The following is a 72,089-nucleotide window of genomic DNA, read 5'->3' as shown; positions in this document are numbered from 1 at the left end:
AAAAGCAGACATTGATTGTAAACCAATGATCGAATCGAGAAGGCAAACTTCGTGTTAACGTGCAGTTTACCCAGAGGAAGTGGGATGGGTTATGTCATGCAGTGCCATGCATTGATGCTCGAATGACAACAGAATATGACCCATCTCACCTTCGACCCACAGACATAGTCCTTCCTGACATTAATTTTGCCATAATAGAGGTATATGGGAATGGTCTGGAGACTTCTCCATTGATCTAGCCATTCGAAGTTTCAGAACTTACACGACCTAGACTGTGTACTACTAGTTGCATTAGACAGAATGAGTGGGTGGTTACTGTATGTTAAACCTGCATTCAGTGATGCTGTGCATTGACTACACGAGAACAGTTTACATGTGAGTGATTTAGAGCACTGTATAAGATTTTGCAACTGTGCTGTACCGGAATCTGCCCTGTCGCAACCATAAGTATTAAGAACATTCATGTTGAACATATGGATTGAATACCAAAGATTTTTGTTGCGCCTATACATATGCATGGCATACAGACTAAGTTTACAGCGTATAAGAAACAATTATTTGTAAAATATTGTATTAGTGAAAGATGTCGTGCTCTACTCAATGTATGTTGTATATTAAAATAATATTACACCACAAAATTGCTTTTATTTCAAATATGAGTTTTAAATTTGGCTTTCATTTTCTTGATATTTGTGGGTATTTTGTTAGAGATTTTGGCCCAGTTAAGGAGCACTTTGACAGAATGTTTCTTGCTGTAACTTGTATGTAGTCTCCAGTGATCAATTTCCTTCTTCATCTGAAATATTTATCAGTCCGATAACAAAAGGATTTGAAATGCAAACTAAACAGCAATGTGTGTGAGACTACTTGCAGACAGACAGCAAAACGGCGTAACAGCGTCAGTAGACCTACCTTATCAGCACCTAAAAACTGATAGCGTGGTAAGAAGAACTAGCTGTTATTAATGTTTCCAAATAAATGGCTTGATAGACGTTTATACTGATGCTTTGGCTCATTGGCGTATATGTTCCTCTTTTTTGTTTTGCTTCTCAACTCCATTAAACACAGTAGTCATATGAACTTTCCCGAAGTTAACTTGAGTGAACTTAATAAAATGTGTGCCAATTGTAAAGTCTCTCTTTCTACATTACAGATAGCTGAATTTCAAGAAGTTTGATAAGGAATATGCGTCACATAGCAGAAGAGTTCTACACTTGTTCAAGTCAGACGGTAGAGGGGTGGTGGAACACAACTACACAAGTCAACTGTAAGACTATGACAGAGAAATGCTAGATTTTTATATAAAAAATTACACTGAACTGTAGCTAGTTCAATACCAGACATCTGCAATAAACATTACAGCATCCATAGACCGTGATACAGTTTTAGACATGTGTTCTATAGTCTTTGGGAATGGCAGTGACCGTGCACTACCTGTTCCTAGAAACCAACACATGGAAACTGGCATGCAAAATCTCATCTGATCTTAACATCACAGCTTCCAACAGCTGCAGTCCAAACATGTCAGAAACTGTCAGATCTAGTACAGAGTTGACAGAAGGCCAAAGAATTTCACCGATTGGTCCATCCATGTCGCGACCACTCAACACAGGTGTTCCTCCTTTCACCCAGTTTGTCAATACACCCCACTCTCATACTGATCAAACCGTATGAGTAGCGTAGGCCTTAACATTAGTACTCGGCAGGGGACAAAAATTATGTTTTTAACCCTATAGCCAAAGGAAGACTGCATATGTTGACAGAATGGTGGTACTGTGTGTGAATTCTGTGTATTGACAGTAAAGAGAATCACATTTCTTTTACATAGGCCACGAGTTGCTAATATCACACTGTAATCATAGCAGTCATATTAAGAGAGGACCTAAATATGACTGATGTAGGAAAAAATAAAGAAGAATACATTTAACAAAATTGCTTTGTTGTCCACAATGCGTAAAAGAATGTATAAAATCAGTTTTCGTCAAAAATGTTCTCACTGTAGCCGAAACAGGTCTCTGACACACCGCACATGAGAAAAGAGGAGGTCCACATTTAATGCAAGCAGCAGTACGTATGCATGGAAGGAATAGTATCATCCCTCATCCCCTCCCGCTATTTCTTGGAAGCAGATTTTACTCAAGCGAGCATTGGCAGAAGTTCTCAGGTCACACGGTGTTCTGATGCTGCTTTCAGAAGATTTGATGGAGGTTTAATATTAGCTGCATCCTTTGTAAAATGGTTCAAATGGCTCTGAGCACTATGCGACTTAACTGCTGAGGTCATCAGTCGCCTAGAACTTAGAACTAATTAAACCTAACTAACCTAAGGACATCACACACATCCATGCCCGAGGCAGGATTCGAACCTGCGACCGTAGCGGTCGCTCGGCTCCAGACTGTAGCGCCTAGAACCGCACGGCCACTCCAGCCGGCTGCATCCTTTGTAGTAGTTACTGCATCTCTGTTATGACAAGCATTATTCACAAAGTTCTTAGCCTCTGAAAGAAGCACAAACATCGTTGAATACAACTGTAACATTTAGCTGCCACGTACTCAGTCTGTCCAATACAGCTGACAACGTTTTCCTTGGTCACGTAAGTTCGGAACATTTGAATGGCGTAGATAAATTTCTACCCCAGGGCCTATCTTGGGTGTTGCATTCCCATATATCTCTATGGCGACGATCTTAATGCCAAGTAGGAATATGTCTGGGGGTAGAGGATGAGATGGGTCATATTCTGTTGTCATTCAAGCATCGACGTATAGCATTGCACGACTTACTCATCAGACGGTCTAACACCACGTTCAACATTGTCGATTCAATTATTGGTTTACATTCACAGTCTGCTTTTATGCATACATTCACACATTTCAATCCATGGTAGTCAAATTATATATTGTGACAAATAGTAGTAAACCACCTAACTGTGTGAGACCTTATTTCCCCTGGTGTATACAATGTTCAAATAACTTACGGGAATGCAGCCCGGTGACGTCGACAAAATGCCAATATTTCGACAGGAGAACACCCAATTTCAGCAATATCAAGGCAAATCATCAGCAAGTAAGCCCCATATAAGTGAATTCAGTACCTCGGTTTTCACATAAACTCGCTAAAGATAACACACACACACACACACACACACACACACACACACACACAGACGCGCGCGCGCGCACACACACACGTACTCAAACACACGCTGTTAACGCTACCACCATCACAAACCAAAGGTGACCGAAGTAAGAAGTTATCGATAGTGAAATCAATAATCGACTGGTAAGGGTAGCATAAACTCCGTCCCTCTGTTGTTTGACAAATGAGAGAGCAGGATTCCATACACAATTTAAACAAAAACCACCATCTGTATTTATAAGGTTCCTTCCTAATTTAATTTCCACAGCTTCCTTAATGACACTGTCCTAGCAGCTGGAAGTGCACGCCATAACCTCCATGTCGTTGAATTCCATAGGATGGCCAGTGCCAAGACAACGTTCTGCAGTGCTGGATTTGCTCAGCTGTTGTAAACGCATGTGCCGCTTTTGTTCAGTACGCCGGTCCTCCGTAGTCTGACCAATACATGACATGCCACTACTACAAGGAATATGGTAGACACCCGCCTTACGCAAACCAAAACCATCCTTTACTGAACCTGAAAGGACCCTGTCTTAGATGGTGGTCGAAAAACACACTACACATCATATTTCCAAAAAATACGAACAATACTGTTCGAAATGCCCCTTGTGTAAGGCAAAAAGGCTATAGAGTCTGGTGCCACTTCAGTATTATCGTCACTGATACTGTGCACAGTTGGTCGACAGTGCAATGCACGTCTAATCTATCATCCACTATAAGCGTCCTGGCGAAAGGTGGCTTTGAGATGGACTAACTCATCTGACAAACTCTCAGCGTCCAAGGTGACTTGGGCTCTAAAACCAATGTACGAACACCCCTTCACGTTGAGCTGGATGGTGACGGCCTGCAGATACAAGTGAGTATGAGTAGGCTTCCTATGAACAATATGTCCCAACGTACCAATCACCTTCCTCCTGACCAACACATCAAGGAAGGGAAGGTAGCCATCCTTTTCCACCGCCATCATGAAACGAATATTTCGGTGGACTGAATTCAGGTCTTCTAAAACGTCGTTCAGATTCTCACTGCCATGAGACCAATCATCAAAAGTATCATTTTCATATCTGAAGAAAACGCACATGTTTCGAAGCCGCCGATTCCAAGCACGTTCCTCGAAATCTATCACAAACAAATTGGCAATAATATGTGACAACGTGGGTCCCATCGCAACTCCATCTGTTATGCTCGTAGTACTGTTCACTAACCTGGCAGCCTCTATGTGCACTGCTGTGGCTCGATAATTGTTGGTGGATATATAGCCAATAGAACACCTAATTGTGACTCCGGCGCTGGTTGTCCTGGCCATGTGTGTCTGGTAACTGACCTGTGCCCTGCTGTGTGTCTACAAATGACAGTGCATGCGATGGAAGCCGGATCCGTTAGACGTCCCCCCCTATATTTCAATGAGGTGCTGCTCTGTTGAAAAGAAAGAGAAAAGATCGTAAGTGTTTGAGACAACTCTCATAGAATATGATAGAGCGAATGTAAAGACGTATGAATTTATGATATTAACAACTATAAACTTGTTTGGGTTAACTTACCAACAATTTTTTTTCTTCGTATTCTGTCTGCGGGTATTACACTCCACAAACTCTAAGCCAGTCCATCTGTGCAGTGCTGTAGCTGCACAAGTAACTGTTTGGCCAATAGGTGCTGGAACAGATGTGCTCCAACATGGTAGCTAGTGCCACATGAGAAAGCCACTGACGCTGAGCTGTAAGTACTTGTACACATATAATTAACACTGTGCAAAATTCTGTACATTGCTCTTGTATGTTTAAATTCCTTACATGCCTTTCCAAGATAGCAGTTCGAACGTATCAGATCAGTTCTCGATGAACACGTGAGCAGTAGTTGAGCTAAGACACTTCTCCAGTTCCAACAGGATAACCCACGACATTTTTGTCATAAAAGTCAGTCATAATGTCAGTGTCGTAATTGTGATCGTATTGTGTCCATAATTCCCAATATCTGAGCTAAGATGCTTCCAGCAGGTTGAGGTACAATTTTTGATTCCTAACTGCACAACTGTCTCAATATTTTTCTAATGTTATCTTGCGACGTCATAGCCGGCCACTATCTTTCTGCCGTCGCCATTTTTTCCGCAACTATCTTGTGTGACGTCATAATCCACCACCATTCAAACATGTAGTCGAGTTTACATCCAGAGAATGAAATATGAAGGTGATGATTTGGACAGCCGTATTTTAACATTCCATAAACTCTATGGTTACTGTGCAAAGTCACATTACTGCCAAGGATAGGTTTGGTTGATCAATTCCATCTCATGGTACAACGTTTGTTCCCCAATGGTGATTCTGTGCTGTAAGACGACAGAATCACTGTTCACACAGTTCACATCATCCAGGACTCGTTTTGTAAGCCTGGGAATGAACTCTCACATGTCCCTTGGTCGTCACAATATTATTGGATCTTTGCAGTGTATGGAAATTCGTGAACTTGAATGCCAGTGTGTTGTTCCACGCATACTAACTGTTCAAATGTTCAAATTGGTTCAAATGGCTCTGAGCACTATGGGACTTAACATCTATGGTCATCAGTCCCCTAGAACTTAGAACTACTTAAACCTAACTAACCTAAGGACATCACACTACACCCAATCATCACGAGGCAGGAAAAATCCCTGACCCCGCCGGGAATCAAACCCGGGAACCCGGGTGCGGGAAGCGAGAACGCTACCGCACGACCACGAGCTGCGGACACTGTTCAAATGTGACTTAGAGAATTTTATACCATGCAGATTTCTGATGAAGAAGTTCATCAGTGATAGGTAATTTAGGAGTACTGCAATCGTATGTATAGTACATACACAAACTGAAAAAAGACACACCACGAAGGTATTATCCGAATGAGACGGAAATCGGTTGGGTTGGTATTTCACCACTATCTGGGCGGTCTCCATACACGTCTTCGGCCTCGAATCTCATTGATAGAAGAATTGTCTTCAGTGACGAATCCCACTTTGAATTAAGCTCCAATGACCTGTGAAAGATGTGTCTGGAGACACCCCAGACAGTGATGGGATAACAACCTGATTTTTGTCTGTCATACAGTCCGACAATCAGAAGTGATGGTTTGAGATGGCATTTTTTTTTTCATAGCAGGATCCCTTTGTTTGTCATCTGTGGCACCCTTACAGCACACCGGCATCTCGACAATATTCTACGGACTGTTTTGTTGCCGTTCATGGCAAGTCATCCTGGGCTTACATTTCAACAAGATAATGCCTACCCGTACACATTGAGAGTTTCCACTGCTTTTTGTCATGATTGACAAATCCTACCTTGACCAGGAAGACCGCCGAATCTCTCCCCTACAGAGAACATTTGGAGCATTAAAGTCAGGGAGCCTCAAATCAGCTCGGGAGTTTGACGATCTAACGTGACAATTGGACAGAATTTGGCACAGTATACCTAAGGAGGATATACAGCAACCTTTTCAATCAAAGCCAAGCCGAATAATTGCTTACACAATGGCCAGAGGTAGACCAACACATTATTACTTTGCTTGATTTCTGAAGCACTTTCTGTTGAATAAATCATCCAGTTCTTCTAATGCTAAGCCGAATAACTGCTTACTTAAGAACCAGAGGTGGGCCAGTGCATTATTGACTTGTTCAATCTGTGATACTGGTTACCTTGAATAAATCAACTAATTTTCCTGAAACTGTAATCGTATGACTGTCTGTATATGCACATCACATCTACAGATTTCCTTTCCATTCAGATTTTGTTTTGGAGCAGTCGTAGCCAACCTATTTCACTTACTGCCCACTTTTGTATTTCTATAATTGTAAGTAGTAAAAACTTCCCCAAAGTTCCGCGGTAATGGTGATTAATAAAGAAGAGAAGTAACTTTACTTTTTAAATTTGTAAAACATAGTTGAAACAAGTTAATACCTACAATAATAAAAATGTGCCAAACACTTTATGTCAAAATTTTATGAAAACCTACTGATGTATCTTTAACCCCGAATCGCCTACCACCCACCATTAAAGCTAGAATGCACTCTAGTGGGCGTTAGGGACCAGGTTAATTACCACTGTCTTAGACATTATTATGTGAACTTGTGAAAGTTAAATGTATATGTCACATATAAACTGTAGTATTATTATTACTTGTGTTCGTTACATGTATGTTGCATGTAGTGGTCTTTTTACCTAGTGAGGTGCCACAGTTGTTAACACACAGGAGTAGGGCGATGGTTCAAATCTATTTCAGACCTTCGCAGCTTAGGTTTTCAGTAGTTTCTGTAAATTTCTCCAGCAAATGACGGTGTGTGTCCTTTGAAAAAGCACTGCTGATTTCCTTTCTTATCTTTGAAGCATTCCAAGCTAGTATTCAGTTTCTAATGACGTCTGTGTGTTCGGACATTTAACCCTAATATACCTGCCTTTCTTCCTTAGAATAAATTCTTTGTAATTAGTCTTGCTGTGTGACCGCTGAAGCACGGTATAACACGACATTACGTCTCACAGGACGATACCAAGTGAAGTGTGTGATTTTCCGAGTGATTATGGAATATGTCCCGTAATTAGACATTTCATGTGATCCATAAAGCGAGGTATAATTTCACACTTTTCCTCAGTGTGAAACTTTGCAGAATACGGTAGGCAATATCTTTCCCCATTATATTGTTGCATTGTGTTCCCGAAATAAATCAGAGTTGCTCACACACTTCTGATATGCAGCCAAACTGTTAGTCGAGCAAGAGTCTCGTTCCATGCAATATTGTTATGTCTCTGAGTTCTGCCCATTGAGTTGTAGGTCCGTGTTGGTATGGCATGGTGTGGGCGATCAGAATAGACTTCTCTGAAAATTCGTTAAAGTAGAGAATTAGACACTGGGGGTGGTAAAAAATGGTGATGGTCATATATAACATGAGAACTTGAGAGAGGACAAGTTACTCTCTCACCTACTTTCTGCATATGGAAAATTATTAAAGATTTCATTACAACCTGATGCACCTTGAGCGAGATACTAGAAAGTTAACGGCCTGAGCAGACGTTGATGGAGCCTGGTAGGGCGCTAAAAGCATGAGGTATTTTTATAGTTCTTAGCTCATAGAAACGGCATGTTGGAAGTTGGAAGCAACTGGCGGCGAGCCCATCCGTCAGTAAATCTTGCTGCACAGGCCCACCACCGTACAGGGCAGACAGGGCAGCCCACGTCGAGACAGATGTCCGGGAGAACAGTGCTGAGCTACCTGCTGCGGCGCCACCAATAGCCTGGGCTGGGGGCCACAGTCTGAAGGAATGTGTCTACACAGAGGAGCCGTAAACTGGACATTGTGTGCAGATCCATGTGTAATAAAAATTCACCTATTTTTGTGTTTGCCAAAGGTTCAAATAGGCCAATGAACCACTTCGCTGGCTACCTCGATTGTATGACTGAAATCCGGCGTCTGAGAAACGTTTAGAGATAGAATCTTTATTACACTTCATTACACTAACAAGCTCCAAGGCACAGGCGATTTAGATAAAAATCTTCAAGATTGTATCTGTTCTCTTTTTGCTGTGGGAAGTGACAAGACTTCAGAGAAAATCATCTTCCCCTTTGCAAAAACTTTAAAAAGCCAGCAACTGGCGGTTTCCTTTTTTTCGAGAGACGCAGGTATCATAACTGTTGCTCTGGTTCGACATTAGTTCGTGCTGTCGTGTGTGCGGGGAGATTTGGCGCCTCTAGACCTCTGTGATTGGCTCAAGATGGCGTGAAGGCAGTGTCGTTCTTGCACTTTGAGGGAAAACGGAATTTTTTTCTGAAGATGTGCGAAGCACTCTGGTGCTGGACTTTCCTCTGGTAAGGGCACTTCTGATCGAAGCTCTGGCATGTGCGGTTGGTACTTGACAGAGACTGACTTCACTTGTGAGTAGTTTAGACTGGGGAGCCTGTGGTGAAGTTCTTACTGTACCGACAGTGTGACTTCAAACGTCTCAGACTACTCGTTTGCCAAGGGCACACTTACTCGTTTTTGGTTTATTGGTCTTGACGTTTGGTATCCTTGTGCGCTCTGTCGCATAAGTGAGCCAAATTGATCCTTAGTATGATCAGCGAATCTTCCGTGATTTCAGGGCTCTGGTAGAGAGTAACTTGCGATTGGTCTGCCTGATCGCTAGACCGTAACATTTGTGCATTTTTTTAGTGGCCGCGATGGATTCGCAGGTGCCACCTCACGTCTCATCTCCGTCGCACCCATCTCGCCAGCTGCAAGTTACATCGCCGCACGAAGCAAGCAGGGTAACGTACTGCCACTCCGGCATTGCCAGGACGTACAGATCTCAATCGCCACTTGCTCTAAGCTGCGCCTATGTAGTGAAACTATAGTAGATTTTTTTCAATTAAAGTGTCCTCAGCGTCATATCAATTCAGATTGCGTTATTCACATTTTTAGGCCAGAGTACTTGACTCTACTTCTGCCACCCAGTATCCTTGTCCATTGTACTCTTAAAACACCTGGTAGTTGTTCACGGTATTCAATCGATAACTTGTTTGGCATAATTTACGTTTAGTTTATTAAAATAAGTTTTGATAGTAAATTTTACTTCATTCTCAATGATTTATATAGTCTCCACAGGGTTACCTTTCAAACTCTACATAGTCATATTGTGGTGATGAGCGACGGTGACAGTATTATATTTCTGCGTTACATATGTCATGGCATTCTAACAGTGGGTTGGCAGCTTCTGCAGAAAACCTTAGCGTAGAAATCACAGCCGCTGTTATGGATGCTGGAGACTGTGTGCAATTGTGGAGGAGTGGGTAGCGGATCGGTATCCTTGCAGTCCGAAGAACCTGCGCGGCCATGCCGCATTCGGCGTCTCACAGCAGAGACACGTGCAGCGCGCTCCAGATGCTCACAAACGGTCTCTGTCCCCACAGGCCAGCATTAGTTGCAAACATCAGTTGCTGTATTTAATTTTGTTAAAAGCATCATCAATGATTTTATCCTTCCTTCCTTCATTTGACATCTGACAATGCAGAGCGACTTGATGAACGACACCAGTAACATGTAACCAGTGGCTATTAGCAATGTGTCATTTTGTGCTCTGCTGTTTGTGTGTTCCTTGGCGAGAATATGTCTTGTACTGTATAACTCTAATTGGGATCCGTTGTTGGCTTTCACAGTTGAGTGACGTCTGATTCCTCCTGTCTGATATATATGGTAACAGAGTCTTTAATTGGAGGTGAGCGATCTGGATGAGACATACTTACGCGGGGGGTGGCAGACGAGCCCACACTTACCGAATGGGCCAGTGTGAGGAGTGCTGCCTGTGGCAGGCTGATCGGCTATCAGCAGAAGGATAACTGATATGGGGCAGTGGTGAGGTGGGGTGGCATGCTCTGGGCCGTAGCAGTGCAGCAGGTGTTTGTCGGTATATTGCCTACGACCATTGGATGGTGTCCAGTGACAACAGTGGCTTCGTGACAAAGTAATGCAGACACTTACAGATCTGTGGGAGAAAACGTTACAGAAAAGAAGTGGAGATTTTGAATTTGGTGGCGTTAAATTATGTTGAAGATCATATGTACGTTGAGAACTCCGTATTGCCATAATTGGGTGCTTTTTGTGCTGTCAGTATTGCATTCCTACGACAGATATTTTACGTGACATCTTAGGGTTGTTTTTTTTTTTATCACATGGAGACTATGGTGGAGCTACATCTGTCAGGTCTTTGCACGAGAATCAGAGTGCGGGAGGGTGGGGCCCAGAGGTTCGTTGTGGGGGCACTGTGCATTCACAGCTGACGGAAATACTGCATTTGGCTTCTCGCTGCAGACGTGTGTATGCGGACCCTCGCAGCAACCGCTGGGATACTTCTGTCATGATTCCAGGCATGTGATGCGCTACCAGCCTGTGGCAGTCACACTTCTTATGTATGCACATTGAAGCATTTGCTACAATTTCTAGTAGTATAGCAATGTTCCATTTTGGGATCTGTGTTCTGTGGCAGGCATTTCTTTTCAGTTAATTGTGTAAATCCGTGGTTTTTTTTATGTGTCATATTTCGTAATTATTGAACATGGATATCATTTATAGTTATTAGCCATGGTGATTAGGTGATAATAACGCCTTATTATTCTGTTTGTACCTCCCCACTATGCCTATCTTCCATTTTTGGACTGTGATATACCAGTTGACCTAGTTTAACTGCGTCAGTAATAACGTCTCATCTCATCTTTTTCTTATTGTTCTCCTGGATAGCTTGTTTGATCATAGGGAATAACTATTCTGAACTTGTGGCAGTGTTTTTAATGTAATACATGCTTGCTGGCTATGTAATATATCATCTCATGTGAGGTCAAAAGTCATGTGTCGAGGCCAGCTTTACCGCCATTAATCATAGAATCAGTATAATTTTAGTTCAATTTTTGTAGGCATTTGCAGTTCGTACTCTCACAACGACGTACAGAACATGAGTGAGGCTCAGTGTGCTCGACCAGTGTGCAGAGTGTAATTCCTTTACCTGACCAATTGTTGGTCTAGAGCAAGTGGTGGTGTTGATCCGACAATCAACAAGGCAACACCCACTAGTTTTAAGCCACAGTTTTGGTCAACACGAGTGGGAGCTTGGGGTGGAGATGGGGTAAACTTGGGTCAGAACGGGAGGTGATGATTGGGGCGAGATTTGAGAATGTGGAATGGGTGGGGGTTGACCTTCACTTTGACCTTGGAGGCGTTAATGAGGTAGGAGGCACCCGTCAATCAAAGTGGCCCAATAAGAACTTAGTTACTGTGCTTACTTACCCATAGTCTCAGCGTCGTCCCTATGAAGTTTGATACCAATATGGTGAATAGTTTATCGTCTACAATGATTCAGGCAACGAATGTTTAATTATAACCCCTTGTATAAACAGCAAAGAGTTCCAAGTCGTCTTGGTCAAGGAACAGCTTCATCAAATGGACAGTACCGCTTGGAAGCCGACCTGAGGCCCACCGCGCATCTTTATAATTGGACTCTCTGCAAAATTTTAACTTGCACACCACAGAGGAAATCATACAAGTGAAGGAGTTACACTGAGGCGAAAAATGTCATAGAATACCATCTAATATTGTGTTGGACCTCATTTTGCCCGACGTTGTGCAGCAACTCGGATACGGAAGGTAAAGTAAGTAAATGACAATGATGATTTTATCACTTCCTGATCTCTCAACGATCATAAAAATCGAAAAATCTGGCGAGACGCTCCAATATGCTTGAGCAAGTGTTAATGTTGCATAGTTGGAGTGACGTCATTAATGTCGCGTGAGCACTCAACCACCTCAAGGGCAAAATTTATAAATTCAGCATTACAGCAGTGGGCCATGAATTCGCAAAATACAGTACAGCTAAAAACATGGAAAAAATCCTATATCAAACGGAGATGAAAAAGATCCACTGGTCCGTTTGTGTCACAAGGCTAAGCATTGTTAAAAATTATTGTGTAAGGGAACAAATAGGATTAACTGTGAATATGAATAAACTGAGAGAACACGCATTGGTGATTAGTAATTAGATTGTATGGGCGCATTGTCAGATACGACGATATGAAAAAAAATTTCCTTTCCTTACCATCTAGGAGGAAGAGAAAGAAAACGGCCATGCACCAGAGCAGCACCCATAATAACATGTAAGTATCTCGAGAGGTGTAAGGAGGGTAGGGGAAACTACCGGATCCCCGAAATATTAGATCACTATCTGAAATTTCCTAGAATCACCTAACGAATCCCGTTCTGCCATTCCTGATATCGGATTTCAGACAGTTCTCGGTATTAGCGGAGGACGGACGTGGAAGAGCTAATTAACTGGTGACCAATTAGAGAACACCTTTGCTACGTGTAGGCGGCGAACAAAAGGACACCTACATGCTGCAGGTCTGCGGATGTAACTGCCGACCTAGAAGCCTGCGCGCGTGATAGCGCGCTCGTTAGCCGCCTAGATATTAATTAGACGGCTCGTCTAACGAAGCTAGGGGACGTCCGGTAGGAGACTCGTGTCGCCGCTACAAATTAGGTCGTTATCTTCTCACAGACCTTCGCCTTACGCAATCAACTGATAAAATGTCCAGTGTTCAAGTGAATCTATAGAATGTTCTTGTAAGTACGCTGTTCCACATAACCAACAACAAACAATGTAAACATAAAAACATCATTAAATGCGCCTCGTTTCCTCAACAGGAACCGAATTGTCGAAACAGTGGTAAAAAGAGCGTGGAAAGACTTAGTCATCCAGGATGGTTTCCATCAGATATCAAGAACTACAGCATGTATGTATACAAAAAATCATACACCACGAAGGAATTATCCAAATGGGCCCGAAATCGATAGATGTAATGTACATGTAGAAGCAAACAAATTATTACATTTTCGGAAATATTGGTTGATTTATTCAAGAGAAAGAGCTTCCCAATTTGAGCAAGTGGTCCACCTCGGGTCCATATGTGGGCAGTTGTTCGGCTTCTCAAGGGTTGACAGAGTTGTAGGGTGTCCTCCTGAGGGCTGTCGTGCCAAATTCTGTCTTACAAATGCGATGCGTCGTCAGAATCCTGAGCTGGTTAAAGAGCCCTGCACATAATGCTGCAAACATTTCTCAATCGGCGCCTTGCTGGGTAAGGCAGGCTTTGGCGAGCACGAAGACGAAATGGGGCTCCGATTATCTTCGGTTTACCTCTGTGCTGTAGGGGTGCCACGGATGACAACCAAAGGCATCCTACTATGAAAAGAAATTTCACCCACAGACCATGACTTCTGGTTGTCACGTCATATTTCTATGACGTCTCCAGACCCATATTCGCTGGACATCGGGCTCAAATCGAAGCGGGACTCACCACTGAAAACAACTATACTCCATTCAATGTGATTCCAGAGCGAAGACATGTCTGGAGACGCCCCAGACAGCGGCGGTAAAGCAACCTGAATGTCACCCGCCATATGGCCTGACAACCAGGAGCGATGGTTTGGGATGCCATTTGTTTTGATTGAAGGAACCCTCTGGTTGTCATCCGCGGCACCTTTACAACACTACGGGAGGTCGACGATGTTCTACGTTCCGTTTTGTTTCCCATGGCAAGCCATCCTGGGCGTACGTTTCAGCAAGACAATGACCGCCCGCAGACGGTGACGGTTTCTACTGCTTGTCTTCGTGCTTGTCAAACCCTACAATGGCCAGCAGGGTCGCCATATCAGACTGTTTGGATCATTGTGGGCAGGGCTCTCCAACGAGCTCGGGATTTTGGCGATATGATGCGCTAGTTGGACACAATCTGGCACGCTATCTCTCAAGAGGACATCCAACAAGTCCATCAACCAACTCCAAGTCGAATAACTGCTTGCATAAAGGGCATAGGTAGATCAACACGTTATTGACTTGCTCAATTTGTGAAGCTCTTTCACTTCTTAAACCATTCTGTTTTTCTGCAATTGTATTCATTTCTTTGTCTGTACCGGGTTCAAAAAGTCAGTATAAATTTGAAAACTGAATAAATCACAGAATAATGTAGATAGAGAGATACAAATTGACACACATGCTTGGAATGACATGGGGTTTTATTAGAACCAAAAAACTACAAAAGTTCAAAAAACGTCCGACAGATGGGGCTTCATCTGATCACAATAGCAATAATTAGCATAACAAAGTAAGACAAAGCAAAGATGACGTTCTTTACAGGAAACGCTCAATATGTCCACCATCATTCCTCGACAATAGCTGTAGACGAGGAATAATGTTGTGAACAGCACTGTAAAGCATGTCCGGAGTTATGGTGAGGCATTGGCGTCGGATATTGTCTTTCAGCATCCTTAGGGATGTCGGTCGATCACGATACACTTGCGACTTCAGGTAACCCCAAAGCTAATAATCGCACGGACTGAGGTCTGGGGACCTGGGAGGCCAAGCATGACGAAAGTGGCGGCTGAGCACACGATCATCACTAAACGACGCGCGCAAGAGATCTTTCACGCGTCTAGCAATATGGGGTGGAGCGCCATCCTGCATAAACATCGTACGTTCCAGCAGGTGTTTATCAGCCAGGCTGGGGATGATGCGATTCTGTAACATATCGGCGTACCTCTCATCCATCACAGTAGCAGTGACAAAACCAAAATCACGCATTGCCTCAAAGAGAAAATGCCCGATAACGGTAGATGTGGTAAATCCAGCCCATACCGTGACTTTCTCGTCGTGCAATGGAGTTTCCACGACAGTTCTAGGATTTTCGGTAGCACAAATTCTGCAGCTGTGGGCGTTGACAGACCCTCGGAGCGTGAAATGAGCTTCGTCGGTCCACAACACGTTACTCAACCTATCATCATCTTCCGCCATCTTTTGAAACGCACACACCGCAAATGCCCTCCGCTTCACTAAATCGCCAGGTAACGGTTCATGATGCCGATGGATTTTGTACGGATAGCATCGGAGGTTACGCCTAAGTGTCAACCAAACAGTAGTGTATGGAATGCCGGTGCGACGTGCGACTGCACGAGCACTGACTTCCCCGTGCATAGACGAACCCGCTATAGTCTCCACTTCTTCCTGAACTGTCTCAGCAGCATTACGCCTTGTGCTCGGTCGGCCACTATGGGGTCTATCGTCTAAACAATCCGTGGCTTCGAACTTCTAAATCATTCTCGCCAAAGCTGGATTTGTCAACGGACCTTTACCCGTTCGAATCCCCTTCCTATGGTGATAGGATCGTAACGCTGAACTAGCACATTTCCCATTCTGATAATAAAGCTTCACTAAAAGCGCCTTTTCAGGTAACGTCAACATGGTGCAACTACTGGCACATCTGATTCTCTCCCTCATTACAGCTCCTTTTATACACGATTGTCATGCGCAGTCAGTGACGTTTTGCTGTCCAGCGCCATCTGTCGGACAATTTATGAAATTTTTTTTTCTAATAAAATCCCATGTTATTCCAAGCATGTGTGTCAATTTTTACGTCTCTGTCTACATTATTACGTTGTTTATTAAGTTTTCAAATTTATACTGACTTTTTGATCACCCGGTACATATCCATCACATCTACCGATGTCCACTCCATTCAGATAATTTTTTCGTGGTGCGCGTTTCTTTTTTCTTTCTTTTTGTGGTTTAATGTGCATATTCCTTCTGTAACTTTTATCATATTCTAAGTTTTATTTGGCATCCTCTGTACAAGCTCATGGATATCAGCCTATCGTGTCGGCATCTGTTATTCTACAAGAGCGTTTGAAGTTTCCTAGAGAGTTTTGTACAATAGGACAATCACGACTGAAACACTCGAGTTAGTCCTATCTGTTGTCTATATGAATGATAGATACGATTGCTGGGCATCCCGCACATTTGTCCATACAAATGCATGATGCATGGAACATAGGAGCAGAGTTTAAAAAGCGAAAGATGAAATTCAGTCCTAACAATGCAAGCAGTAACCACCATAACGTCGAACGGCATTTACTTGACGTACTTCCCATGGGTAAAGCAACTAGATATTATGTAAATTGAAAGTGTAGCGGGGAGGAAGGAAAAAAGGGATGGAACTAACGACATCATCCGCATCGGGATTTTATGCGGAGTCAGCGGCAACGTACTGTGTACTGGACCTGGACTCGAACCCGGAATCTCTTGTTTACGAGGCAGTTGCTTCAACCAGTGCGCCGGCCGGATGCAGTGTTTACGGCAAATGCGCGGACTGTCTCGGCACGCTCCCCGGCCGGTTCACACTCCCACCTCTCTGCAGTCCCCATTCATGTCCCCCAAGCTCGCTGATTTTAGATTCCTGCTGGAGGTAGAACGTAGATGTTCATCCGCGCTGAAGGTTGTGGAATCGTCTCCCATCGAGGCGAATCGATCGTATGAATGCTTGGTGTCTCTTCTTTCGGACATATCTGAAAGAAGAGACACTATTCATTCACATAAAACGACGAGAGCCAGAGGCATGATTTATGCAGCCGCTTACACTAAAGCAGCCCTATACCGCACAGGATCGCGTCTTACTGTATAGAGTTTCTGCACGACATTCGGCGTGCACCGCTCACCCCTGTGTTTTCCTTCGTGTTCACTCTCCTTATCTTACATCTGGAGAAATCGCGAATCGTCTGTGAATAACATGAGCTCAATGGGTAAAATACTAGCCACCTCATTAAAAGTGCAAACTGGTCGCTTTGGCGCTGTACGTGGTGTACAAATTGTACTAGGTGGTCATGCCATCCTCCACTGCTCACGTAACATGCAGTTGTGGAGTGGCTTGTACGTGCAAGTCGCTTATATGGATCAGTGCAGTAGGACGCGTCGTCGTGGTGACGTGGCAGAATGCCAAGAAGGAGCTATCGTGTTTGGATGTGCCTATGACCACACTGTGAATGAAGTTGCCCGATTTGTTACTGCAACAACTGTCCAAGGCGTTTGAAAGGAACGGTTTATCACTCTAAGCCATCTTACACGGATCTTGTTCCTTTTAACTGAGACTTTCGTACGGCCAACAACGGACGTAAGAAGATCTTAACCGACAGAAACAAGAGAGGAATATCACGCCTTGTCAGTGACAGTCGGTTTCAAAACGGACAGGAATTGCTGCTATCAGAGAATACAGGTCCTTCTCAAGTAGTTTCTGAGAGAACTTTGCGAAGAAATAGTGTGCAATGTAAATTTGAGTCCATTACCTCGTAAAAGGCCATTGCCCACAGGGCACGTGATGCTGCACATCTTCAGTTGCTTGAACATGGATACTGAACTATAGCTGACTGGAGACGTATAGTGTGGTCCGACCAGTCGTGATTTTACTTTTCAAAATACACTCCTGGAAATGGAAAAAAGAACACATTGACACCGGTGTGTCAGACCCACCATACTTGCTCCGGACACTGCGAGAGGGCTGTACAAGCAATGATCACACGCACGGCACAGCGGACACACCAGGAACCGCGGTGTTGGCCGTCGAATGGCGCTAGCTGCGCAGCATTTGTGCACCGCCGCCGTCAGTGTCAGCCAGTTTGCCGTGGCATGCGGAGCTCCATCGCAGTCTTTAACACTGGTAGCATGCCGCGACAGCGTGGACGTGAACCGTATGTGCAGTTGACGGACTTTGAGCGAGGGCGTATAGTGGGCATGCGGGAGGCCGGGTGGACGTACCGCCGAATTGCTCAACACGTGGGGTGTGAGGTCTCCACAGTACATCGATGTTGTCGCCAGTGGTCGGCGGAAGGTGCACGTGCCCGTCGACCTGGGACCGGACCGCAGCGACGCACGGATGCACGCCAAGACCGTAGGATCCTACGCAGTGCCGTAGGGGACTGCACCGCCACTTCCCAGCAAATTAGGGACACTGTTGCTCCTGGGGTATCGGCGAGGACCATTCGAAACCGTCTCCATGAAGCTGGGCTACGGTCCCGCACACCGTTAGGCCGTCTTCCGCTCACGCCCCAACATCGTGCAGCCCGTCTCCAGTGGTGTCGCGACAGGCGTGAATGGAGGGACGAAAGGAGACGTGTCGTCTACAGCGATGAGAGTCGCTTCTGCCTTGGTGCCAATGATGGTCGTATGCGTGTTTGGCGCCGTGCAGGTGAGCGCCACAATCAGGACTGCATACGACCGAGGCACACAGGGCCAACACCCGGCATCATGGTGTGGGGAGCGATCTCCTACACTGGCCGTACACCACTGGTGATCGTCGAGGGGACACTGAATAGTGCACGGTACATCCAAACCGTCGTCGAACCCATCGTTCCACCATTCCTAGACCGGCAAGGGAACTTGCTGTTCCAACAGGACAATGCACGTCCGCATGTATCCCGTGCCACCCAACGTGCTCTAAAAGGTGTAAGTCAACTACCCTGGCCAGCAAGATCTCCGGATCTGTCCCCCATTGAGCATGTTTGGGACTGGATGAAGCGTCGTCTCACGCGGTCTGCACGTCCAGCACGAACGCTGGTCCAACTGAGGCGCCAGGTGGAAATGGCATGGCAAGCCGTTCCACAGGACTACATCCAGCATCTCTACGATCGTCTCCATGGGAGAATAGCAGCCTGCATTGCTGCGAAAGGTGGATATACACTGTACTAGTGCCGACATTGTGCATGCTCTGTTGCCTGTGTCTATGTGCCTGTGGTTCTGTCAGTGTGATCATGTGATGTATCTGACCCCAGGAATGTGTCAATAAAGTTTCCCCTTCCTGGGACAATGAATTCACGGTGTTCTTATTTCAATTTCCAGGAGTGTATATAAGGCGTCGGGTTTACCGACTGCCCAATAAGGCATTTAACTGACAGAATGTAGAGGCTGTAGTTCCACCTGGACGTGGTTCTGAGCTGGTGTAGAGTTGTTTTTCGCACTACGGCTTGGGCTCACCCATTAAGATTACCATGAACATGAATCAGCACATTTATTTCAACATTCTCAGGTACTAAGTGCTGACGTCTTATCTACGCCTTAGTAAATGTGTATGCTGTGGTCACTCCCGACTTCAATCATGACAATAGCATTATACACAGGACTACAGACGAACATTCCTACCGAGCGAGGTGGCGCAGTGGTTAGCACACTGGACTCGAATTCGGGAGGACGACGGTTCAATCCCGCGTCCGGCCATCCTGATTTAGGTTTTCCGTGATTTCCCTAAATCGCTCCAGGCAAATGCTGGGATGGTTCATCTGAAAGGGCACGGCCGACTTCCTTCCCTGTCCTTCCCTAATTCGATGAGGCCGATGACCTCGCTTTTTGGTCTCTTCCCCCAAAAAACCAACCAACCAAACAACCAACATTCCTGGTTTGACGAGCTCTTAGGCACCCTATGGCAACTCGACTGATCCACAGAGTTTCAGAATCTTAATCTCATAGTAAATGTCTGGTACTGTTTCGAACAGTGAATGTAACATAATAATCAACATTCCCAGAAGTTGGTAGCTCTACTGGTGAAAAAATTTGTACACTCCTCTCCGCGCCGAATTGAGGCCGTTATCAAGGCTAGGCACTGTGTAACTAGGTATTAGCGTCAGGTCTCCTGGGGTGACTAAGCTTTTGTTTGTTGTGCTTCGTTCTGTAGCAGTGAAATTGGGTACGGGCGAACAGAGGTGAGCCGTGTAATTTTGATGGCTTCAGTGGGGCACTTGGACGACATGTCCAAAAGTCTGATGCAGCTTCCCAGCAGTCATTCCACGAAATCACAATGCAGAGATGACCAAGCAGCTTGCTTGGTGTCGGGGTGGAGAGGTGGGACATTCACCTAATTTATATACATCTGTATCAGAAAGGCAGGTACCCTCTACTTCTCCCCCTTGAGCTGCCACTTCTTCTATCTCGTAGTGGACAATAATTAACACTACAAGATATTATTTGGGCCTCGAGTGGACAATTCAAGAGTTGACACCTGTGTCATAATTTATTTTGGTGATGATTTGATTAATTAACATCCCTCAAAAACGTATGGTACAAGGACAGGATATTAAGCACCGTACCTTAATTATACAACTGATAATCAGATTGGCTATCACTACGAGATTTATTAACTTAGGATACAGAGACAATTCAATGTACAATGTAATTATTCTGTAATATAATATACAAAATTAGGTATCTGAGAATGAGCTCTTAGCAAAGTCAAGTGGGGACCTGCTATGTAACAACGGCTCCCTACGTTCTATTGGGAGAGGGTGAAATTTCACATAGACTAAAAATTCTGCTTCGCTGTGGAACAGTGATCTAGTAACATAATTCATCTACAGCTTCACACATGCAAAAATCCCTGGTGTGGCCACAATTAGATGGTGGACGTAGCTGAGAGCGTCAGCATGAACATACAAGTCCCAACTTTGCTATTGCTGCCAATGCTTGACCGAACTGTGAAGTCTGATCGTGGGCATACTACTATCAGCACTGGGTTGCTCTGCAGACTGCAAGCAGGATTTCCGACCTCCGTTGCGAGCTGCAGTCGCGGATAATTTCTCGACAACTCACGGATTCGGAAGATAACTTATTCCGACCGACGATTACGAATGGGATTTGCGAAACTCTGACTGGTCTACCGGGTCTTCTACCCCACAATGAAACACTCTCCCTGGCGGACCAGATGAAAGTCCTCCAAAACTATGCTCAGCGCACCAACGTCGGAAAATTAGTTCGCTCCGGCCCCGTTTTCTGCACTTCCAATCGTGGCTATGCGCGGGATCGTACGCCAGTCGTTTCCATACTGTACGCCGTGTACAACCCCTCCAAAACCACGACGCAAAATCCAGCTCCAATGGAGCGACTTGCTCCCAAACTTGAGATGCGCTCTATGACGACAGCATTAACCATCTCCAATCCTCCAATAATCTCGCCCCTTCTTAGCCACCCGAGGGATGACAGAGGTATGAGAAACTGCACCCGAGAACTAAGAAATAGCATCTGCATGTTTCGCCTATCTGTCGGACACCCACAGTGTCTGTGAACGCCAGCCTCACAATGCACACGCTTTGCACCGTGACGGCGATCAGTACACCGTAATCACAAGGAAACCCCCCCCCCCCCCCCCATCAGATTTAGAGGCACGATGGCCCAGTGGATAGCCCGTCAAAAGCAGAACACATACGTTCAAATGAGTGTGAAATCTTATGGGACTTAAATGCTAAGGTCATCAATCCCTAAGCGTACACACTACGTAACCTAAATTATCCTAAGGACAAACACACATCCATGCCCGAGGGAGGACGCGAACCTCCGCCGGGACTAGCCGCACAGTCCATGACTGCAACGCCTGAGGCTGCTCGGCTAATCCCGCGCGACACAGAAAACATATCGAGCATGAAAACAGGAAGAAGGTGTACTGAACTGCGAAAAAAAAATTAAAAAAAAAACTGTGCACGGTCCAAGGTTAAAAAGTGCATCATCCAGCGAAGGATAACAGCCACCGCTTAATGGTTTGCCGGCACGGTAGTTCAGCGTGTTTGTTCAGAGGGCTGCTTGCCCTCTGTAATAAAAAAACTGAGTAAAGGAATCAACGATCAACTTGATCTGATGTCTTGTGACGTCCGCCCAGACCAAACGCAACGAACAATGCGAACAAAATAAAAAAAAAAAAGGTTAATATGTCACGGTGTTGGACTGCAAAGCCGATGAATCGTGTTCAAAACTTCCTTATGCCCTTTATTTTTAATTTTTCCGTAACACTGTGAACTGTCCGTCCGGTCATTGAAATGTAGTAGTCTTCGTACTTGTCATATTTATTATACATTGGTTATACAATATTACTCATGCGGCAAGAATAGATTACCGGCGGAAGTAAATGTGAAACTAGTGAGAGCAGGCGAGATACCACATAGACGTCTCACAGAAATGAAAACAACAGAAAAAAGATCGGGTGTGAACTATGTTAGAACAGAGGAATTCAAGAGTCAAAACTTCCTAAACGGAACGTAACTTCAAAAATGTTAAAAACGTATGTTTTAACAGAGCGCAGAGAAACTGTATGTGAAGCTGATGCGTTCATTTGTTGCAGCTTGTGTTGAAAACTTGAATGTTTTAATTTTTTCCTTTGGAGTGATCACATTCACATTCATACGAACACCTAAACCGGGCAAGGAGGCATATCTTACTCACTCACCAGAGGTACAAATTAGGTGCGTCGGTAAGATATTTCCGTCTTATGAAACACGTACCGTCACTAATGCCGTGTGTGACACAACAGACGTGTTTTCCGGTGGATGATTCCGTTTACTTGCAACCTTGTCATCAACCGGTTGCGGTTCCCATTCGAAAGCCATTTCCTTTCAGCTGCTAATAGAGTGGTTGTGCAAAATTAGCTCTCATTATAGATTACTTCCTTACACCTCGCTGTTGCAAACGGACGTTACACCACGACACAGACACAAATCTGAATACAGATATTGGCAGGAATGAGCTTTGAACACGGCCGCCCAGCTAAGCAGTGCAACACTGTGACCAGTTAACGACGACGCCGTAGCTCTGACACACTGCTCTATGTTACGCTCATTGTGCTTGGACCGTTCACTGATTCTACACGTATTTTGCTTTTTTTTTTTTTTCACAGTTCAGAGCACCTTCTTCCTGTTTTCATGCTTAGGGCCCTCATACCACTAAATCTGAGGGTGGTGCGATGGGGAGTTTCCCTTGTCAGCAGCAAACCTATTATGCAAGGCGCCAGCCAGTCGCTCCAGATTTCAGCCGGGCCATTGGCCTCTACATGCAGGCTGCTACAAAGGCATACCGCCGACCGTTCGCCAGTGGTCGCCTCTGTCGGCACCCCGCTTTTGTCACCGACCGGCCGCCTTCTGGGAACTCTCTCGCTCCACCACACGCGGTTCCTGAGAGAGCGGCCACAAAGATTCAGCAGGGGGGGGGGAAAAAAAAAACAGAAACGAGACCAGAGCCCACACCCAATTTCATCGGAGCAAATGAAGTTAGAGCTTCAGTAACCGATCGCGGGTTATTTTCATGATCTCAATCGGCCCGCTCCCACCTGCAACATTTCGGGTGAGTTATAAAAACGGAGAAAAAAGAAGAGCACAAGCTAACAAGAACTTTGCGTCTTTCAAACTGACATCGTGTGGTGGCTGTAACGCACCTACGACCTTGTCCATACCGCCTTGTCACCTGCCGTGTGAACGCTACGAAATGTACAGTACGCCTGAATCAGAGTGACAGCTCTTCGTCTTCTTTTATTTTAAAATGACGGATTGCATGTGTTCCGTTCGACACACTTTTCGCAGAAGATAAGGGGTCCCAGCATGTAGGTCTATAAGGGATAATCACACAAAAACGAGACAGATAGAAAAAAACTAAGTATACTGTTTATCATTGCAAAATTAATCGCCGTAGCTGTTAATAGACTTATCCCATGTGAGACAAGACGGTCAAAGCCTACATGGAAAAGTGTTCGCGGTTGCCTACGGAAACGTGATTGTACTCATGCGCGCACCTATTCGTCTGAAACAAATCAACGACCACGAATTTCTTTTTTTGTGGCTTCAGAGATAAGTAACTTCCACGGGGAGAGATAGGGACTGTTTGGAGGGTGTGTGAGGGTTTCCCAACGAAAGTTCAGCAGCATTATCGAAACAACCTAGACATATTTCCCGCCTACACGTTGCGAAGGTTGTTTCGAGTACGTTGCTGAACTTTCGATGCGAAGCCCTCACACATCCCCCAGTAGGCCCCAATCTATGTTCCTGCGATATCTATGTTTTTGGAGCCCTAAAGAAAGACATTCGTGGCCATCGAGTTGCTTCGGACAAAGTTGTGCATGCTTGGGTACAGCCATGGTTCCATAGGCAACCGCAAACATTTTTTAACGAAAGCATGTACCGGCTTGTCTCACAGTGAGATAAATGTATTAACAAATAAACCGATTACTTTTAAAAAATAAAAACAGTTTACTTCCTTTTCTCCATCTGTCCGTTTTCATTTCATTGCCCATTACAACAATGAGACGCTTCGTTTTGAAGGTTTCTCTGACTCTGTAAAGGTAAGACTACAGGATGAGTATGACGTGGAAGTCGCATTCGCTGAATGGCTAAGATCTTGAGGTAAGCAACGCGGGGACACCAACTGCAGAAAGAGAGATAATACACCAGACGGTCAAAAGCGTATTGTGTAAGTTTCATAACAGCGAACAATTTCCTGAACTATAAACATTTTATCACCGGAACAGTACAGTTAATTCCACTCGTTGCTAAAGCCGCATGCAAACGTCGTCCTCAAATTCCAAAAAGAAAAATAAAAGAAATGTGAAAGCTACAAACGTCAGGGCATTGATTGGCAGCCTTTGAAATTTGTGACGGAAATCAGTTTAATTTCGACACTAGGCAACACATGCTGACATTAAAAAACATTTAATTGTAGCCGACAATCTGAAATAACTAAGCTTAATATTTGCTTTGATCGTGAGCAATAATTGCGGGTATCAATTAAGAACAAACGGATTAAACTGTTAAACTAGCTAAGAGAGAGAAATAATAAAACCAGATTGCTAAAATTTCGCTCCTAGAAACAGTGCGCCCTCTCTTAAATGGATTTAAAAATGATGTTGGTTTATGTGAACATCAACTGATATGAGAACAAATTACGCACATCGTAAGAGCTTAATCGTATAAGTGCATTGTGAAACTACTGGAGCGATCATTTAAACATCCTGATATTGGTTTGAAGGTTATATAGAAAGTGACCTGCTACCCTTGTAAATAGGGTGTTTAGGTTTTCTTATTGGTAACGCCACGTAGCGCTCTGTATGAAAATCACTGGCTGTGCTGTGTGCAGTCTGTGGCTAGTCTGCATTGTTGTCTGTCATTGTAGTGTTGGGCTGTCGGCTGTTAACAGCGCGTAGCGTTGCGCTAAAAAAAATATTGTGTGTCAGTTTAAGCACAATCATGTATAATTTTTCTAAGGGGACGTTTCACCCTATAAGAAAGTACTGAAATTGTTAAAAGGAAATTCATTGAAAAATCTTAAAACTAAATCTTCGTATTACTCTTCTACATAATCAAAATCCAAATTTAACCATTTATTGTGTATGCTAACGTGATGACACATTCCCTCTGAATGACTTTTTACCGCCTCAGGTAGTACCCTGCGCGTGGCAGCATCATGAAGTTCCTGGTCGAAGGCAGTGAGCTGGTTGGGGAGTCAATTTTTTGTGTACATCAAGATGTGCCAGTTCTGGGAAGGATGTCCAAAACGTCCGATTTTAACTAAGGCAATAATTCTCCTGTTTTCTGAGCAAAGTATGCGATAATATTGTTGTAAAAGGAAGACCCACCGTTATTCAAGAGATCATGTGGTGTCACCGCCAGACACCACACTTGCTAGGTGGTAGCTTAAATCGGCCGCGGTCCATTTAGTACATGTCGGACCCGCGTGTCGCCACTGTGTGATCGCAGACCTAGCGCCACCACAAGGCAGGTCTCGATATACGATAGAGCACTCGCCCCAGTTGTACGGACGACATTGCTAGCGACCATACGGACGAAGCCTTCCTCTCATTTGCCGAGAGACAGTTAGAATAGCCTTCTGCTAAGTCCATGGCTACGACCTAGCAAGGCGCCAATTGTAACAGTGCATGTATCGTACGAGTCTCATTTGTATAGTCAAGAGAGATGTATCACAAGGAGTGAATAAAGTTAAGTATATTCCAGCTACGTACTTTTCTTGCTACCATTCAATAGTTATCCTGTTCCAGACTTCACGCCCGTCTGCGTTAGAAAGCGTGCCTCTCGGCCCCCTCAAAATAACACTGTGTCGGCACTTCTGTCGACACATCAGATCACATCACTTGTTTTGAATGACCTTCTTTCTGCTATGTACGAGAATTTTTTTTTTTTTTTAGCATTCCTGATTTTGGACTCGAGTGGAATGATTTGGAGTATTACTTAGAATATCTATTCTGTTTATTTCAGTCTGTTACAGTGTGCCAACATGTTGAATTTACAGCCGGCCGGTGTGGCCGAGTGGTTCTAGGCGCTTCAGTCTGGAACCGCGCGAACGCTACGGTCGCAGGTTCGAATCCTGCCTCGGACGTGGATGTGTGTTGTGTCCTTAGGTTAGTTAGGTTTAAGTAATTCTAAGTTCTAGAGGACTGATGGCATCAGATGGAAAGTCCCATAGTGCTCAGAGCCATTTGAACCATTTTTGTTGAATTGACAAAAATAACAAACTGTACATTGAAACGTAAACTGCTGGATTTATCACAAACTGCAGAGTACACTTAAATTTTACCGAAAGTACTAACATCGAACTGAAAACGATACAGTGCACTGTACATTGAATTACCATGTGGTGGTTTTACAGAAAATCAAAAAGGTTGGCATAGGTCTGGTGATAGTGCAGACAACCAGTTCATGGACTGTTGATAGAAATTCAGTCTGTTGGGTTCATAACAAATGACAAGATTGACAAGAGTCCACCAGCAGTACTGTAATAAAATGGATGTCATATCTCATCACGGCTAAGTGCTACAAAATAGCGTGTCTCAAAACTTCTGCAGTAGTCCTCCACAATGCTGAACTGATATGACAATCAAAGGCACTAATGGCATGGAGAGATTCGATTGCTGTGGAAATGAAACTGTCTTGCAGTGGTGTTCAAGACTGATTGTCCTTCCACGTTCCGTAAAATCGACGAACGGGATTTCTCTAGGATGCCAAGCAATGCACGTCAAAAAGTACAGGGTTATTACAAATGATTGAAGCGATTTCACAGCTCTACAATGACTTTACTATTTGAGATATTTTTACAATGCTTTGCACACACATACAAAAACTCAAAAAGTTTTTTTAGGCATTCACAAATGTTCGATATGTGCCCCTTTAGTGATTCGGCAGACATCAAGCCGATAATCAAGTTCCTCCCACACTCGGCGCAGCATGTCCCCATCAATGAGCCCGCATCTCGTGGTCGTGCGGTAGCGTTCTCGCTTCCCACGCCCGGGTTCTCGGGTTCGATTCCCGGGGGGGTCAGGGATTTTCTCTGCCTCGTGATGGCTGGGTGTTGTGTGCTGTCCTTAGGTTAGTTAGGTTTAAGTAGTTCTAAGTTCTAGGGGACTGATGACCATAGATGTTAAGTCCCATAGTGCTCAGAGCCAGCCACCCATCAATGAGTTCGAAAGCATTGTTGATGCGAGCTTGCAGTTCTGGCACGTTTCTTGGTAGAGGAGGTTTAAACACTGAATCTTTCACATCACTATGCGTGAAACTTGCCCGCACGCGTTCAACCGTTTCTTCGCTCACTGCAGGCCGACCCGTTGATTTCCCCTTACAGAGGCATCCAGAAGCCTTAAACTGCGCATACCATCGCCGAATGGAGTTAGCAGTTGGTGGATCTTAGTTGAACTTCGTCCTGAAGTGTCGTTGCACTGTTATGACTGACTGATGTGAGTGCATTTCAAGCACGAAATACGCTTTTTCGGCTCCTGTCGCCATTTTGTCTCACTGCGCTCTCGAGCGCTCTGGCGGCAGAAACCTGAAGTGCGGCTTCAGCCGAACAAAACTTTATGAGTTTTTCTACGTATCTGTAGTGTGTCGTGACCATATGTCAAAGAATGGAGATACAGTGAAGTTATGAAATCGCTTCAATCATTTGTAATAACCCTGTATTTGAACATATTTCTAGTTGTCGTAACAGTACAATATTTAGAATGACATCATTTATCTACTTAATCACACTGATTTTCGACGATGATGATGATGTTTGGATTTGGGGCGCTCAACTGGGCGGTCATCAGCGCCCATACAAAGTCGCAATTTGTACAAAGTCCATTTTTTTTTACGCAGTCCAATCTAGCCACTGTCACGAGTGATGACGGTGATGATGAAACGCCGAAGACAAGACAATCACCCAGTCTCCTGGCAGAGAAATTCCGCAACCCGGCCGGGAATCGATCCCGGAACCCCTTGATCCAGAGGCAGCAACGCTAACCACTAGACTACGAGCAGCGGACTGATTTTTGGTGCACTTGGACGATCGTTGCTCAAGCAATACCTGTAGGAAAAAAGTTTTTCAGTTGAGCAGAAATCCACGTGTGCACGGCTTCTTTCAGTTCTTCCTCGGAGATGGATCGACGAGCTCTTAAACAACCTTTCATTGGGCTAGACAAATAGAAATCCGACAAGCAAGATCGGGACAGTATGTAGGATGCTCAGACACTCTACATGCATTTAGAGGAGCGTTTGTACGGTGTGAAAGGCGATATGTGGAAAAGCGTCGTCCTTTAAAAAGTGAACGCGGTTTGACAATAGACTTGTTTCGAATTGCAGGCTTCAACTCGTTGAAGATCATATCACTGCAACGTTGACTGTTTATTGTTGAAACCCTTCTCAGGTAAGGCTCTGGATTTAGCCTTTGTGCGTCCCAAGAAGCTGCGAGCATCTTTTCTTTCGCCTGGAAATTCATAATATTTCCGCTGTATACGCTTTATTCTGTCATTCAGATAGGTTTCATCTTCTTCATTAGCATGTCGGTCCAGCAGTAGCTGACATGCACTCGCAATATTGCACATGTGCCCTGGGACCGACCCTGCACAGGCTTTACAGAGTTTACAACAAACACTTGCACGGAGTGACACTTGTACAGACAGGGATGTATTGACATTTGCAGGGAGTTGAGGACACTGTAGGTACTGGACAGGGTGTTCCAGAAGTAGGATACGCCAGCCTATCCACCACTACCTGGGACCTATTCTGGGGAAGGCCAAAGCCTGTTTCCTGTACAAAGTACAAAGTTCCCTGTTTCCACACCAGTTCTTAGCGTGCCAGAGTTTAGTACTGCAGGTGACCCTTGACTAGCAAGTACTGTTCCGTGTTGCAATGTTGAGATGATAGAGTTCACTGAGACAACCAAAGGAAAGCCTTTACTGATTTACAACGATCATTGGTATATAGTGAGCTATACAAACAAACAAGAAGTGACTTATTGGGGTTGTGTAAACTTTCTAAACAATAAATACACAGGAAGATTATCCACAGAAAGAACACAGTTTTGGGGCAAGGTATACTCGTTTGTATTCCAGATGAAGCAGCAAATAAAGTGCGAAAAAACGTTGGCAGTGCAAACAAGCTGAAAAATAGAAAAAGACAGACGCTACAGTTTCATCAGTTTACGTTGAAGAAGTAGGGCAGCTCTTCAATCGAGGCTACAGCTTAGTAACCTCATTACCAACCAGCGCGAAACAATCGTTTCATCGCTTTAGACGAAAATATGCAGGAACTATCCTGGAGGAATACTCTTTCAAGAAAATAATTTGCTGATGAATCATGACAGCAATTTTTTGCTTGCTGTTGATACCAGGGGACCAAATGACGGAATACTGGTGTTTGCCAGCGAAGTGGGAAAAACGTGTTTCAGTTTCGACAGCTCCACGCCGACCTTATTAGTTCTTGGGAGGAAAGAAAAACCATTCCTTTTGTTTACATTTTGCTGCCAAATAAAAGGTAAGGAACATATGAACTTTCTTTTTTTAGTCAAAACTAACGTGCCTTGGTGGAACCCTGTACCTCTGATCAAAAAAATGGTCAAATGGCTCTAAGCACTATGGGACTTAACTTCTGAGGTCATCAGTCCCCTAGAACTTAGAACTACTTAAACCTAACTAACCTAAGAACATCACACACACCCATGCCGGAGGCAGGATTCGAACCTGCGACCGTAGCGGTCGCGCGGTTCCAGACTGTAGCGCCTAGAACCGCTCGGCCAACCCGGCCGGCCTCTGATCATGGACTTCGAAATTGCCTTCGTCCAAGCAGCTAACAGTTTGTTTCCTGGAAAAGAAGTTACTTGTTTGCAGTTATAATTTTAATCAATGTTTCTGGAAACTAGATCAGTGTTGCGGTCTCGTTTCAGTCTACAACGAAAACGAGCAAGTACGCTGTCACATAACAATGTGTTCTACTATAGTACATCTTCCCCTGGAACTGTTGGATGATGGTTGACTGTGTAGTCAGGAGAGCACGACTGAAATCCAAAAACTTCAGGGCTTCTGCGACCATTTAGTGGGCAAGTGGCTCGATAATGAACACATGCCAAGAGAGATGTGAAGTTGCAGTGGAAAGTGCCATCGTACTAATAACGTCTCAGAAGGATGGAACCGAAGAATAAATACATTAATGCCAAAAGTTCATCCAAATGTTTAGTAATTAGTGAAAAGTCCTTGAGAAGATGTAGACTAACATAGACACTAGTTTGACAGACCAGTTTTAAACTTTGATGGGAAAAAGAAGCAAAAAGTCAGTAATAAAGACTGACGAAACGATTGAAAAGGCTTGAAAGAAACTCCAAATTAATGGGAACTTAAAATCATTTCTAAGTTGTGTGGCCAACGCACAGAAGTTACAATAACGACTAAAACGCAAGCATCATTGCAAAATTTGTGAGTATTGAAAGGTAGTTTAATGTAATCACTGGGAATTATGTAAATATTGTAAAGAAATTTAAAGGGGGACTAAAATAGACAACCTTCCCATGGTGTTCCCTGGAAACTGCACAAAAAGGCTAAGGGTCTTTTGAAATTGGTAAAATATTCTCTAATGAAGACTGACAAGACTATCTCAAAGGCCAAGACTTTTATAGGGAATAATCGCAGCATTCGCCTTGAGAGGTTCTCAGAATCAAAATCTGTATGAACGGACAGTGACTGAATACAAAATTTTTGCAGCGGAAACCCCAGCAATTGACAAGCAATTAAATCCATACATTCTCCCTCCGTTACAACATGAGAAAACTAGCATGAAACTGGTAAAGACTAAATAAATTATCATAAAAAGTGATTGGTCGCAGTTCTGCAACCTTTGAACGTATGTTAAAAATAATTTGTAGTAACATATGACTATGGGAAGTGGCATGCCTATCCGGTGCACACAGTGGCCTGCCCCCTCTCATGTTTACAGCAATCATCTTACTCTCAATAATTCGATTCGGGGAGGTATAGCCCAGAATGGTCATTACAATGCTAATATTGAGAACTCGGAAGATACGAATGTTTTCCTCTCTAATTGCATGCGGTGAAGTGTGGCTATACCTTCCCACGTGGCATCTCTCGTCGCCGGGGTGGTCTGGAAAGACAGGACGATTCTACTAGTCAAGAAAGGGCTATGCCGGCTGGTGTGAGGGACTGCCTGAATAGGGTGGATGCTGCCTCGACACCGACATTGCCCTAAGAGCGGGACGACTCGCCCACGGTGGGTTCTGAGGGAGCGCCTGGGATGAGATATTCTGTTTCTTTGCGGAAATTCGGTAAACACACCTTCTGGCGCACTACGAGTAGCGCCTGGGAACGACATGAGTTCCCAGTCGTTTTCTGCTCATGGAAAAGCTCCGTGACAGAGCAAAATCGGCGCAGAAATTCCCACCAAGTATCTCCATTTATGTAGTAGAAGTGCTTCGGCAATAGAGTGGAATTTTCCATAGGTTATCAAGTTGCTGATTGTCACGTTTAACCACGGCCACTGTGGTGGGGGTGGTAATGTACAGGGTTCGGCTTGTATGGGTGCTCTGTGAGGGAGTCTAGTCTCATATTCAGTCTGAGTAGGTTACAAGACTGAATACTCGCAGCTCTTGACAGTCTACTTTCCATTGGCTGTCTAATATACTTTTGTTTAATAGTACCTATCTAACAAAGTTGTTGAAGTTTCGGCTTCAACGTAGCTCTCTGAGCTGGCCAGGGTGGCCGAGCAGTTCTAGACGCTACAGTTTGGAACCGCGCGACCGCTACAGTCGCAGGTTCGAATCCTGCCTCGGGCATGGATGAGTGTGATGTCCTTAGGTTAGTTAGGTTTAAGTAGTTCTATGTTCTAGGGGACTGAGCACCTCAGAAGTTAAGTCCCATAGTGCTTAGAGCCATTTGAACCATTTAGCTCTCTGAATATAGTTGGCAATTGAGCGTTCTGCGTACAAATGGACTATGTTGCCCGTTAAACTCAATCACTCTACCGTCAATGATTGGGTGGCGACCTTTTTCCATCTCCCTCAGAAGCGCATTTGAATTGCTTGGAAGTCCTTACTCTGGAACAACCAGGCCAGGATAATTAGTATCTGGCTATACTCAAGACATTATCATCACCGCGACGGGATGTCGAAGCAACCAGCCATCGCTGCCAATACACCTGATCATGTTCTTGCAGTAAAGAAGACAGCCTGGAAATGTATGTCCGCAGCACCGGCAGATTAGGGAATTTTGCTATGTGATAGTCAAAGCTCAGCAGAGTGCGCCTTTCTCCGTCCTTTCTATCTTGGGTCTGTCTAGGGTTTTCATTGTCTGAGTTCTCACTACTGTTACAGCGCAATTAATGTCGGGTTTGCTGGGTGTTTTTCTTAAGATATGAGTTGCAAGTAATTGGCTCCACATACCACTTGGTAATAAATGTCACAAGCTATTTTATGGACAACTTCACCTTCACAGCAATTATCTGTTTATCAAATTGACATATTGTAAATGTTTCATGAGTTTTTCATTTTGAATTTACTCAGAATAAATCCAATTGTTGTCCTGAACAGAACTTTCATTTTGTAGTTAGGTAGAGCAACCCTTTCATCTGTCACAACAGTAATTAAACTTCCCACCATTAAATTAATTTTTATCAAATTAAATTATTGCTGGTGCCATATTCTTCTCTACTCCACTTGCAGGATTGAGTACAATCAGTTTTCTTTTTTAATCCATGTGCAACAGCAAAAAGTCAGAGTTAGGAAAGTGGGGCTTGAGGATATCATTTCAATATGCAAATTCTAGCTGAATTTAGTGATAAACGCACTGCTAGCGCCGGCACCTTGCATAAAATGGCGACCCTGCTAGGATCTTTACTGTGAATTGCTTATAAGCAAGCTGTATTCTCAGGAGGAACATTGAAAATTTTTTCTACTTCATTTTTTTTTAATGAGTAATACCCAAGTTCTTTTGTTGGTAGTTCCGCGATTAGTTTCAAGTAGTGGCGCATGATTACAGTTTATTTTTTCAGTGTATATATTTTTTGTTTGTTCATTGTTATTTGTGCTTCTATGATGTGGTGTCTGTACAATATCACACCCTGTCGGCTTTGTGTGAGGTTTCTGTACCACAATATATCATGCATGTGATTACAGTGTTGGAACAACGTTGCTGAAGTTTTATGTCTACATGTCAAGTATACATATAGGGAGTAGATTTTTCTTATTATGCTTATTAGACTTCATTAGTAGTAGTAGGTATGAGGATACTGCAGAATATGAATGATAATGAGAAGAATGGCATGACTATTAGGAGCGAAGATAAATCAAAAGAGGATGCATAATCGATAAGCGGCAGGTTAATAACGGGGATAGGTTCGGAGATGTGATGGGCTCATGTCCATCAGAACAGGGAGACAGGATCATTGATGAGGTATGCGATTTGGACGCGATGTTAGAGCAACGTCGTGGCCGTGATTATGATAGTCAGGTAGAGGATGAAACAGAGACAAGCACACAGATCGGACGGTGGCAGAAGTTTACATTCTAACGAATGAGAGCAGACAGAGGCCAGCTCGGCCACGTCAGAGCTCTAGCGCCCACGTGTCCAGAGCTACATCGCCCACTGGTGAGGAGGATTAAAAAGATGACAGTAACACAATACTTAGCTTCCTACTATAAATGAAAGAAGATGCTGACTAACAGAGTAAGAAAGAGAAGGAAGAAGATGACAGACAGCATAAGAAGGATAGAAAGAAGTTGGCAAACAGCATAAGAAGGATAACGAAGACCTAGCTTCATTAATCGAAGAAGGGGTGCAGAGGAACACTCAGGCAGTAATTTCACATATAGAGGAAATTCGCGAGGAATTCCTAACAATAAAGAGAAAATGTGGAGAAGTAAAAGAAATGTCTATGGCTGCAAAAAAAGTAGCACACCTAACCAAAACGGCAGCAATAGGGGCAATGAAAATCGCGGAAGCAACTTCCAGACTCACAGGTCGCTTGCGACGTACAACACAAGCCCACTCAAAATCCCTAATGTTCTTAAAAACTCAAGGTAATATCGCGCTTACGAACACCACGAAACGAATGGAAGAAGTAGAGAGTCGGATAGCAAAACTAGAGCGAAACGGGCTCACGAGCACTGCTCGTTAGGATACAAATGGTGGAGTACGTAGAATTGTGTCTCCAAGGGAAAGCCCGCCGTGCTCTAGCCCAGTGACAGAGTGCAGAACTAACAACGCGTACGCGGAAACAGCGAGTAATAGCTCCAATAATTGCAGCCCACTTAGGAGAGTGAATGCTGAATGCCACTTCCACTGTAATACAGAGGTAGAACATCACAGTTATGAGAAAGATAGATCAGTACACTCAACAGACGTACGAGTATCGGAAACGAGTGACAACACCAATGCGAGGATAGGACAGGATTTTGATCACAATCACTTCCTGTCGATACTAAAATTCCATAAGTTCAAAGATAATGGAAGGTCGATGCATCCCAAGAGCCGGATGATGCAGTTCTCAAATTCATTACCGTCATCATGGCCACCCCAGGCAAAATTAGAATTCATATGTGGACACATCGAAGCCGATGCCGTGGGAAAGATGCGGGGTATGGCAGTGACGTGTTGGACTTACCAGGAATTTGTTGGGGCGTTCCTGCGGACCTACTGGTCAAAGGAAACTCAGGGCAGGATTAAAGAGGAAATAATATTTTGTCCTGAACTGACAGTGTCCGGGCAAATGAATGCAACCAATTTTTTTAATGATTTACTCAAGAAGAATCAATTTTTAGATAGTCCATATAGCAAGGGTGAAATTGAGAGGCACCCACATGCCTTGCTCATACTGTGGCATCAAGCAGTCGGGCCTGCAAGATGAGTGGTCTGCCAAGCGAGTGGATTCATTCTTATTTATCAAGTAACATGAGCTCCAGTACTCACAAATAAGTTACAAATTATTCTCCTATTTGCATATTACGCAACGGAAACGAATAACGCACATCTGACTATTAGTAATTTACACAACTCTGACTGTTCACTACGCACTGGCAATAACACATTTTCCTTCTTACCCAACGACTTTGTTCAACACGTGGCCATCGCACTGAATATGAATGGCGCACACATTATTCTGGGTATCATGACAACATACTATTCGAAGGAAAAGGCCACCAATCTTTTTCTTTTCACTATCTTATTTATTCCGATAAATTCTATAACCTAAATGCACCATTACATTTTCTACAACAATAACAAATGAGAAATTCCGCCCAGTGGGCATGGCTTTACATTGGTGATTCTCTATCTTATGGTCTCGTAATTATTTAACGCTACAGTGCACTTTCTGGATAGGATGGTGGATCTTTTGCTATATCTCACACTTCGACTCTCACATCCATCACCACGAAAATTTCCTCCAGACCGAGCGGTGCAAAAGGAAGATGCATAACCCACTGCATCTGTACCTATCTTGCTACTCTCCCATGCAAACCACACATACTTAAATTACATGAAATACACCACACTTGCAACATGGAATACAACACAAGGAGTAGTCACAACGTTATAATCACATCACTTTCAGCTTTCCCACGTCAATTAGTATTCATCCCAGTTTCACACGACACTGCCCCACTTCGTAAATTTTCTTTCCTACTATGAACTCTGGAGGATAAATGCACGTCTTCCTGGGCAATGCAAGCCGAGTGGCGTTGCTGGATAGACGGCTGACTCACCTTGCTTCACTCTCAGAGTATTATAGTTTGAATCAAGCGTCACACGGAAACATAACACGCAAAGTAATATTAAGAACATATTCGTCACACATGCAAGTCCTCAACTGATACCATGGACGAGTACTTCTCTTTATCCTTTGTCTCACACACAGATTGAGACTCACACAGTACTCACCACGTGCAAGTACTCATCGCTAATTTCAAGTCCTGCACACGCCATTTCTTAAATATTTCCAACTTATAGTACACACGCCAGTAATTCACCTTAACTTTAGCACTCGGAAGTATTTCAACTTATTGCTACACGTGGTTTCATTGTGACCGTTCGTCAATTCCGAAGATTACTACGATCCCCTTAATATTACCCGCCTGACATTTAATTCCCCACACAATAGTTCCTGAAATAGAGAAATTATTATTCCAAACTACTCTTAAGTATTCCACATGCATACCATTCTATCCACTCTTTTGTCTTTACGGAGCACACCTAAGACAGGTCTTACCAAAACAAGATCCAGCGCCAGAATGCTGAAACATAGCCGTTCTTCAGGTCATCTCTCACCTCCATCGAGGTGGGGGAAGACCATGCTACCCATTGGTCAGCCACATTTCAGGCGCTCAAAGCTCAGGTAAATTTCATCTCTTTGGTTCCACCAAAGATGACCAAAGGACCATCTCAAAGATGATCATATATTGCACGTTCACTATCTGTGGTTAGCAGACGACCATACATTCACTCATTTTGCAGATCTCACCAAATTGGATGTAGTGATTTATTTTGTGGGAATGCACATGTGATCAATTAAATAAATAAATTGTCATTCTTACCTACACTGGTATTCGGCTTCAGTGTATTAAGTGAAATTGAGTTATTATTACAAAAAATGTGTTGTTCTGACAAGAATAACGAAGAATGTTGTACCTATTTTCAATGTCGGGCGGTACTGTACCCTTTCACCATCGGCTACCCATGCAGAAAAAAATGGCACGGTACTATCCTTGCAATGCGAGGGCAGTTCCGAACTTTTTTTTTTAAGAAAACTGTATTCGAACAAATGTAGCAAGTCATCATAATAACCAGGAGGAGACCTTAGCCCCTGGTGACCACAAATAGACGACCAAATGCTGTTAATTTACCAAATTATTGACACAGTTGTTGCATTATTGTACTCTCCACAATCCGGAGTAACGTACACATACAAATTTACAACAATCCAAATGACAAATAAAACCTTACATCATACAAATAAAAAATAATGGTGAGACAAAAATTTGCTTAATTACCAGGATCTCCATTATTTTTAGGGGTAATCCAAACTTCACTAATTCTATAACAAATAAAAAAATACTAATTGTACCCATAAAATTTTAAATAGCTCACCATCCAAACACAAAGCAAGTAATCTGACCTTCACAAATTGCATTGTAATAATCTTTACATGGCAATGTCTAAATACAAAACAAAATGAACAGAAGAAAGAAATTGCGTACACTAGTTACACGTAGAATGTCAGGCCCCATATCATTACCCTAAAATTTACGTCAAACCTACCGAGATATCAAACTGAGAAAAGAACAATGAAATATACCACAAGTTACACACTGGTTACGTAATATAGTCTGTCTAAGACATCATGTCATACCTCATTAACTATCATCACTTAAGCAATTACCACCACTACTCGACTGTGAGTTTAACCTTATCCTTGTCCACCAGTACAAATACCTGCTGCTGAGCTAGTCTGTCCATCAACTTTGATCAATACATGCAGTAAATAGTTAGCAATAAGTACATGAATCCACCGGTAGCTCTCGTATTTTACTCTACTGCTCATTTCGCTGTTGTTACATATGTAGACGACAAGAACTTGCATTTCGACTAGCCTCCGTTACACTTCAATGTGAAATTTCACCACTATGATAATGAAAATAAGTGGCTTTAGTCAACACACCAACTAGACATGACATCAAATTGCATCAGTTAATTCCGATATTTGTTGTGCAATGCAAACTCTTGTCCCCTGTGACTACCTTACTGACCAATGCAACAAGAGCCGCTACGTTAGTGTTATGCCACTAGCTAATAATTAAAGCATCCTTGTATCAAATATTTTAATAAACATGCTATGTGACCTTGATAACCCAGGACAACCAAAAAAAACACACTAACTATTCTAAACACATACGTTAATGAAATACAATTACACTTCCTGTCCCTTCAGGAATAAAACATATAAAAAATGTACACAGTTACAAATACGAATACATTATTCCCTGTCTTGCAAGTCACACGGAATCATTTCATTCTGTGATTTTCTTGGGGTCAAAAAGTTGCTGATAGTATTCCTAGAAACACTGTCTCTGGTTACCCAGACGAAAGTCTTTGTTGTTGTTGTGGTCTTCAGTCCTGAGACTGGTTTGATGCAGCTCTCCATGCTACTCTATCCTGTGCAAGCTTTTTCATCTCCCAGTACCTACTGCAACCTACATCCTTCTGAATCTGCTTAGTGTATTCATCTCTTGGTCTCCCCCTACGATTTTTACCCTCCACGCTGCCCTCCAATACTAAATTGGTGATCCCTTGATGCCTCAGAACATGTCCTACCAACCGATCCCTTCTTCTGGTCAAGTTGTGCCACAAACTTCTCTTCTCCCCAATCCTATTCAATACTTCCTCATTAGTTATGTGATCTACCCATCTAATCTTCAGCATTCTTCTGTAGCACCACATTTCGAAAGCTTCTATTCTCTTCTTGTCCAAACTATTTATCGTCCATGTTTCACTTCCATACATGGCCACACTCCATACGAATACTTTCAGAAATGACTTCCTGACACTTAAATCAATACTGGATGTTAACAAATTTCTCTTCTTCAGAAACGCTTTCCTTGCCATTGCCAGCCTACATTTTATATCCTCTCTACTTCGACCATCATCAGTTATTTTGCTCCCCAAATAGCAAAACTCCTTTACTACTTTAAGTGCCTCATTTCCTAATCTAATTCCGTCAGCATCACCCGACTTAATTAGACTACACTCCATTATCCTTGTTTTGCTTTTGTTGATGTTCATCTTATATCCTCCTTTCAAGACACTGTCCATTCCATTCAACTGCTCTTCCAAGTCCTTTGCTGTCTCTGACAGAATTACAATGTCATCGGCGAACCTCAAAGTTTTTATTTCTTCTCCATGAATTTTTATACCTACTCCGAATTTTTCTTTTGTTTCCTTTACTGCTTGCTCAATATACAGATTGAACAACATCGGGGAGAGGCTACAACCCTGTCTTACTCCCTTCCCAACCACTGCTTCCCTTTCATGTCCCTCGACTCTTATAACTGCCATCTGGTTTCTGTACAAATTGTAAATAGCCTTTCGCTCCCTGTATTTTACCCCTGCCACCTTTAGAATTTGAAAGAGAGTATTCCAGTCAACATTGTCAAAAGCTTTCTCTAAGTCTACAAATGCTAGAAACGTAGGTTTGCCTTTCCTTAATCTTTCTTCTAAGATAAGTCGTAAGGTCAGTATTGCCTCACGTGTTCCAGTGTTTCTACGGAATCCAAACTGATCTTCCCCGAGGTTGGCTTCTACTAGTTTTTCCATTCGTCTGTAAAGAATTCGTGTTAGTATTTTGCAGCTGTGACTTATTAAGCTGATAGTTCGGTAATTTTCACATCTGTCAACACCTGCTTTCTTTGGGATTGGAATTATTATATTCTTCTTGAAGTCTGAGGGTATTTCGCCTGTTTCATACATCTTGCTCACCAGATGGTAGAGTTTTGTCAGGACTGGCTCTCCCACGGCCGTCAGTAGTTCCAATGGAATATTGTCTACTCCGGGGGCCTTGTTTCGACTCAGATCTTTCAGTGCTCTGTCAAATTCTTCACGCAGTATCGTATCTCCCATTTCATCTTCATCTACATCCTCTTCCATTTCCATAATATTGTCCTCAAGTACATCGCCCTTGTATAGACCCTCTATATACTCCTTCCACCTTTCTGCTTTCCCTTCTTTGCTTAGAACTGGGTTTCCATCTGAGCTCTTGATATTCATACAAGTCGTTCTCTTATCTCCAAAGGTCTCTTTAATTTTCCTGTAGGCGGTATCTATCTTACCCCTAGTGAGATAGGCCTCTACATCCTTACATTTGTCCTCTAGCCATCTCTGCTTAGCCATTTTGCACTTCCTGTCGATCTCATTTTTGAGACGTTTGTATTCCTTTTTGCCTGTTTCACTTACTGCATTTTTATATTTTCTCCTTTCATCAATTAAATTCAATATTTCTTCTGTTACCCAAGGATTTCTACTAGCCCTCGTCTTTTTACCTACTTGATCCTCTGCTGCCTTCACTACTTCATCCCTCAAAGCTACCCATTCTTCTTCTACTGTATTTATTTCCCCCATTCCTGTCAATTGCTCCCTTATGCTCTCCCTGAATCTCTGTACAACCTCTGGTTCTTTTAGTTTATCCAGGTCCCATCTCCTTAAATTCCCACCTTTTTGCAGTTTCTTCAGTTTTAATCTACAGGTCATAACCAATAGATTGTGGTCAGAGGCCACATCTGCCCCTGGAAATGTCTTACAATTTAAAACTTGGTTCCTAAATCTCTGTCTTACCATTATATAATCTATCTGATACCTTCTAATATCTCCAGGGTTCTTCCATGTATACAACCTTCTTTCATGATTCTTAAACCAAGTGTTAGTTATGATTATGTTGTGCTCTGTGCAAAATTCTACCAGGCGGCTTCCTCTTTCATTTCTGTCCCCCAATCCATATTCACCTACTATGTTTCCTTCTCTCCCTTTTCCTACACTCGAATTCCAGTCACCCATGACTATTAAATTTTCGTCTCCCTTCACAATCTGAATAATTTCTTTTATTTCATCATACATTTCTTCAATTTCTTCGTCATCTGCAGAGCTAGTTGGCATATAAACTTGTACTACTGTAGTAGGTGTGGGCTTCGTATCTATCTTGGCCACAATAATGCGTTCACTATGCTGTTTGTAGTAGCTTACCCGCATTCCTATTTTCCTATTCATTATTAAACCTACTCCTGCATTACCCCTATTTGATTTTGTGTTTATAACCCTGTAGTCACCTGACCAGAAGTCTTGTTCCTCCTGCCACCGAACTTCACTAATTCCCACTATATCTAACTTCAACCTATCCATTTCCCTTTTTAAATTTTCTAACCTACCTGCCCGATTAAGGGATCTGACATTCCACGCTCCGATCCGTAGAACACCAGTTTTCTTTCTCCTGATAACGACATCCTCTTGAGTAGTCCCCGCCCGGAGATCCGAATGGGGGACTATTTTACCTCCGGAATATTTTACCCAAGAGGCCGCCATCATCATGTAATCATACAGTAAAGCTGCATGCCCTCGGGAAAAATTACGGCTGTAGTTTCCCCTTGCTTTCAGCCGTTCGCAGTACCAGCACAGAAAGGCCGTTTTGGTTATTGTTACAAGGCCAGATCAGTCAATCATCCAGACTGTTGCCCTTGCAACTACTGAAAAGGCTGCTGCCCCTCTTCAGGAACCACACGTTTGTCTGGCCTCTCAACAGATACCCCTCCATTGTGGTTGCACCTACGGTACGGCTATCTGTATCGCTGAGGCACGCAAGCCTCCCCACCAACGGCAAGGTCCATGGTTCATGGGGGGGACGAAAGTCTTTAAGTCACTCAAATCGGCATTTTGAACACGCACTGAACAGTAAAGTGTATCTCACATTAAACACAAATGTCATAGTCACTCTTAGAGTACCATCCACACAAATCTGGTCATCCAGAAATGGTCCTGCAACTACTATTATCCATGGTCCCACCTTTTCAGTTCATGGTGTAATTAAGTCTTAAGTTCCAGTAAACAGCACTTATTCCCTCACCAATTAAGGAAATGTCTCCTACTACAAATGCAAATGTCAATTTCCCACTTTAGTTTCTTGCGTTCATACAATAATTAGTCACCAAACAACAACTGTCCTCTTTAAGTATACCAAGTGTCCCACATGCAATTTACAAAGCATACTTAACAAGTCAGTGCTAAGAGTTTATGGATCCCACCGTTCAGTGGTCAAGACAAAACAAAACAATCGTCCTGTCTGCTAAAGACAAAATTTTTTCCACCACTCACAATGTGGAAAAACAAGTCCTTCACTTTCCACCTTATTGAGACATACAAGACGTCATCTTGTTTCACGGCTCCACAGCCCAGTACTAGTTAATAGTTGCTGTTAAAAAATGCTCGCCAGACTCTGCCGCGCATCGATCATTCTGCTGTCGCGCCGCCGCCGCACAAACCGTTGAGCAGAAAAACCACCCGCTGTATCCTCCGCGGGATACTGTCTCCAGTCGTAAGGGTGGCACAACTTACGAATGGCCAGTGGTAGCTGCGTGTCGCCCCAGGCCGTTGTCCTCTTGTAGCAGGCGCGTGGATTGTACCCCGACCGACAGTGGAGTGGGGAGCGCCGCGGCTCTGTCGCCTCTCCTATGGCGACGTCTGCTTGGCCTCCTTCATTTTTATGTAGGTACAGGCGCGTTCCGCGTGGGCACCTCAGTACTACGACATCCAATCAGTCAGACCCTTCCGTGCATCTCACAACATTACAGAAAAAAGGATATTCTTACAGTATTTAAATACTCATTGATTACCTGTATGATCTATTAGATACATTGGTAATAAAAGAATCTTTGTTCTAAAAAACATAAAATCATACACCCTAGTTTTCTACACATACAACATCAACATTTATGCCTTTTCTATATACAGCCCACACTTGTGCTACTGGTTGTACCTGTTGTCCCTCATACAAAACATGGAAATGTTAAAAAAAGGGAATAAGAAATAATCTATACAGCTTATAATTACAATATCAGATAGTAGACTACTTTAACATCCTGTCACAGTGAACATATTAGAAAGTGTTGATTCAAAACTACAATATACAACGCACCTTTGTGCTTATGACAGACTGAAATTAATTCCCCTTGAAAGTGTTTAACAAAAAAAAAAGAAAGAAACAATCTGTACAACTCATGATTACCTACCACATAATGTTAAATAGTAAACTACTTTAACATCCTAACACAATAAACATTTTAGAAACAGATGGCTCTAAATCTACAACATACAATGCACCTTTGTGCTTGTGACAGACAGAAATTAGTATCTCTTTACATATTTTACCTTTTATTATATATTACAACATTTCTAGGACATGTATGTACCATCCACATGACGTCATATCCTGACCTGCCATCGAGGTTCATCCAAATCAAACAATAAAGCCCAATAATGTTTTAGTTATGGATTGGTAGCATCCTCTTTACAGGAGTGTGCGGATTGATCACACTACTCTACGACTCTCACTCAACAGACACCACATTTTCCTTCTCATTCAATCCATTAATACACCAACAGAATAGGTCTAGAAGTCAGCTAACCTTAACACCACCACACTCACGTCAACATACCATACCTTTGCTCCCTTATACTCAACCACACGGCACATGGCGTTGTTTCGGAGATAGCATTCGAGTCTCCGATTTCGTCCTTTCACTCCGGCACTTCTCTCCATCGGCTTACCTCTGCATTCACTTTACCGATTATTCATCCTGCTAAATATCAACTTAGAATTGCGACATTTCATCTAAGAACAAAAAAATGTGTCAATAAATCGTTTTCTTCGAGGTACTTCATAATTTTCGAATGCAGTATATGTTCCAAAACCCTACTGCAAATCGACGTTAGTGATATAGGCCAGTAATTTAGAGGATTACTCCTACTTCCCTTTTTGGGTATTGGTGTGACTTGTGCAATTTTCCAGTCTTTAGGTACGGATCTTGCACTGAAGTACGCTTCATATTTCGAACTTCTGTAAAACTACGCCAATCTTGGGGATTTTGAGTTCTTTTAAATTTCCACATACTTTTTCGTTGCTTCTGCAAAAACGATGTGACCCGTTTTGTGTACCATGGGGGATCATTACCATCACTTATTAATTTATGTGGTGTATATCTCCCAGTTGCTGTCGACACTATCTCTTTGAAAGCATTCCACAACTTTTCTACATTTACGTGATCAGTTCAGAAGGAGTGAAGACTGTCTCTTAAAAAGGCGTTAAGAGCATTTTTATCAGCTTTTTTAAATAGATGCACTTTGCGTTTCTTTTTGATGGTTGTAGGTGTTACGGTATTCAGCCTAGCAGCAACTGCCTTGTGGTCGCTAATCCCTGTATTCGTCACAGTACTCACTATTTGTCCAGGATTATTTGTTGCTAAAAGGTCAACTATGCTTTCGCAACCATTTACGCTTCGAGTGGGCTCATGAACTAATTGTTCAAAACAATTTTCTGAGAAACCATTCAGTACAATTTCGGACGACGTTTTATGCCTGCCGCCGGCTTTAAACGTATAATTTTTCCAACCTATCGAGGGTAGATTAAAGTCATCACCGACTATAATTGTATGAGCGGGGTACTTATTTAAAATGAGGCTCATGTTTTCTTTGAACTGTTCAGCAAGTATATCTTCTGAGCCGGGGGGGGTCGGTAAAACGATCCAATTAATAGTTTACTCCGATAGTCAGGTATTACCTCTACCCATACTATTTCATACGAACTATCTACTTCAATGTCGCTACAAGGCAAACTACCTCTGACAGCAATAAATACTCCACCCCCAACTGTATTTAATCTATCCTTTCTGAACACTGTTAGATCGTTTGAAAAAATTTCGCCTGAACTTATTTCCGGCTTTAGCCAGCTCTCTGTACCTACAATTATTTGAGCTTCAGTGCTTTCTACTAGGCCTTGGAGCTCTGGTTCTTTCACAACACAGCTACGACAATTTACAACTTCAATACCAATCGTTTCTACAACAACCTTACTGTGTTTTACCTGCCCACTTTTAGATGGAGGTCCCTTCTGTGGTTCTCTGAGACCCTCTAACCTAAAAAACCGCCCAGTCTCTTCCACACAGCCCCCTCTACGCGTGTAGCCGCCTCCTGTGTGTAGTGGACTCCTGACCTATTAAGTGGAACCCGGAAATCCACCACCCGAAGGCGCAAGGCAAGGAATCTGCATCCTACACGGTCACAGAACCGCCTGAGCCTCTGATTCAGACCGTCCACTCGGCTCTGCACCAAAGGACCACAATCGATCCTATCGACGATGCTGCGGATGGTAAGCTCCGCCTTAATCTCGGAAGCCAGACAGGCAGTCTTCACCATTTCCGCTAGCCACCCGAAACCAGACAGAATCTGCTCCGATCCAAAGCGACACACGTCATTGGTACCGACATGAGCCACCACCTGCAGTTGGCTGCACCCTTCATGGCATCCGGAAGCACGCTTTCCACATTCGGAATGATTCCTCCCTAATGCACACGGAGTGCACGCTGGCTTCCTTCCCGTACTTGGCAGCCATGTTCCTAAGGGGCCCCATCAGGCGCCTAACATTCGAGCTCCCAACTACCAGCCAACCCACCCTCAGTGAATGCCCAGACCTTGCGGGCCGAGAAGCTTCCTCTGGAACAGGGTGGACGACTGCATCCGGCTCAGAGGCATCGTCAGCCACGTAACGGCAATATCTGAGGCAGCGTACATTTGATCTAGGACGAGGTGAAGTGGTTTTGAGGAAAGGGAATACTGTCCACATTAAGTTCGACGACCAGTTGATCCCAGCTCTACTACCGTCTAAATGTGTACAGATATACATGTCAGAACGACAAGAAGGAAGAACAAGTCGACACTGCGGGTAGGGGAGAGGACACGGATGAGAATGAAGTCTTAATGGGAGAAATAAAGGAGAAAATATAAGAAAAAGTTGAAGCAATAAATAATATAACGTCCGACCTCGCAAAGAATTTCATGAATTACTAGTAGAACACGCGGAAGTCTTCATTCCCAAGACAGGATCAATAAAGAACTTTGAATATGAATTCCGTGTACGTCCTCACAACCAGTTTCGTGTGCCTCCTTACCCAATCCCCATGGCACATCGACACAAAGTAGAAGCTGAAATTACGCGAATGCTGAGTGAAAGAATAACAGAGCCTACAGCCTCAGCCTATATTAAACCGTTTTATGTATTTAACCGTATGGCTAGGGCCCCCGTCGGGCAGGCTGTTCGCCGAGTGCCGGTCTTTCAAGTTGACGCGACCCGCAGTCGATGAGGATGATAGGATGATGATGAGGACAGCCCAACACCCAGTACCTGGGCGGAGAAAAATCCCCGACCCAGCCGGGAATCGAACCCAGGCCCAGAGGATTGACAATCCGCCACGCTGACCATTCGGCTACCGGGGGCGGACAATAACCCGTTAAGAGTCGTCGATAAGGCAGATGTTAGTATTCGTTTAGTCTTGGACTCGTGACAAATTAATACCATAATAGAACCCGAAACAGACAGACCGGAAATATTAGAGGAACTCTTACAAAACTTCCATGGAATATCAATCTTATCAGCGGTGGATCTAAAATAGAATTTCTGACAAATTGAGCTCCACCCAAATTTCAGACAGTACACAGCCTCTTTAGCTTTTGGAAGATGTTATCGGTTTTGTCGTTTAAATTTTGGTTTGAACATTTTGTCTGCCGCATTCTTTAGGGAGCTGGACGGCATACTAAGCGATAATTTGAAACGTCATGTCACCAGCTACGTGGACGATTTGCTGATCGCGGAGGAATCTTGGGGAGAGCACAACGCGGTCCGCGGTGAGCTCATAGCGACATTCAAGAAATACGGAGTGACTATCAGTATCAAAAAATCGAATTCTGGGACGTCCTGTGTCAAATTCCTCGGACATATAATCACGTATGACGGCACTGCACCAAATCCCGAAAAGATCGAAGCGATTTAAAAGTTTCCCATTCATACGACAAAGAAACAGTTAAGGGGGTTTTTAGGGATCATAAAATTTTACAACCGCTTCATACATGTCAAAACTCAGATCAGTTCTAAGTTGCACCAGGTTACAGGGAAGAAGATTTCTTGGGAATAGGATGAGGCGGTAGAATCTGAATGGAAAACATTGAAATTGGCATTACTGTCGTCGTCAATAGCGGCGAGCAGCGAGACATCTCAGCGTAACAGGAATTAGGTAAAGGGAACTGTATGAGGCAATAAATGTACCATATACTAGGATAAGCTAAACTTTAGGATTAAGCAATAACCAGACACTTAACAATGTGTGAGTTTACTACCACAAGCAGCAATGTATGGCGCACGCCAGTTGGAACAGTATTTTTCAGGTCACCAAACCACAGACCCGAGATGGAGGGACGACGGGCGAGGAAACGTAGAATAGTTGCATATTCTGTATAGCTCAGTAAACTTCAACTTGCATAATTACGAAATGTATTAAAAGACATAGGTTCTAAATCGGTAGCAAAGGATATTTCAATCTTGAGCATGTCTGCTGTCGATCTATGTAAGTAATATTAATGTTAGTGCAGGTCAGCACATTTACTTGCTTATCCCACACATATCAGTTGTCACACAACATGTACAGTAGTGAGATCGATCTCTACACAAATGATAGGATAAATACCGTATTTTCATATCTAGATTAGATACACGCAGATTTTTGTTATAATAATAGCCATAGATTTATTCCTATAAATTAAAATAAGAGTATCTGAAAAAACAGACCGTCATTGTTTCCTTATGTAAATTTATTGTAACACAGAAGGTCATGGTAGAAAGTTAGGCGTAAGATTCTTTTGTTAGGAATATGCAGATGACGGGTGTTGTGGCGACGCAGAGGCCAATGGGAGCAAAATGAAAAGCTCATCGGCTGCCTGTAAGAAGGAGTAGCGCTCCTGTAGACGAGGAGGAAGCGAGAGTGTCCGGTGCTGTCACCGGGCCTTTTACCTGAGGGATTAGGCGGGGATCAACTCGCGGGGCCACAAGCGAAAGTGAGGCAGGCAGTTGACGCTGTCACGTGACCAGCACACAACATCCACGACAGCAGCCGTCTGAAGGGAATCCCTGCAGCAGGCCACCTTACCGTGGGTACACGAAGAGATCACGCACGGTGACAGAACCTCCTCCTCATGTGTCTCAGGACAGGAAGGGACACAATATGCTTACCTCTTTGAGTTTCTACAACTCACTAGCTTCGGCCGATCTGCATACACAAAGCAGTATCGTGGCGCAAACTCTAATAAATGGTTTGTCACATTTCTAACTTCTCCTCTCACTAAGAGAGCAGTCGTAGCAATCGTCCACAAATGGACTGATCTGTTGTTCCTAGTTCGATCCTGTATGGATGACCTCACACACTGGTGGAGTCACTCTACATGCCATCATCCCTTGTCGACCTTCAATATTGGGAAACGTAAAGTACTGTCTATAGACAGCTGAGATCCTGCTTAGTGATGCGTCCCAACTGATACACCTCAGAGACAATATATGTGGGTCTTGCTGCAATCTCAACAGTGTACTGCAGATGCTCCAGCAAACCCTATTGCTGTGGCAACAACGTAGGAACAACACCAGACACTTAACACTGTGTGACATCAGTACAGTGGCCCCATCCCAAAAGCCTCCCTCCGATGCTGAAGACATGGAACCACGAGCATCAATTCATATGACTCAATAGACCAACCCCCTCAGAGAAACCAATGAAATTGTGAAATGTAACGTGCTTCGTCTATTTCTAACAATGTGATTAAGTGTCTCATTCTCACCACAGTTGTGAACAATGGGCAATGTGCAAGCACAACTTGATACCCCATGAACATCTTTCTTAAATTTCTTTCTCTAGTGGATTTTTTTTTAATAATGTATGTTATACCTTGTATATGTTTGTGTTTTCCATTGTAATTCTTATGTAATTTTTAGACTAGAGCACACAAAATACTAAGATCACTCATGGAATATTAACAAACAATTGTGTTACACAGAGGTCAACTACATGTTGACATCAGATGTGTACTTGTCCGTGCTATACATAAATTTATCTTGCATCTATGTATATTTATGATACATGACAGTATGCTACACATGAACATAAACAGTGTACTTGGGATCACTTAGTTAAATGTGACTCTTTTATGACATTGTTCCCTACACCATGTTTTTTAGTTCTGTATCTAATTGTTTACACATATGTGACACTAATATCGATGTACAGCTACACTACCATTCTCTGTGTGTATGCAAACAGCGTGCCTGAAATCCCCATAAACCGAGCGCCGCCACACGACAGGTCTAGAGAGACTTCCTAGCAATCGCCCCAGTTGTACAACCGACTTTGCTAGCAATGGTTCACCGACAAAATACGCTCTCATTTGCCGAGACGATAGTTAGCATAGCCTTCAGCTACGTCATTTGCTACGACCTAGCAAGGCGCCATTACCCGTTACTATTGATACTGAATCATGTACCGTCAAGAGCGACGTTCACCATTAATGAATTAAAGTTAAGTATTCCACCAGCTACGTCCCTCTTTTCTAAATTCTAATTTCCTTGTCCTGTTCCAGACCTCACGCCAGCCTGCGTGAGCTAAAACGCGTGCCTTTCGGCTTCCTCTAGTAACACGGTGTTGGCTCTCCTGCCAACCACAACAGGCTACAAGTCCCAAACTATTAAAACACTCTCGTGCCTGACCACTCTGACTAGGCAGATTTCAGTGGAGATGCCAGAGATTCTGAATCTGACATCAACATTTCAAAAGAGCTGACGGCGGGGTTAGGGATTTCCTCTGCCTCTTGATGATTGGGTGTTGTGTGCTGTCCTTAGGTTAGTTAGGTTTAAGTAGTTCTAAGTTCTAGGGAACCGATGACCATAGATGTTAAGTCCCATAGTGCTCAGAGCCATTTGAGCCATTTGAAATGAGCTGAGATAAGACTGAAGTAGGTCAGATGTACTGCGCCCAGTTGACATATTGTCAGCTGAAAATATTAGTGAAGAACAGAATATTGAGCAAAATCAGGATCAACCAGTCATGTCTATGATGAGATTATTAATGCAGGAATTCGATCCAAGACAAAGAAAATTAGATGCAAAATTAGATGGCAGTTTAATTGTAACTAATCAATAGTTAGAAGCGGGTTTAAGGGAAACAAATCAGAAGTTAAAAGCAGGGCAAGGAGAAACTAGAAATTATGAATAACTGAAGAAACAAAACAGTTGCTTAAAAATTTAAATGAGCATCAGAGTAAAATACAGGACAGGTTGGGGAAATAAATTAGGCACTGTATGGAGCACCTTAGAGCTCATGGATCTTTTAGTACTCAAATAAGCGAGGAAGTTAGTATAACTGACAACATGTAAGTTAAAGATACTGAGGCATGTAAAGAAAACCCCAACAGCAGTGCATGACATTAGAAAGCGTTACAAATGGACAATGTAAGTAGTAGGACAAAGTATGTACGACCCCACTCTGTATAGTTACCAGATTTATTCAAGATGGCGGACCCAAGATGGCGGCTATAGATGTGGCAACATCGAACTGATGTCGTGGCAGAAAGATCAAATTTTGGCGCGAAAATAAGTCAATTGGGCTATCTCCACTGTACTAACACCCCTCCCTCCCCTTTCTATCTCCCTGCCCATACCCTCCCCCTCCCATCCCCAACCCTCTCCTCACCCATCTGGAAATTGTCTGCAAAAGGACTCAGTCTGTGCAGGGCTGCCAGATAGGATGAACATAAGTCTTCATATTGTATGCACTGTTTATTTAACTTGAGTATGATCACCATGAGCTCCAGAGTCCAACTGAACTAGTTCACTGTACTTCCACCAGAGCGCACTGTCCTCCCTCCTCCCTCCTGTTGTGTAATCCAAGATGATGGTCTGGGGAAAAATGGAGGGAAGAAAAGGTGGTCCATGTCTAGCTGCTGGACTGGGAGTATAGACATAATTGTTTACTGTGTTCAATGGATGAGGTATCTGTGCTGGAGAAGGAGAAGCATATTAGCTGTAACCATGCATCTGATGAATGTGTCGATAGCAATACTATTTCATTAAGATGAATACACTTCATGAAATAATGAAGTTGCAGCACGATGGCGCTACTTTAACATTCACGACTCATGCCGATAAATTCGTGTTTTGTGACTGTAGATCATTTTATAAATGTACAGTCAGTCTTCCAAAGCTCAAGAGGCAATTCTTTCACACCAATGTGAATGCTCCCTGCCTCCAGAGACCATGTGGGGGCTTACGGCATGAGCACGCAGTAGCGACCTTCCTCATCCTTTCCATCCCTGGCGCACGGATACCCTTTGTGGTTGAACGAAAACTTTTTCAGGAGTAATTACATCTGGTGTTGCAGAATATTGTGACATACATTACTTGAAGGTGTCACAGGGATTAAATGTGCCACTGCACAAAGAAAGAGAGAGAGAGAGAGCTATGCAGATGACGCGAGAATGTTTAGACAACTACACGTTTCATCTCTTGGAACACCACTAACCGCCACACTTGAACACGGACTCTAAAAAGATCGTGAAACACTTGTGAAACCATCCTAGAGACACTTCGCCCGCTTTTGTGAGAAATACCCTTGTCTTTGAGCATGGGCTGCTTCAGGTGTTACGAAATACACTTTCAAAACAGATCGCTGCCCAGTAGTTTGCTTCAGTTTTGCGATGTATACTGCCACGCTAGAACATGGAGTCTAAAAGGACCGCTGCTCATTTGTGAAATCTCCCTGGGACACTTGACACGCTTTTGTGGAAAACAGATCTCGAAACCGATATCAGGTACAATGCCTGATTTTACATGGAAAAACGATGATATTTGGAAGTCGAAATAAATGTCTCTGTAACTCTAAACAGGACGCTCACCACTTTTCGAGTTTTAGCTGCTTGTCTGCTGGCACTGCCAGAGAGAAAGGAAAATTACTGAGTCTTTCAGATGCCGTGGTTCATCACTTTTCTGGAATGGTGAGTGGGCTTCGTTTTATTTTTACTGCTGCTGAAGTCAGGGAAGTTATTTTCCTCACTTCTCGAAGTACACACTGGCGTCTAAGCACACACGGGAAAATCAGACCAAACACACAAACAGAATTCGAAGCACTGTCGTATATACGAGAAGATGGTTGATATGGAATTTCTCTAAATCCACAATGGCACATGAGGGACAGCACCCCATCAGAGATGGGTGATATGCTTGCACATGTCTCTGAACACTCGAACAAAGTAGACATCATATGACTCTCAGATGTCACAGCACTTCCCGTAGATACGTTTCCCCCATCTTGTTCAAATGAGTGTGTAGAGGCTCCTACGTCCAGCGTAAAGGATGTCTTGTGAATGAAGCCATCTAGTTCGCTCTTACTGAATTTACCCCCCAACTGCTGCTGCTGGTGGTGTGGCAGAACCGTCGGCCACTTTTTTCTGCAGACAGACAAATTACGAGACTTTCAGCGGAAAAACTATGTTTACAGATCAACAAAAACATCGAGCATTCATCTTCCCTCAGAACTAAACCCTGCGAAACTGGCCTACAGATCATAAAATAGTGGAACTATTGCCAAAGATAGTTCCTCAATTACACTACTCTGCTATTGTCTAGGAAAGCTTAGATTTTTCAGTGTGAAACCGATCTTCAACCGGGCGATATCAGTGCATACCATATCGACGTAGTAAACAAAATTCGTATCCTGCACCATATAAAATCATCACTTCTGCATCCTGCATATAGCTATCGACCACGAGACACACAGACATATACCGTGAAGACAAACAGATTTCCCCCCTCCCCCCCACAAGAAAAGGTACATGCACTGTACATATAGTCGCAGCACTAGATATTTCCCACTAAGTCGGTCAGTCATCCACCGTGGCCAACGGTCATAAGTTAACTGCTCCCGCACACATGCTGGCCCGACGCATGATCAGAGCGCCCTCCATGGACATTAGCCACTCTCCAAACTGTGGTTCAAGGGCTGGGCTGGTTCCTCCGAGCACAGAGACTTTACTGTTTCTGTCCCCAACATGCTTGGTTCCTTCCTTGCTTGCTGCCACGATTTCTGCACCACTCTCCATACTCTGATATTACAAGAACATCATAATAACTGATGATTGTCGAAGTAGAGAGGATATAAAATGCAGACTGGGAATGGCAAGAAAAGCGTTTTTGAAGAAGAGAAATTTGTTAACATCGAGTTTTGTTTTATTATCGGGAAGTCTTTTCTAAGGGTATTTGTATGGAGTGTATCCATGTATGGATGTGAAACATGGAAAATAAGTAGTTTAGACAAGAAGAGAGTAGAAGCTTTCGAAATGTGGTGCTACGGAAGAATGCTGAAGATTAGGTGGGTAGATCACGTAACTAATGAGGAGGTACTGAACAGAATTGGGGAGAAGAGGAATTTGTGGCACAACTTGACTAGAAGAAGGGATCGGTTGGTATGACATGTTCAGAGGCATCAAGGGATCACCAATTTAGTACTGGAAGGCAGTGTGGAGGGTATAAATCGTAAAGGGAGACCAAGAGATGAATACACTAAGCAGATACAGAACGATGTAGGGTGCAGTAGTTAGTTGGAGGTGAAGAAGCTTGCACAGGATAGAGTAGCATGCAGAGCTGCATAATACCCGTCTCTGGACTGAAGACCACAACAACAACAACATGTATTTTCACATGGTTTGCCAGAATATATCACACCATTTACGTGACAGTTCTCGATATCATGCGCATAGCACTAAGCTACCAATCGCTTGCATAGAATATTTCCGAAGATAAAGAGTGGAAATTATTTCTCTATAAACCTGAAACTTTAGTGAGGTGCAGCGAGCTGCAACGTGTTACAACCCACTGAATAACTAGAAACGTACCTCGTCTGCGAAGATCTTTACGTGGAAACTTGAAGAAACAGAGGAAACTGGTAGTTCCTCTCTCTAATACCGATGTCAATGATATAACAGATTCCAAATCATCTTTCAGCTTTGCAAAGTCAACCAAAGTGTAGCGCATGTCCAGAAAACCAGAAAACGACACTTCCACTTGTCTTTCACCATCTAAATGCACGTGACACACACCACAATTGTTGTTCTTTCAACCAAACTTTCCAGCGCAAACATATGCCCGTATTGAATCTTCTCAAATTTCTACAGAGAACAGACGAAGGCTGTCCAGCACATACTGAGTATTAGTTCGCTTTTTACCCATCTAGAGGGCGACACGGTTAGGTCCGCTGCATTCTTGTATCCCAGTCCGTCCAGTTTGGATGGCTCCCGCCGTAAGCTGAAATGTGAATCGTTCCGGCCACAGGCTATCGCCGTAACGCGGGCTCTCGCAACGCAGCCAGAACCGTCCTGTTAAACCAGCTACATATATTTTAGCACTTCACTTACGATTGCAGTCTCGATCTGACATTCAACAATGAGCGAATTATCGGAAATACTCCCTCCTGACCGCCGTGGCTGTGGAAATATAAAAATCGATATACTTCTTATGACTGGACATAATTTTTCACGTAAAAAAAATCTTTCATCCTTCTTACAGCTATCGTAGTTTTCCACGTCAGATCAACACCTGCCTTACGACAGGGCATAGTTATCTTTTTTGCACATGTCGGAACACACACACAGTTTATAAGCCTGGTGATAACAGGGAATATATCACAAATCCCCGACCAAGAATAATACTTCTCAAATAACTAATTGCTGGTGATGCGAAACAATAGTGAGCGAAAATCTGCGCTGGATGGACATGCCTCATTTGTTTTTTTGTAAGTGGTGCCAGTGTGTCTTAGGAACAGAGACGTAATCGTCTTACAAGCGACCAGCTATTAAAAAACAAGATTGCAACTACTATGTCACTGTCACAAGCGGTCGTGGTTCTACCGGGCACACAAGTATCGCTAACGATATCCATGTTAAGAACTATACAAGCTTTATAGATCGAGGTATCGTACTGCTTCCGAATAAAGTGGTTTTCCGAATAAATACCGTGATATTGAGTATAGACAGTGGTTGCTGGGGTGTGTATTAACAGACCGAAAGTGCAGGTGCACGTTGATACAGAGAATGTTTGGGTAACAGACATGAATGCACCCTGAGGGCTCGCACAGAAATATTTAAGTGCTCGTTTTTCCCGCGTGCCGTTCGAGAGTGGAACGGTAGAGAGATGGCTTGAAGGTGATTCATTGAACCCTCTGCCATGAACTTTGTGTGAATAACAGAGTAATCACGTAGATGTAGATGTAGGGACGCAGATATCCTTCAGACTGCAGTAGCTGCAAGTAGTTTGATGACACACAGCAAAGCAGTAGCAAAATTCTTGTCCTTCTTCCAGTTCCCGCACTATCTTTTTCTACTCCTACCTCGTATTGCAGGACAACACTTCGCTTGATACTAGTCTTACACATAGTACACTGTTGGCAGAGTTACGACAAAATGCCCGCATTTGCGCAGAATGGTCAAGAAAGGTGGTCCTGTCGCATTAACTCAGCTCATCCTGTTTCTCTACTGATTGCAGAAGGTGGTAGACATAGCACTCTCCGACTTGTGTGCAGTTTCGACTTAAATTGGAACGATCACATGTCACATGGACGAAGCTGCAGGGCAGGGAAAGGGGGTGGGGGCAGAGACTGAGTAACAGTTACAAGATCCATGGGGGCTGCCTAAAAAACCACGTTGGAGTTTTACTGAAGACGTTAGGTACGAAAAATGTGACCCGTTACGAGATATGAGAGTACTGCCATGAATATGATTTGTGGTGTCACCGCCAGACACCACACTTGCAAGGTGGTAGCCTTTAAATCGGCCGCGGTCCGTTAGTATACGTCGGACCCGCGTGTCGCCACTGTCAGTGATTGCAGACCGAGCGCCACCACACGGCAGGTCTAGAGAGACTTACTAGCACTCGCCCCAGTTGTACAGCCGACGTTCATAGCAATGGTACACTGACAAAATACGCTCTCATTTGCCGAGACGATAGTTAGCATAGCCATTTACTACGACCTAGCAAGGCGCCATAGCATTTGATATTGAGATTATAACATGTACCGTCAAGAGCGATGTACACCAATTGTGGATTAAAGTTAAGTATTATATCAACTACGTACTTTATTTGCTACTATTAATTCCCTTAACTGTTCCAGACCTCGCGCCAGTCAGCGTGTAATTAAACGCGTGCATTTCGGCCTCCTCTAGCAACACAGTGTTGGCTCTTCTGCCAACACTTCATGATTCACTAGCGGCTGTGATCATTAAAAGACATCTCCATAGCATCCGCCGCAGTTATGAGGTTGAATGGAAAGACTAAATTCGAAATTGCAGACAGCATCACTACCAGAAGGGTAGCACTATAGATCTCAATAGCCAGTGTACATTTCTTATGACGTCAATCTAGAGTTGCATTTTTTGAGGGATTCATCGCATAGCACACCATCTACGGTATGTGATCATTCTCAATCAATCGCAGAGCCTATGACATGGCATCGGGACAGAATGTGTTATAAATACTGGAGAAACATCTACCGGTGGCTTGAGGAAATTGCAAATACTGGCTTCATACAAATACTGGCTTCCTTACCCGAATCACTTTCTAAATTCGGACAGCTTCCAGGACTAGGCCCGACCGCTTGTGGACCCAACTTCGAACATAGAACACATCTTTGGACTTAACGCGTGGTCGGTCCACCTGCGAGCCTTATCCCAGATGTGACATGTAGTGGATCCAACTCTGAACATCGGTCTGGATATATAGTGCACGGCAGATCCACACTTGAACGCTAACTCGGATGTGGAATATTGTGGATCTGCATCCCAACATCACTCCATACAGTATGCATGGCGGATACACCTTCAAATCCTACCCCAGACATGGCACATTGTGGACCGAAGTCCCAACATCACTCAGGATATAATGCGCAGCGGATCCACACTTGAACGCTAACTGGGGTCTACTGCGGGTCCTAGGAACCATCTGCAACACATGCACATACACAGACATACAGAAAACAGAGCAGACGCTCTGCAAATGTGGAATATGTGGGGTGGAGGCAAACGGATACAATCGAGTACAGTGCTATACTATGCCTCCCGATCAGTGCATTTGCACTAGGTGTTGGCAGCTGTACTACATTTACAAGCAATTTTAGAACACGGAACGAGAGATTATGTCATGATCTGATGGGCAGAACTGACATAAAAACATCGATAGAATTACGGAAAATATGTACATATTGATGGAATATACATCGAAATGCAGGGAGACTAAGGAAGTACTTGCTTGTCTTCTGATTGGTGCAAAAAAAATTGTACATGGGAACAAGCATGCGACAGCAAGAGGTATCCGAGGAAATGTCGACATGGAAGCGAAGGGCGCCAGGGAAACAGTCACTTTTTTCCGTCGAGGCAGCATTCTACTGTATGTCTACTGAGGTAACAGTGATACACGTGAGTTGACTACTGTATTTGACGCTTTTCAGGAAGACAGAGAACCATCTGCATCTAAATTTATATGAATCTGCGTTAAAGGACGACATAGAGTGGATGGATTGGTCGGTTGACATGGAGTTGTAACGAGGTACGATTTAATGGTAGGCTAATTATGCATTCTAGAGAGAGAGAGAAAGGGGGAAGTTTCTGCTGGTCATTTGACCATTTTTTCCTTCTGTTCTGTCAGGATGCATCTGTTGTGTGATATAGCCTGCATTCAACTCGTATATAACTGCGTGTTCTGTGTGGCTCTTAGAGCAGTGTCTGCTTGTGATCGTTAACAGTAAACCTGTCGGTCATCAGAGGACTACCATCTCATGTGTGATGAAACATGACACACTGACATACACGAACGAAGATTTATGCGATGTACTCCATTCTCCTGTCACATCTTGGGTGCCGGACGCTGTGGTCGAGCGGTTCTAGGCGCTTCAGTCTAGAACTATGCAGCTGCTATGATCGCAGGTTCGAATTCTACCTCAGGCACGGATGTGTGTGATGTCTTTAAGTTAGTTAGGTTTACTTAGTTCTAAGTCTAGGCGACTGATGACCTCAGATGTTAAGTCCCATATGCTCAGAGCCATTTGAACCACTTTTGAGCATCTTGGGTGTAAAATCGATACTTCAGTTTCATAAATAAGGTGTTGGTGAGACACTGCAATCCCCGTGTATGCACCTGCTTGACAGATGTGTTGTTTACAGAGTTAGTGGCAGCGTGACTTGTAATTTCACATGCCGGACGCCGAGTGCTGTGCGTTTATCTTTTTCCATGTAAGAGGTATTCTCCATTACTAACGATCATTTTATGTAGGACTGATGCGGGTATAGTATAATTTCTGAGCCGTAATCGGACGTGAACAGTGGATGCTATACGTCTCTGGAAAGCTACATTGTGCACATATTACACAGGGCCACTGTTTTACGGAAGTAGCTTTTACGTTTTACCGTTTGTTATCATAGTTCATCGTAGAGAAACCTGCAGGGAAGATGTATCTCCTGCACTGCAGATACATTTCTTACATTGGAATGTTAACAGCGCTGCATTCCACTTGTCTGATAGGTCGGAAACTGATCTAATATTATAGCCTGTTGTAAGTGTAGAGCCATTTGTCCTTAGAAGTGCGTGTGTTTATGTTCTCTCTTACCAGTACCCTCCTGGTACTGATCCCAGACTCTAGAACAATACTTTAAAATTGATAGCATAGTTGATTTACGTAAGATGCTTCGAACTCCATCCGCAAGGAGCTCCATCATGCATAAAAATCACCTGTTTCTTGTTCTTCTTAAACGTCTGCTATTACATCACAACACTTTCAATTCTGTTACTATACATCGATAAGGAGTGCTAACCTCCTCGACATGGGCGCATCTGGGAGAAATCTTGTGCAATTGGATGAGCTAGGACTCGGCAAGCTCCATTCATTCACGAGACGTGGAATGCAGCGGTCTACTTCTGGTCAGCTGCAGGTTAAATTGGTAACGGTGCTGCAGTGCGGGCTGGTCAAAGATAGTGCGAGGGGGCATTTCAGTCTGTAATTTTATCCTAAGACTGTGAGAATGCTGTGACTCCCATCCACATAAAGATACATCGTAAATTTTGCACTATGCTCGAGGTGCTTGGAATATGTAGAGCACTGTCTGGTATACTTTGGTGATGTGTGTGTTCTAGAATTAACAATGAATGGACGTACTGAACAGTCCTTTATCTACAGTGGCAATGATAATCGCAAAATAGAGAATGGGCTGTTTAGCCGTGATACTGAAACTGAGAAATATTCTGTCGCATCATTGGTTGGTGTTGAAATTACTGTAAAATTACTAACATTGTTTGCACTATCAGCTGTGATGCTTATTATTACAGCACATCGACGGTGTCTTTTCCACCCCATCCGTCCACTGGTACACAGTTGGTTACCACATGATGATTGGCTAACATCGCTTGTTTGAGATGGAGAAAGAGTTTTGGTGGAGGAGCAACACCTTCTAGGGATAGCTAGCACCGAAACAATGATCGTGTACATGATTGGAATATGAGGAATCAGTAGAAACGGAACGCAGGGCCATCAGCTCTTCTGTCACCGTGACAGATGAGTTTAAATGTAGAGGTCGTCAGTCACCTTCGGACAGCAGTTTGGAAACCCTCCTCAGCTGGCTGTTGTGGCCGAGCGTTCTAGGTGCTTCAGTTCGGAACCACGCTGCTGCTACGGTCGCAGGTTCGAATCCTGCCTCGGGCATGGCTTTGTGCGATGTCTTTAGTCTAGTTATGTTTAAGTAGTTCTAAGTCTAGAGGACTGATGACCTCAGATGTTAAGTCCCTTAGTGCTTAGAGCCATTTGAAGCAAACCCTCCACAACACTTCAAAACTCTTCCAGTTTCCTTGTGTTGTAACTGTCTTTTATTTAAAATCATCCAGTGTGTGTGGTGTGTTATGGTAGCAGCAATAACAACATGATTTACACCGTGCGACATCTAGTTTTCTGCGAGAGGCAATGGAACGTGTTGATGTCAGTTTAGAACCTGACACAGACCTCGAAGTTGTGGCGGAAAAACAAAATGTATGGCAGTGTACAAAGCGTGTTGCAGTAGAAACAAAAAAGCAATGTTTGAAACAACGACACAGGGGCACAGGAAGGGTCTCTTGCGACTTACAGTATAGTCTGTGGGATACGGCTATCCTCCTACAGTACAGGTGATGAAACTTCAAACTGATCTGTGCAGTTGATCAATACCTGTATATTTAATAGGATCGCCTCATGTGCTCAGTGCTGGCATGCATACGGCATTTGTTTTCGATCTGTGGGAGCAGCGAGATGCAGTAAAAATCTTATCGAGTTATCTATTGTATGAAGTTAGTGGAGCTTTCATAGTTGGTAATTTTATCTGTTGGGTGGTGCAGAATAACAGTGATAGAATGTTGGGGTGATAGACGCGAATGGGTCCTGAGTGACTTGAATCTGCTTCGGAGTTCAGAATCTGTACGTTGTTTGGGGACGTACCACAATGCAGTAGCAAAATCCTCGACCTTCTACCAGTTCCCGTACTGTCTTTTATACTACCTCGTGTTGCAGGAGTCGGCTTCGTTTGGCGCTGACCTTACACGTCATGCACAGTTGGCAGGGCTATGACAACATGTTCCCGTTTCCATCGAATGGCCAAACACAGTCCTGTTGCACTAACTCGGCTTAGCCTGTTTGTACATGGGTTGCAGAAGGTGGTAGATATAGCTTTCTCTGACTTCTACTCAGTTCTAACTTAAATTGGAACGATCGCAGGGTCAAAGCTGCCGGGATGGTAGTGCAGAGTCTGAGGGGCACATCTCAAATTTTACAGTAGCGTGTAGGTTTGAAGAAAGTGACTCATTTCGAGATATGAGAGTGCCAGAAATATGATTCACTAGTGGCTGTAATCATTAAAGGATTTCTCCATCGGATACAACGCAGGTATGTGGTTGAATGGAAAGACTTGATTCCAAATCACAGACACCATACCTACCGAAAGCATTGCACTAGTGATCTGAAACCTCAATCAGCACACCATCTACTACTGTTTGTGATCCTTCTCAATCAACCGTCGCCTATAACCCAGTCGATATATCACCGAATCTTTGACATGGTATCGAGACGTTACAAATATTGGTGAAATATGTATCGGCGGCCCGAGGGATTTGCAAATACTGGCTTCGTACCACGTTCTTTAGCCGATTCATTTTCTAACTTCGGTAATTTTATCACGATGTTGCACCTTCAGTAACGTGTAACCGCACTGCTGGTCTGATTATATGCTCTCCAGCGATCACCGTCTATATACAGTGTCGCGGTATGTCTGGAAAAACCATTTCATTCACAGGTAATGCCATACCTCGATTTATAAAGCCAGTATAGTTTGAACATGGATATTTGTGTGCACCTGTACAACCAAGACCACTTGTGATATTAATATGGTCGTGTTTTTTAACATCTTTCGGTTTGTAAGACGATTACGTCTCTCTTTCTAAGATACAGTGATACCACTCACAAGAAAAACTTATGAGACAAGTCCACCCATCACTGATTTTCGGTCAGTATTATTTCGTGTCGCCGGTAATCAGTTATTGGTGAAGTATTATATTTAGCATTAAGGGGTGCGTGATAGGTTCGTCATGTGCATCAAGCATATAAAGTATGTGTGTGTGTTCCAACATGTGCAAAGGAAATGACTATGTCCAGTCGTAAGGAAGGTATGGATTTGACATGGAATACTGTGATAGCAAAGGGAAAAGTATGTCAAGTCATAAGAATGGTACAGATATTTGTATTTCCAGAACCACGGCCGTTAACGGGGTGTATTTCCGATACTTTACTCATTGTCGAATGTCATCCAATTGAGACCGCTATCGTAATATTTAATTGTAAGTACAGGGATAAAATATATATGTGGCCGGTTTTTTTCCTAGGAAGATCCTGTCTATGTGTGCTTTGCATGCGGCGCCAGTGACCTGTGGCCGGAATGATTCACATTTCCGGCTAACAGTAGGAGCTGTCCGAATGGAGAGCTTGTTGGGGTGTAGGAATGTAGTTGACTTAACGGTGTCGTCCTCTAGACGGCCTAATACCGAACTAATACTTAGGATATGTTGGACAGCATTCGTGAGCGTGTGCAAATTTCAGAAGATTTAATATGTACGTGTGTTTGCGCTAGACCGTTATACCCTCCCATGCAAATTGTTTGGTTAAGTGCTTCTCCACATTTTACGCCTTTTTTTAGTTGAGGGAACACCGACTGTGGTGTGTGCATCTAGCAGGTGAAAGAGAAGTGGCAGACACAATTTTTGGCTCTCTAGACATAAGAAACACTTTAGTTGACTTTGTAATTTGTAAATTATAGGGATGATTAGGAATCAGTTACATCACCGATATCGGTATTAGCGAGTGGAAATATCAGTTTTCTCTATTTTTTTTTCAGCTTCTCATGTAAAGGTCTTCGCAGATGGGATAAGATTCTGGTTACTCAATGGCTCATAATGATTTATTAGTGAGGGGAAAACTGTGTGTCTCTATGGCTTTTTTAAATTGTAACTACATCCTTAATTCATCGATAAATACGTAATGGCGGGAGGCTTTTTTGCTGTGCTAAAATGACACCCAGCTGGTGCAAGTGTGGACGTATCTTAATTTCTTTTTATAAACCTATAATTGATAGTCAGAAACGTTATGCTGCTGCTTGACCCTAAAGGTACCATGGCACAAGTTCCGACATACGTTTGTGGGAAGTAATCAAACTACTATTCATTTAAAAAATTACGTGTGTCTAGTAGTGGAAAGATAGATTGGTCATGGTGAATTGTGATTTCAACGCACTTAGGAGTATATTCGAACATAAGTGGTGACAGATTCATTTCGAAAACAGCAGCAAAGTATAGCAATGGAAGTGTTCACTGGACCTGCTGTAGTGTACAGACAAGACGGGCAATATGGTTGTAACAATGCGTCCTCTCATCGGCACCCCTAAGCGTACCCTCGCATTTTCCTTGTTGTTCTATCGTTAGTGATGTTGATTACAGTACACCAACCCACGTCGCTGATGTCTTTCCAATCATTATGGTCGTGGGTGTGGTATTCATTATCACATAGTGCCGGACGCTTGTCCATCATAACACTTCTTTGAGAGAATCTTGTCAGGATGCAGCACTTTTCAGAAACGCTGATTCTAAGACTTTATCAGACAATTTCCTAGGATTGAGGAGAATCGAGACATAGAGCCGGTGTGGGTGTAGGCATACCATGATGTTTTTGGGCGCTGTACAGATACAAAAGACAACAGCACTGTTTGTGTAAAATATCTATATATTGCATTTTAAAGTTACTGAGCTTTATTTTGTGGCATGACGAGAAGATGACTGTGTGTCCTATCATGAAGGATGTATAGATTCAGCACATTGATAACCACGAGGGTGTGAGAGACATTTCTATGTGGAAAATTATGTGTGCTATAGATACTGAGATTCGTTCCAGAACCACAGCCGTCAAGAGGACACATTACCTGTACATCGATCGGTGTCAGACTGCAGCAGCAATCATAATATTTAATTGTAGTTACACTGGTAAATATGTTGCTGGTTTCCAATATTCTTGTGAGTCTTGTATGTATTTGATGATCTGTGGATAACTTTTGCGGGGTTTATCTATGGAAAGTTCTGAGTGTAAGGTGATGTATTCTTTGTTTATGTGTTCAAAGACTAGTTGAAGCAGACCATCCATCTCTGGCGTGCTGTCCCTCATCCGACATTGTGGTAGTAGGAGATCTCCAGATCAGTAGCTGTAGGACACTGAGAATTACAGCCATGCTACGCACACATCTCGTGGCGATGCATCAGCCTTGTTGGGCAGGTAAACAAATGTTCGCAGAAGATGCATCTCAGGTGTCCCATTAGAATCACTAGGAACAATGCACCCTGAGCTATTCTGGGAAGCATTGGAATAGATTTCTACAGCGCTGGACCCCCAGCTCTGCGTCATTGTGCCAGCAACAGTGAACAGGTGAACACTTATTTCGACAGGAATTTCTCAGGTGTGAAGTATGAAAGGGATGCTATTGCCTCATGCTTACAGGACCCGAATGGACACCTGTGCATGGCTTGGTAGCTGACAGCTGCGTCATCAGTTCCCAGGGTCGCTGATGCACTCTGCCTCCTGGGGGCACATGCGGAGTCGGCGGCGTCGGCGTCAGATGTCTGGTGGCTGGAGGTGTTTTTCATTAGCGACCTTTTGTTTAAACTATATTCCATCGATTTCACTGACCAATAGGATGCTGTAAATTAAAAAAAACTACCCCATACTTGAGAAGAATATCGATTTAATTAATTTGCATAAATTTTTTATATCAACTTGGTGTTAGTGGTACAATAGTTAAAGGGAGGGTGTGCAAAAACAATATGTTAATTTGCATAATTTTTATGTAAAACGCAGTACAGAAGTTTAAGGGGGTGGGTGACAAAGAAGAATGCGCCAGAAATGGCGTGCAAAAGCATGTGAAATTCGATATGTGTACCAGAAAATCGTGGGAGGACATAACTAATTACTTAATTTGGTATCAAACGCGGTAAAACAGTTTAAGGAAGTGGGGGTGACATGGAAAACCACTTAATAGAACAAGAGGTTAAGTGCCAACAAGGGGCTGAACTTTGGATTAAGGCACCCAGAGTACAATGCCAAACATTAAGTTATGCAACATGTTTGCCCCATGTAATTACTTCTTACAAGACCTATATGCTTTCAAACAGCAGAGAATGATGAGCAAGAGAAATCCAACCCCACAAACTGATTTTTTTTATAAATGTACAGTATGCCCTTGAATTTCCTGTTACAAGATCATTTCTCTGCACCAATTTCCATACATTCCATACACTGCCTTGAATTCCCTAAATTGTTGAAAAATAAACAATGTTGTATGCACTGTTTAAATTGTTTAGACAGTATTCCATACTCTACAATCAGATTTCTTCCAACTGACCGATCAACTCAGTCTTTTTCCCACCATTTTCTGGGAGAGAGGGTGGGAGGAGAGGAGGCTTACCAGAAGGAGAGTGGTTAATTAATTGATCAACTTAATTATGTAGTGGATCAAACTGATATGAGTGAGAGGGGCTATTCGAGTTACTCAGACCTGAAAGTGCACCTGTAGCAGTGATGGAGGAGGTTTCCTGAGGGGGTGGGGGGTGGGGGGTGGGGAGAATAGGTTATGTGCATGTTAATCAAAAGGAAGGATCCTTTAAGCGGAACAATAGATTAAATACCTGTCAGTCAAAGGGGAACAATAGGTTGAGTACTTGTCAGTCAAGGGAGAACAATAGGTTGAGTATCTTTCAATCAAAGGAGAACGTTAGGTTTGCCCCTGAGTGCATCCCTGCCCCTGATGTAGGCAACCTGTTCTAACAAACTGCACTAGCACCCCTTTTGCCCCCTACTTGTATATTGTGACTTCACTATTAATGTTGTATGTGACTGTGCAAGTAAAAAGATGTTGGAAAATTTCCTGAACTCATATGATCTCACTCAGACATTTTTGTCCAACCAGGGTGCAGGAGAACAGCAGCACAGCCATAGACAATATTTTTATTCACTCTTCATTACTAGAGGGGCGTTCTATTAGCAAAAGGGTGAATGCCCTTTCAGACCATGATACATAAATTTTAACACTAAAAAGGTTTTTATACTCAGATAAATGCTATATATAATTGCAAACTATGAAGAAAAGCTAAAGCTAATCCTATGGCAATAGGGAGTTGTTTACCCTCGTTAGGGAACAAGAGTGGCAGGATGTTTGTAGTGCTGATAACATAGATGTCAAATATAATACTTTCCTTAACACGTTTCTCGTGTTTTTTGAGAGCTACTTTCCATTAGAACGTTCTAAACAGGGTACTAGAAGTAAAAGGCAGCCTGGGTTGCTGACTAGTGGGATAAGGGTATCATGTAAAACAAAATGGGAATTATATCAAAATGTTAGAAGTGGTCTCAATCAAGATACAGTGGCACATACAAACAGTATTGTAAGGTACTTGAAAATGTTATTAGGAAGGCAAAGAGTATGTGGTACGCAAACAGAGTAGCTGATTCAAAGAATAAAATTAAAACCATATGGTCAGTTTTGAAGGAAGTGTCTGGTCAGCAGCACAATTTCGGCGATATCAAGTCAGTTCGTAGTAAAAATATTTCGGTTATTGATAAGTCAGATACATGTGCACTATTTAACAAGCGTTTTCTGAGCCTTGCTTGTGAAATAAATAAAAACCCACTTTTTACATGGCATCATATAACTCTATCGGAAAACGCCTTTCCGAGAGTGGTGTCTGAAACACTCTTCTGTGATACTGACAAGGGGGAGATTGAGTCAATATTTGAATCATTGAAGAGTAAGGAGTCTCATTGATATGAGCGAGTGCCTAGCAGAATACTGATGTATTTTTCTGCGCATGTTAGCCCTGTATTTAGCCATATTTGTAAATTTTCCTTTAAGAATGGTCAGTTTCCTGAACGATTAAAGTACTCAATAGTAAAGCCGCTTAATGAAACGGTAGAAAAGGATAATGTAGACTATTTTAGACCTATTTCTACGCCATCATTGTTTGCTGAAGTTATTGAAAAGTCTGTGTATATAAGGATAATTGATCGTTTATATCGCACAATTTGCTATCAAATATACAGTTCGACTTTAGTAAAGGTTTAACAACTGTGCTACATTCTCTTTTCTCTGTGAGGTACTGTATGGATTAAACAAAAGATTTAGAACACAAGGCATCTTTTTTGATTTAACTAAGGCGTTTCATTGGGATGGTCACAAAATATTTCTCCATACTTTGGACCATTATGGAATATGGGGAGTAGCTCACAACTGATTCACCTCTTACTTATACAACACTCAGAAAAAGGTCAATGTTCACAGTGTTGAGAATGGCTATGATGTGAGGTCTGAGAGGGACAGTCAAATAGGGGGTGCCCCAGAGATCAGTGCTGGAACACTCCTGTTCCTTATTTATGTAAATGACATGCCCTCTAGTATTAGAGGTAATTCAAAAATATTTTATTGCTGCTGATACTAGCTTGGTAGAAAAGGATGTGTGCAACATTGGCTCTGCTTCAAATAATGCAGTTCGTGACATAAATTCATTGTTTGTAGAAAATAAACTAACCTTAAATCGCGGTAAGACTCAGTTTTTACAGTTTCTAACGCAAAATTCAACACAACCTGACGTTTTAATTTCACAGAATGCGCATATGATTAGTGAAACTGAAGAGTTCAAATTTCTAGGTGTTCAGATAGATAGTGAACTGTCGTGGAAAGCCCACGTTAAGAATTTTGTTCAAAGACTTAATGCTGCAATTTCTACTGTTCGAACGGTATCTGAAGTAAGTGATCGTTCGACACGAAAAGTAGTCTACTTCGCTTGTTTTCATACGCTTATGTCGTATGGTATTATATTCTGGAGTAACTCTTCCCATTCTTAAAGAATGTTTTTGGCTCAGAAACGGGCAGTTCGGGTGATAAGTGGTGTAAGTTTGCGAACCTCTTGTCGACTCCTGTTCATTAGTCTGGGTATTCTGACACTGGCTTCTCAATATATTTAAGCTTTACTGTTGTGTCTTGTTAACAGTATCATCTTATTTGCAAGAATTAGCAGCTTCCACTCAGTTAATACTAAACAGAAATTCAGTCTTCATTTGGCTAACACTTCCTTGTCTCTTGTGCAGAAAGGTGTGCAGTATACTGTTGCATCCACTTTAAATAAGCTGCGACAAGAATTCATAAATATTGGCAGTAATCCACGCCCTTTCCAACCTAAACTGAAGATTTTCCTCATGGGTCACTCCTTCTATTCTGTCGAGGAGTTCCTGTGTTATATTGTTGATTGCGTTTACTGAAACTTACGGCTATTTTGGGTTCATAAACATTTTATTTTTAGCTGTTATCACATTTATGTTGTACTTTCATGTACTGACAAGTTCCATCGGATATTTGCTCCTCAATTTGGTCCTACTAAATAGGACGTGTCAAACAAAATAAATAAAAATAAAAGAGCAGGAATGGCGGCGAAGAAACTGATGGAGAATAGGAATGACACACGTCGCATATGGGAAGACAATAGACCAAAGCGACATGGTATGAGCCCGTCTTGAAGAGGTGGGCCACATTTCAACAGGTTATGGATAGGGGAAGTTGTAGAGTACCAGACTAACCAAAATTAAGAGCACGCACCCGAGATAGAAATCATGATGTGCATGAAAATTAGTGTAATAATCTAAGGGGGCATGCACTCCTTTCAGAGACGCGTAAATAAGGATTAATAGGTGCCCGAGTTAATTTATAATATTATTTCATTTACATTTCATACTATCAATTCTTCCTGTTTTTACATTCAGAAATCCACCTATAATTTTTGTTATTCTTGACTATCAGAGAAAAAACATCTGGGATAAGTTTCAGAGAAGTGAACGAGGTACATTGATGTAATGTAAGCGTAAGATAACTTGATATGACGTTATATGTTTTGCACATACTAAGTGACAATTATTGAACTACACGAATAAAACGTAAATTACTTACAAACAACGGCGTGCACACACTTCATTAAACATGTAAACGTCACTACAGATATTCGGATTTAGGTTATGTCATGTTAGATACGTCTGCCATCATTGACGATGATGTGGCGCGAACGAATAGTTCTGTATGACCCGTTGAAGTGTCGAAATGTCGATGCTGTCGATGACCTCCTGAATAGCGGTTTCCAGCTCAGCAATGGTTTTGTGGTTATTGCTGTACACCTTATCTTTAATATAGCCGCACAAAAATGAGTCGCATGTATTCATATCTGGAGAATATAGCGGCCAGTCGAGGCTCATGCCAGTGTCCTCTTGGTACCCCAGAGCCAGAATGTGGTTCCCAACGTGCTCGCCCGGTACATTAAACACTCTCCTGCTTCGATGGGGTCGAGCTCCGTTTTGTATGAACCACATATTGTCGAAATCAGGCTCACTTTGCATGATGGGGATCGCAACCTTTGAGAATTCATTACGATTTTATTTCATATAGTTAAATAATTGTCACCCTGAATAAACATTATATGAATATGACATGATATTATCAATATGAGACAGTATTATGCTAATATGTAATGAAAAAACTGAATGGGCACAAATTTTAGAAAGAGGCTGTATATCTAGGCAATATACTTCTTAAAAGTAACTAGAGAAAGCATTTATTCATTAAGAGAACAAATACGTATTTTTGCATTTGCTGTAAATGCATTCGTCAGTTGACTGAAGTAAAACTGAAGTGTTCATGTCTCAAGCCATGCTGTGAAAGAGTCCTTTTTGTAATAAGTACGTACACATAGGCAAACGTCTTTGCCACATTGATAGCACCAGTTCGCCTCAGATCACTGAAGTTAAGTGCTATAGGGTTTGTATAATACTTGGATGGAGACAGTCCCTGTCAGCCGAGTGCTGTTGGCAAGCAGGGTGCACTTGCGGGGCCAGTTCAGGAGCTATTCGATGGAGAAGTAGTGGCTCCGGTCGCGAAAACTGACAACGGTTGGGAGAGTGGTGCGCTGACCACATGCCCCACCTTATCTGCATCCAGTGACGTCTGTTGGTTGAGGATGACACGGCAGTCGGCCTGTCTGAACGGAGTTTAGTTTCAGTTTTAGGTACAGTATTAGGATTTCAGCAGCATATAACTTGTTAATAAAAACCTTTTGTAATTGAACACAATTTTATGCAAAACAAAAAAGTATCTAAAGAGATTTAATTCACGATCGTGAAGGCCCTTAAGAAACATATGAAACAAAAGACGTGCAGTAGTGTATAAGTTGACTGCAGCAGAAGAAATCTATTACGCAGACTGAGGTTAGTGGTGACGAAATAACGAAACAACAGAACAGTAGTAATTTACAGAGATGGTAACGGAAAGTATTATAGGCAGCACACTGTCTCGTGGAGATTATCAAGTGAAAGTTGAACTAAGTATGAAGAATGTCATGCTGCTATATTGAGAGCTTAGTAGGCGACGTGTGTCTCACCAGTGTGAATTGTGTTGATGTTTATATGCGAGTAATGATCCTGTCCCTGACGCCATTGTGATATTTAGGAGATTTTTTGGACAATAGGTAAGTCGTCCTCATAAAGAGAGAGAAGTTGTGATCAAGCAGTTTATTTCAGGTGACAGGTAGGTCGGCCAAATGATCAACAGAGATTCAGGTATCAAAGTATAAGGCGATATGTTTTCTGGCAAAGATTAGTGAAGTATTAGGGAGAAGATATACAGTTGGTGAGGAACATGAAGCCCACTTGTGAGACGAAATTGTATGTAAAAATTTCAAGAATGATACCGCAACGTGTGATGACTATAAGAACCGTCGTGCACTTATCGAAATACTTGTTTATATCGTAGAAAGGTTTGGTGACAGAATATTTACCTAGCCACATGTGACGTAATCGACTCTGCATAACAAAATATTTTATTGAAACTGAAATTCAATAGAATCGAGATGATGGATGTTTTGAAATATTGATGTATGTGTATATATACACACATGAAACACGAACACTGTTCCACGCTTCTTGAAAGAAAGACAAGACAACCACTTAAATACGTGTTTGGGAATTTAATTATAGTTAACAGACTACACCACAGCCAAAGAAATATATCTGTGGCTGTTGAGAAAGGGCAAAGTCGTTTTTTGTCTGATATTTTCCTTTTTTGTCTGATATTTTCTTTTTCACTACCGCAAGTATATCTTCATGATTTGACCTGAACAGTTATGTGTTCTCACAAAAGCAGAATTGTAAGTCTATGTAGCTCGTGAGACAACTTCCCATAGTCATAAAAATAAATACCAATTATGTAGTATATCTGTCCAACTCAATGATACATAAGAAGTTGTTAATAAAAAATGACACAGATGTAAAAAGGAAGTAAACTCTTTATTATATCAAAAATAATCGCCATACCTGTAAAACATTTATCCTAGAGCCAGGACAGTCAATACCTTTATGGAAAAATGTTTGCGAATAGCTACGGAACCACGATTGTATCCAGCCATGCACCACCTCATCCGAAGCAGATCAGTGGACGAGTGTCTTTCTACAGGGCTCAAAAAATATGGAGCATCAGTCTGTTACTGAATAGTGCTCTACCACATTTTGTTTCGATTACGCAACAGAAATTTCACTGACAAACCCATACACATATTCCCTATTTTTGGAGACTGAAGAAAGACAGTGGTCGCTGCCGATTTGCTTGAGATGAAGAGGTTCACGCCATGGTATCATCAAGGTTCATTAGGCAACTGTAAACATTTTTTTAATTAAGGCATTGACTGTCTTGTCTGAGAGTGGGATAGATGTATTAACGGTTATGGCGATTGCTTTTGAAATAATAAACAGCTGACTTACTTCTTTCCCATCTCTCTCGTTTTCATGTGACTGCCCTTTACACTATCAATTAGGGTTACATACTATGAAAAATAAAATAACATATTTATGGATACATTAACAAGCAAGGAGTGTCATAAAAAGTTGTAATTTATTTCATGTTCTGAGCAGAATACCAATTAACCCTCACAATACAGATACAATACAATACGCCCATCTTTTGAAGGTATTGTAATCTAATCAGGTACTTAATATTTTAAAATTTTGAAAATAATATTTATCGTCTTTAGTTACGTCTCCCACCAGATTCCATAAACGCTTTAAATTTTCAATTAAACCTAACCCAGAAATTTAAGTCTTAGGGGTATATCTTTGGTTTCAGGATCCTTCTTACACATCTGTACCTCTTTAAAAAGTATGTTTCGAATAAAAGAAACGAAATTTGCATTGTTTTTAATTTTGTGGTGGTAATGAAATCCCCCCTCCCGGCATCGACAGTACACGTTAGAA

Source organism: Schistocerca serialis, chromosome 3, assembly GCF_023864345.2.
Source record: "Schistocerca serialis cubense isolate TAMUIC-IGC-003099 chromosome 3, iqSchSeri2.2, whole genome shotgun sequence".
In the NCBI taxonomy this organism is placed as follows: domain Eukaryota; kingdom Metazoa; phylum Arthropoda; class Insecta; order Orthoptera; family Acrididae; genus Schistocerca; species Schistocerca serialis.
This window is presented reverse-complemented; position numbering follows the sequence as displayed.